The following is a 72,089-nucleotide window of genomic DNA, read 5'->3' as shown; positions in this document are numbered from 1 at the left end:
CACTGTAGGAAACTCCAGGAATCTGCTGCCTTTGTTTCTCAAACTATAACTTTTTAAATTTTTTGCTTTTCTGATTCGAAGAGAGTGCTTTTGTCAATGAGACCCATTGCTCTTCTCACTGAATACACTCATCTGCTCTCCCATCCACTCCCCCTGGGTAAGGTTGCCTATTCTTTGGGGGATCTTTGAGTGATACAAAGAAACTCAAAATATTTTATGAATGTAAGAAATAAAAAATAATAACTGATAAGTTACATAGTGGCTTAAAGTTTTCAAAGTTCAGAATAGATTTTTTCATCATCATAACTGCTCTTTTTTTATAGATGAGGAAAACAAGGATTCAGAGAGGGTAAATGACTTGCCCTGGTCACAGAGGCTGCACCAAGCCCTCTTAGTCCATTCTTCTGACTCCAAATACAATGCTTTTCTATCATTATACAATCAAAGGGTGTAAAATTTGAAATTAACAAAGATTTTATTCTGATGAAAGTCATAGGGATGCTTTGTAACATTTGCCTTGGATATAGTGGCATACACAAGTGTATCTCCTTTCCACAGTGTTTGAATCCCATGAAAAATTGAACTTCATTCTCTACCCTGAAGATCGAACTTTATGAATTCCATTTTCTTGACAAAAATACCCACTTGATCAGAGCACAAATGAACAGCTGCATTCCCAATAACGTTTGAGATTCTGATATCTAGCTAATTTTATTCCTGTGTCTTCAGTGAAGTTGCATTGTGAAAAAGACTGTAAAAATGGGATTTCTTCAATAATTATAACTCTGTATTTTAAATCCTACAATACATTAATATAAATAAATGTCATTACATATTATATTTTTTATTGAAGTATAGTTGATATGCAATAGTATATTATTTCAAAGTATATGACACAGTAGTTCAACATTTACCCATATTATTAAATCCTCATCCCTACTAGTGCAGTTACTATCTGTGAACATAGAAAGATGTTACAGAACCATTGACTATATTACCCATGCTGCACCTCCATCCCAGGGACCAACTTATATTATGATTGAGATTTGGTGCCTCTTTATCCCCCTTACCCTTCCTACCAACCCATCCTGACCCCTCCCCAGTGATAAACACCAGTCACTTCTCAGTGTCTATGTGTCTACTGCTGTTTTGTTTTGTTTTTAGATTCAACATGTAAGTGAAATCATCTCGTAGTTGTCTTTCTCCACCTGGCTTATTTCACTTAGCTTAATACCATCTAGGTCCCTCCATGCTGTCACAAACTGTGTGTATGTACCATATCTTCTTTATCTATTCATCTTTTGATGGACACTTGGCTTGCTCCCCTATCTTGGCAATTGTAAAGAATGGGGCAATAAACATAGGGGTGCATATATCTTTACAAATCAGAGATTTTGTTCTCTTCAGGTAAATTCCTAAAAGTGGAATTATATTATCTTTCTAGTGTGACACAATAACAGATAAATATCTGCCCTAGATAGCCCTATGTTTAAGAAGTAAAGGATTGCCAGGATTGTCTTAGATTTGTGTGTCTGTTAAATAAAAGAATCAAAACTTTGAAACTGTATTTATTTATTTTTTTGTAATTAGACACACGGATACACACACACACATAATTTAAATTTTATTTCTGGATGTGTTACGGGTAACTTGAAAGATGTGGTGAGCCATATTCTTATATCACTGAATAGCTAATAGTACATACAACTAGCTATTTTCCTTAAATACCCATTTATGCTTCTCAGGGATGGGAGCTGGCACTTTTCTGTTCACACTAAGGTCACATTATAAAACCTAGAAACAATAGCACCATAGTCACTAGCCATGGGTGAGAAAAATTGGGAGGGAAACAAAGTGGTGTCTTTTTTCCCTCCCCATAGAGAAGTATACAGTCTATGTAAATTATGATTGTCACTTTCATTTGATGTAAAAGTGGTTCATTTTCAATGAAATTTCACATGCATAATTACCTTACTATTCTTGCTTAACTCTAAAGTGCTCCATTTACTGAATTATAAATTTGGTAGGAAATTTAAATACTGCATTTCACACTCCCCTGCTTTCTGCGTTAAAAATATTGAAAATAAATAAATGTTCCTTTGGTGACTTAAGGCAATCATTAAACCCTTTTTATACATGTGAGCTACTGTGTGTATGTATCTATGTTTTTGTTCAGATTTTCTGGAGTCTTAGATAACTATGAAGTTTGAGGATTTTTTTCTTTACTTTTGTTTATATGGTTTTCTCGAGGCTTCTTGCTGTTAAACTGCTCTTCCGGCTATCCTTCACTTCTTTAATGGCTTTCTTATGTCTTTTTAAATTTGACCTCCTCAGATTCTGATCTCCTTCAGGTGCATTAAAAATTACTTCCTAAGAAAAAGAAGATCATGGCACTAAGAGAGGACCAATGTGGACTGATAAGTGAATAAAATTTAATCAATCGGTATCACGACATTTATACTGATGTCTTAAAGGTGTTTTAATTACTTTTCTTGGTAATATTGAAAATTTTATGTCAGTAGATAAGTATTTGCAGAATAAATGAAATATGTCTGTATATTGTTGCTCTCCTCAAATATTGGGCTCCATCAAAGAATAACCTAAAATGGGTTTTGTTTACTCTGACAGTTCAGCAATTTTAGTCTCAAAATCAGTGAGAATATCGAATATCTCTACAGTCATAGGGAAGTATATCTGTTCTGGTCCTGATCTCTGGGCAGCCTTCTTAACTGTAATGATCTCAAAATAATTTGTTATTATAAAAATAATTTTAGTCCATTTATGTGTGAGTCTATTAGAAGAGCTGTGATACCCACTAAATGGATCTCAACCCCAAATGCCCCACCTTTCTTCCTGCTGAATTTCATGGAAATTTGGCTTTTGTATGAATAACAAAACTGTCGCACATCAGTCTTATTCCAGTAGATCATTGGACAAATTGAGAAAATCTATCTGGAGGTGGCCCAGTCTCATGGTCATGGCTGATAGGATTGTCTAGAGATGAATCCTGGCATCTCTGACATGCTTTCTCATAGAATATTATCTAACTTCCCAAATTCAGAAACATGGCTCTCTTCTTATGTGTTCTTAGAGATAGTAATATCCTCTGTAGTTAAGCGTTTGAATCAGCACATACATTAAGCAGCGTTAATATGTTGTAGAAGGCATAGAGAGAAAATAGATTGCAGCAAAGTTTCATAAATTTTTCTTTGTGGTCATGACAAATGACCACATGTTGTATATTGTTCATGCAAAATAAAAAAAAACTGTATATCACTCTACGTATGAAATTTTTCCTCCTTTGATAATTTTCCTCATCTTGGAAAATGGAATTTAAAGTCAGGTAGAGGTCTAAACACTGTGTATGTTGTCTCTTGATTATCATGAGTTCAAGAAACATTTTGCCCATTCAACATTACTCATTGCAAGATTATCAAACTTGATTCCTTAGATAGCATATAATGTATCAGCTGAAATCAAGAAACCATTTCACCTGAATCCTCTGCTTGGACTTTAAGGGAAAATAAGTCAGTGACGGATGAAGCCTCCCCTGTTCTGTTTAAGAGCCTTGAGAGAGAAAGGACAATGAGAGTGTGGCCTCTAATCATGGAGAGCAGGGAAGAGTCAGGGAGGGAAGCACCATATCATGTTATGGTCCAGGTACTACCCCTGAAAGGCAAAGTGATTTTGCTGTTTCCTGAGCAGGAATGGTTTAAAACATACTCTGAGGACAGCCTTTAGCATCACATTTCTGTTAACCACATCTACCTTGAAAACAAGGATTTCCTGGCATTCTAATTGTTTTCCATCCAGTGGACAGAGGTGGGAGAATGAGGATCTGAACTGATTAAAGCCATTCCTATGATTTCTTTTTGTATTCAGTCTCTTAATAGAAGTCAGTATGTTTCTAAGCTCCTGCTTTTAGAGAATATTATGTTGACTCATAGATTGGTTGAGAAATTGAAATGGACTACTTTTATATTATCAGAGCCAGATCGGAAGCCGTATTGCAGACAAGTCTGGAGGTCCTACTATCATATGTCCAGAGAAAGAGGGTGAGAAATCTTCTTCCATCAATATTTTAAAAATTACTTTTGTTCCAAAAATGTCATTTATTGGAAAGTTGTGGAAACTTACATTGGTGTACATTTTTTTTTACCCTTCCCAGAGTATTTTGCACGCTGTACATTTTAAGCAACATCTCAGTTTTATCTTTTTGAGACAGAAAATTCTTGTATCTATGTACGCAGTTTGATTCACTGTTCTTATGGTTTCAAATTTTCACTACTACTTTCCAAAAACTCTTTTACCCATCATAATTCACTCTATGCTTTCTATGTCTTCTTCCCTCCTCTTTCCTACTTGTGGCATTTGTAATTCCACGTCAACGCCATATGAGAAGATATCAAATTATGTTCAATTTCCTCCTAGTAAATTACTCTGAAAAATTTGGCATAGCTACACAAAAATAACGAACTCATTTCAAAAAAAATCTCAGAGTTGATGTGCAGAAGTTACTCTAAATCATAGGGTTTTTTTTTTTTAAGGACTTCCTGAAAGAGGCCAATTCCTTCTCTTAATGACATTAATGAAAAACTAATGAGGTCTTGAAAACTTGTGCTTTCTTTCAAAGTGAGATAGAGGTTTAATATTTTGCTTAGGAACAAAATAAAACATCTCTGACTTACGGAGGAGCATTTGTCAGTTTATGTGTGAGCCTATACCACATAAACCATGTTGGGTGGACCCAGAGCTCCGAGTTACACTGGTGGTCTTTGCCCTTGGGTTTCCAAGAGGCCCACTGACAAGATCAAGTCATGGGACAGGTGAGGAAGCGAATCAAGAAGTAGCATACCATTCTGCTTTGGGAATCAGAAAATAACTTTAATACACCTATTTTCTCTTGTTTCTTTTTACAGAGAGTATCTTGTAAGATATGAGTGCTTCAAATCATTCCTCAGTAACTGACTTTATTCTTGAAGGGTTAACCAAACGCCAGGAGCTTCAATTGCCACTCTTCCTACTGTTCCTTGGAATATATGTGGTCACAGTGGTGGGGAACCTGGGCACGATCTTCTTAATTGCTCTCAGTTCTCAACTTCACTCTCCAATGTATTATTTTCTCAGTCATTTGTCATTTATTGATCTCTGCTACTCTTCTGTCATTACCCCAAAGATGCTGGTGAACTTTTTGTCAGAGAAGAATGTTATCTCCTTTCTGGAGTGCATGACTCAGCTTTATTTCTTCCTTATTTTTGTCATTGCAGAAGGTTACCTTCTGACGGCCATGGCATATGACCGTTATGTCGCTATTTGCAGCCCACTGCTTTACAATATTGTCATGTCCCATAGGGTCTGTTCCATAATGACGGTTGTGGTATATTCACTGGGTTTGTTTGGGGCCACAGTTCATACTACCCTCATGTCAGTGTTGTCCTTCTGCAGGTCTCATATCATCCGTCATTACTTTTGTGATATTCCCCCCTTGTTGACTCTCTCTTGTTCCAGCACTCACATCAATGAGATCCTGTTGTTTATTATTGGAGGAGTTAATACCTTAGCACCTATGTTGGCTGTAGTCATCTCTTATGCCTTCATCCTCTCTAGTATCCTCTGTATTCGCTCCACTGAGGGACGGTCCAAAGCCTTTGGCACTTGTAGCTCCCATCTCATGGCTGTGGGAATCTTTTTTGGGTCTATAACATTCATGTATTTCAAGCCCCCTTCTAGCAATACTATGGACCAGGAGAAGGTGTCCTCAGTGTTCTATACCACAGTGATCCCCATGCTGAACCCCCTGATCTACAGCCTAAGGAATAAGGATGTGAAGAATGCACTGAAGAAGGTGGTTGGGGGCACGTAGTTATCCTGACAAACGGGATTCTTATAGGGAGCAAGAAAAAATGAACCAGATGAAGATTCATCATGGCCTTTGTGTAATTTCTTTCTCTCTTCCTGAGATAAAATGCATCATTATTTACAAAACATGTATTTTATACTTGAGAATGACTGAGGCATTTTTGGAGACTAGCAAACAATAAGAGTTTCTATTAGCCCATGTCATCTTTGGAAATTTTACATGTATTAGAGGAACAGGAGTTGTCAGCAGGAGGAGGAACAATAAACATAAAAGGAACATATTGAAGATACTTATTATTAATATCAAATTAAATATTCATTTTGAAATCGCTTGATAATGAGAGAGTGAGTTAAGGGTTGTGTTTGAAAAGGGATTATGTTAATTGATCCAAAATTCCTGGAGGAGAGAAAAGAGGTGTCTTAAACTTACTAAAAAAGGGGTTCTTTTCAGTCCCTAAGTCTTTATATTGAGATACTGAGAATACCAACACAGAGCTGTGAGGAGTGTAGCTTACAATGAAGCACAACTTGTAGGTGGATGGTGAGGGTGTGTGTGAGTGTGTGTGTGTGTGATACAGAGAAAGAGAGAGAGACTGGGTTTAGGATGAGGGTTAGGTTAAGCAACGTCAAAGTCTCTAATCTCTTCTAATCAACAACATAAACACATCCAGTAAAGATTAATAATAGTTATTCTGAAGTACACATTGCCTCTCTTTGGAGGCCATCAGGTAGGCTATTGGCTACCCAGCAAAAAGTCTATTAGAGTGTGGCTCCTCATGTAGAATTAAATTAAGTTTTGTATTTTGCACTAAAATAATAATGATTTTAATGGCAACAGGATTTCTTTTTCTCCCTGAATTTTATAGCTCTTCTCTACCCTCTGTATGAGTCCCAGTTTTTTAGCACCCTTTGGTTTGCCCATACCCACCATTTCTCCTGGTGCAGAGGCTCACCTGTCTTTGAGACCAGAAACACAATTTTATTGGGGGTTCTTTGCCCTGGGACATCATTCCGGGCATCAGGGTGTAACTTCCAGATCACTGTACTCTTAAGCATAGAGCTCTGTCTTAGCGATATGTGCACGAATAGCTTGGAATCAATCTATATTTGATTTAGCAGTTCTGGTTCTTGTCAATGACTGGAATGAGAATTTCTAAGAAGTTTTCATCAGATTTGCAGCTGATGTGAAATTGTGAGACATTCATATAATGGAACAGAATCATGATCCACAAAGACCTCTAGAAGCTGGAGTTGTGAACATATTTAATGAGGTTGAAATGTACATGGGTAATATGAGATTCTATACTTTTACAAAATTGAACAGATTTGAAAAGACACTGGTTAATCACAGAGAATTAAGGATTTTTAATGACAATAGAGTTAATGTAAGTCAGTAGTGTCGCTGCCTAAAAACAATGTTACCTTGCTTGTCTGCATTAACCACATTTTAGTATTTAGAATGAGAAGAATTCTGGTCATGATTTGCCCTATAGTAATTAGACAACTTCCATTTGAATGTAATTTATTCAGTGGATATTTTTCAAGGGCCATTGACCTGCTGCATATTCCAGGATTTTATTATTGAAGGAACATGACAAAGGGGCTTGGAGGCATACATTCATTGATTTATTCTCAACAATATTTTTAAAAGCCTGGTACATGGCTGGCAACATTCATCATACTGGTGATAAAAAGAAGAACAAAACCACAAAGTCCATGCCTTCATGAGATTTATGTTTTAGTTTCAAATAAAGACAATAAAGAGGGAGATAAATATATACTATATCAGGTCACAAAATGCTTCATAAAGAAAGAGCAAGAAAAGAGAACAGAGACAGATACAAATATGGGGGTGCTTAGCTTACAAATAGAGGGGCTGAGGTTAGTTGTGGAATTTGTAGTAGATTTTTCCACAGGGAAGAGCTGGTGAAATGGGAGAAAGCTGCAGAGAAGCACACTTTTTCTCAAATTATGGAAGACTTTTTCTCACATCACACACTTGCATACCATCACCATTTGTACGTGGGATGAGATCCTACACTGCTTCCAGTCTCACTGCTAATTTCTTGGCCTACACAGTTTATACCTTGGGCTGCGACCTGTGTGGGGAAATCTTTCTTGCAAGGAGCTGATAACAAATCTTTGTCTTAGGCCCTAGATTAGTTACCTGTGACTACTGTAACCAACTACCACAAGAGAAATGGTCTGGAAGTGAGACATCCAAAAATAGTGTCAATGGGCCAAAATCAAGGTGTTGGCAGAGTTTTTAGTTCCTTCTGGAGGCTCTTAGGGCGAAAGTTATCCTCACTTCTCTCAGCTGCTGTTGGCTTTCCTGGGCTTGTGGCCACATTACTTCCATTTCCACCTCTGTGATCACATTGCTTCCTCCTATTTTGTGTGAAATTTCCCTCTGCTTTCCTTTTATAAGCGTATATCTGATTGCATTTAGGTTCCACCTGGATAATTTAGGATACTCTCTCCATCTCAAGATCCTTAACTTAGTCACCCCTGGAAAGTCCTCTTGCCATACAAAGTATTATTCACAGGTTCCAGGGGTTAGAAGATGCATTACCTTTGGGAGACATTTTACAGTCTCCTATAGCCCCAGGGAAACAGGGACCTATGAGATTAATTTAAAATTATATATATTCTCTATGGGATTTTCAGAGTATTGACTGAGGCTATAACATGGAATGAATGACTCTTGAAACTCTATTAGACAAAAAAACACAAAATGTTATTGTAATTCTTTCAGGGTACATGTCTAAATGCCTGGAAAAAAGTTATTCATAGGGGTCAAGTAATTATCAAGGTCTGTCAATATATAAAAAATGATGCCTTTATGTTTCATATTCTGAATTCTGGCGACTCATTAGAAGCATTTGTAGGTTCTTAATGTCAAGTACCAGTCTCGTAGTCAGCCACAATGATCTTATTTCTCTTTGCTTGTGGAACAGTTTGATTCATTAGATTGATTAAAAACACTCTTTTCACTATATCTGAGCTTCTCTATTATAGTCAGCTATGTTCCAAGTTGGCAGAAATAGGTGCTACATGTCACACCTGGCCAACAAATCTAACTCCAGAACTATTTACATACGGAATAATTATTTTGTCCAGGAAAATAATTGCGTGGGTGAGAAGAGAGAACACCCATGAACTGCAGAACATCAGGTGTTCAAATGACCTGGGCTGTGTTTGAGGTGGGTTGTGGAGTTTGTTAGTTCCTTACTTCTTATAGTGCTTCATAAATTGCAGAACATGTTTTGTATTATGTATTATCTCATTTTATGACTTTCTTGTGAAGCAGATGGGGCTATTTTACAGATAAGAAAATTAAAGTTCAGGAAATGTGAAGTGACTTGAACATAAAGAATGAACGAGGACTAGAGTTGAAGTCTCCTGGATACCAACCCAGAGCTCTTTCACCTCTTCATCATGAATAATTATTGGAATGAAATCAAAGGGATTTTTAACATGACTTCTAAATTAAAGACTAAGTGGACCTCAAAGAATGCCATTGTGCTTTTGGCATTGGTCTTCCTTATTATAAAAGTTATACCACTAAGAAATTTAGAAAATAATTTGGTTGAGTCTTGTTACCTTATGCATGAGAAACTGAGGCTCAGAGAGTCTCAATGATTTCCTCTGCATCACACAGTTATTTTAATTAAAGAAAACATTATATAAGGAGAGTTCCTACTCTATGTCTGCTACAAATTAGCATCTATAAATAGTATTGCTAATTCTAATACTTCAAAGAGTAGTTGTTATAGTCAGTGTTACATTTTAAAGTTGAAGCAGATTTGGCACACAACTACTGGGACAATCCACCTTTGAATCAACTGTGCTAATATATTATTTAAATGTGATCCTAGGATGCTTTACATTCACTTAATTAGAAAAGGCAGTTCACGTGGGACATGCTGGTATTTCTAGGAGACTCAGAAGAAAGCTGGAGGTGGCCCTTAAGTGTCACCATTCTCTTGGATGGTGGCTCTAAGTCAGAAGAAGACATTCTTCAGTTATCCTGGAATAAGAAGTACCTTGGGAGGGTCTATAATGATGAAAAATGGATTAAATCTACTCAAGCCACTGAGTGACATAAACCTCTGTCACAGGAAACAGTATAGGAGCAGAAGTACAATAATTGAATTCTGGTAATTCAAGGTTGGTGCAATAGGAAAGAGATTGTGGAGACTCTTTCTCAGGGTCTTGGGAGATTTCTACCTTAAAGGCTCTGAGTGCTTGGACAGGAAAGACAAACAGAACTTCCGTGTTTGTTACCAAACTCTACATCTCTTGGACTTGAATTTCCTGGGACACTAAAATTCCAATTATGGCCCTTCATAGAGTTGCCAAAATTTTAGTTTGCCAAGTAAAGGCATTCACTCAAAATGAACAAACAAGCAACTAGCCAAGAAATAGAACTATCATCTACTGTCAGCACCATATCATGAAATGGTAGGTTATTTTGAATCCCAACAACATCAAAAAATAAAGTGTTGGAAATGACAACCTCAAAAAAAATAGGCAGGGAATGTCTGTACACCCATGCTCATAACAGCATTATTCACATTAGCTTAAAGGCGGAAGCAACCTAAGTTCCATTGACAAATAAGTGGATGAACAAAATGTGGCAGAGACATACAATGGAAAATTATTCAGCCCTAGAACAGAAGGAAATTCTCACCCTTGCTACAACACAGATGAACCTTGAAGACATTATGTTATAGTGAAATAAACAGACACCAAAAGAGAAACATGGTATGATTTCACTCATGTGGCACCAAGAATAATCAAATCCATAGAGACAGAAAATGGAAAGATGATTATCAAGGCCTGGGGAGAAGGAGCATGGGGAATTATTGCTTAATGAGTACAGAGTTTCCATTGAGGGGGAAGAAAAAGTTCTGGAGATGGAGGGGGATGGTGATTCCATAACAGTGTGATTGTACTTAATGCCACAGAATTGTACCCTTAAAGTGGTTAAAGTGGTAAATTTTATGTTTTTTTATGATTTTATTACTATAAAAAAAGACAATTAAGGGGTGGTCTTTACTTTGAATAAATAAACTTAGTGTTAGGAAGTGAAATAACTCAGACAAAGAAAGAGCAATTACCACATGATTTCACATATTAAACAAAAATAGACTCAGAAGCATGGAGAATAAAATGGTGGTTGTCATGGGAGAGGAGAGAGGGGAATGCATGAAAAAGGTGAAGGAGATAAATTGGGATAAACATACAATCAATAAATAAATAAGCTGCAGGGATGAAAAGTACAGCATAGGGAATAGAGTAAAAAATATTGTAGTATCTTTGTATGGTGACAGTAGATAACTACACTTACTGTGGTGACTATAATTATTGAATCACAATGTTGCACACCTGAAATCAATATAATATTGTACATCAACTATACTTTGATAAAAATAAAATTTAGCATTAGGAAAAATTTACATTTCATTGTTTTTCTTCACTTCTTTTTTTGGCTGAGTGATGAAATAATAGAACAAGTAACTGGTTGCATGCAGACTCACTTTTGGGATCATTGATCTAATTTCTCTGTGTTTCAGAATCTTCATAGTATCAAGGAAATATAAAAGAAAAAACATCTTTTAGGACATTTGCTATTTTTTTTTGAGAGGGCATATCTCATATTTATTGATCAAATGGTTGTTAACAACAATAAAATTCTGTATAGGGGAGTCAATGCTCAATGCACAATCTTTAATCCACCCCAAGCCTAATTTTCATCAGTCTCCAATCTTCTGAAGCATAACGAACAAGTTCTTACATGGAGAACAAATTCTTACATAGTGAATAAGTTACATGGTGAACAGTACAAGGGCAGTCATCACAGAAACTTTTGGTTTTGCTCATGCATTATGAACTATAAACAATCAGTACAAATATGAATATTCGTTTGATTTTTATACTTGATTTATATGTGGTTACCACATTTCTCTCTTTATTATTATTATTTTTAATAAAATGCTGAAGTGGTAGGTAGATAAAAGATAAAGGTAGAAAACATAGTTTAGTGTTGTAAGAGAGCAAATGTAGATGATCAAGTGTGTGCCTGTAGACTATGTGTTAATCCAAGCCAGACAAGGGCAACAAAACATCCACGTATGCAGAAGATTTCTCTCAGAACAGTGGGGGTGAGGTTCTAAGCCTCACCTCTGTTGATCCCCACTTTCTCACCTGATGGCCCCCCTGTGACTGTGCCTGTCTTAGGTTGTTCCTCCCTTGAGGAATCTTACCCGTCTCTGGCTAACCAGTCATCTTCCGGGGCCATACAGGGAAATGTAAAGTTGGTAAGTGAGAGAGAAGCCTTATTGTTTGAAAAGGTTAGCTTTTTACTTCTTTGCATATTTATGCCCTGTGGCTTCTATGCCCAGCTTTTGTCTTGAGGTATCTTTACCACTTGGAAGAATTATGATACTCGGTAAATTCGATATGAGGCACGAATTCTATTTAAGGGTTGTAATTAGGAAGGAAGAAGAAAAGCTATAGAAGTAGCAAGCGAAAGAAAACTTGGGAAGATTGATAATTTCTTTGACATATCTTCTTGTAGAGTAACTTCAGCATGTATAGGTTTTAAACTACTAATTAAATTGCGTACACACATTAACATAATAGGAGTACAGTTACATAACCAAAGCAGACCTATAATTACCAGCCATCTCCAGTGAAACCAAGAAAACCAGTTAGGCACCTTAGGCATTTGTGAAAACTTATCTATGATATAGTGGATATTGTCCAACTGGACTTGAACAGTCTGAGAAAAGTCAGACAATTTAAAACAACCCATTCCTGGGGACTGTTCATATCCCATATATTCTTTTAACAGTAGATAGTCTGTAGTTGTAAGATTTTGGAGCGCTACAATTTGCACTTCTCCTAATTCTTGGTTGAGTTCCAACAGTATAGATCCAGTCAAATTTGTTGTTTTACTGTATGCACAGGCCAGCTTAGATATCTCCTTCTTCATTCCCATGGCAAGTCCAGGAACTGGTGGGATGAGTGCATCTACAGCTGAAGCAGTGCGTGGATCTTTGTTGGGGTTTTTTGATGATCATCTTCAGGTATGAGTCTTCCAGAGAGTGCTGATGTTGGAAGTTCTTTTTCATATCGTATCTTAGTTCATTTTCGGGGTAGCCAAATTAGGCTTTGATCCTCTGTGTAAACACAAACAGACCCTTTGCCTACAATTTTATATGCCCTTTATACCATTGTGTATAACTCATTGGAGGTCACCACACAGGAACTGCTTTTTTTTTTTGTTATCATTAATCTATACTTACATGACGAATATTATGTTTACTATTCTCTCCCCTATACCAGGTCTCCCCTATGAAACCCTTTACAGTCACTGTCCATCAGCATAGCAAAATGTTGTAGAATCACTACTTGTCTTCTCTGTGTTGTACAGCCCTCCCCTTTCTCCCAACCCCCCCATGCTTGCTAATCTTAATACCCCCCTTCTTCTTCACCCCCCCTTATCCCTCCCTACCCACCCATCCTCCCCAGACCCTTTCCCTTTGGTACCTGTTAGTCCATTCTTGAGTTCTGTGATTCTGCTGCTGTTTTGTTCCTTCAGTTTTTCCTTTGTTCTTATACTCCACAGATGAGTGAAATCATTTGGTATTTCTCTTTCTCCACTTGGCTTATTTCACTGAGCATAATACCCTCCAGCTCCATCCATGTTGCTGCAAATGGTATGATCTGCCCTTTTCTTATGACTGAGTAGTATTCCATTGTGTATATGTAGCACATCTTCTTTATCCATTCATCTATCGATGGACATTTAGGTTGCTTCCAATTCTTGGCTATTGTAAATAGTGCTGCGATAAACATAGGGGTGCATCTGTCTTTCTCAAACTTGATTGCTGCATTCTTAGGGTAAATTCCTAGGAGTGGAATTCCTGGGTCCAAATGGTAAGTCTGTTTTGAGCATTTTGATGTACCTCCATACTGCTTTCCACAATGGTTGAACTAATTTACATTCCCACCAGCAGTGTAGGAGGGTTCCCCCTTCTCCACAGCCTCGCCAACATTTGTTGTTGTTTGTCTTTTGGATGGCAGCCATCCTTACTGGTGTGAGGTGATACCTCATTGTAGTTTTAATTTGCATTTCTCTGATAATTAGTGATGTGGAGCATCTTTTCACGTGTCTGTTGGCCATCTGTATTTCTGTTTTGGAGAACCATCTGTACAGTTCCTCTGCCCATTTATTAATTGGGTTATTTGTTTTTTGTTTGTTGAGGCGTGTGAGCTCTTTATATATTCTGGACGTCAAGCCTTTACCAGATCTGTTATTTTCAAATATATTCTCCCGTACTGTAGGGTTCCTTTTTGTTCTATTGATGGTATCTTTTGCTGTACAGAAGCTTTTCAGCTTAATATAGTCCCACTTGTTCATTTTTGCTATTGTTTTCCTTGCCCGGGGAGATATGTTCAAGAAGAGATCACTCATGTTTATGTCTAAGAGGTTTTTGCCTATTTTTTGTCCAGGAGTTTAATGGTTTCATGACTTACATTCAGGTCTTTGATCTGTTTTGAGTTTACTTTTGTATATGGGGTTAGACAATGGTCCAGTTTCATTCTCCTACATGTAGCTGTCCAGTTTTGCCAGCACCATCTGTTGAAGAGACTGTCATTTTGCCATTGTATGTCCATGGCTCCTTTATCAAATATTAATTGACCGTATATGTCTGGGTTAATGTCTGGATTCTCTAGTCTGTTCCATTGGTGTGTGGCTCTGTTCTTGTTCCAGTACCAAATTGTCTTGATTACTATGGCTTTATAATAGCGCTTGAAGTTGGGGAGTGAGATCCCCCCTACTTTATTCTTCTTTCTCAGGATTGCTTTGGCTATTCGGGGTCTTTGGTGTTTCCATATGAACTTTTGAATTATTTGTTCCAGTTCATTGAAGAATGTTGCTGGTAGTTTCATAGGGATTGCATCAAATCTGTATATTGCTTTGGGCAGGATGGCCATTTTGACGATATTAATTCTTCCTAGCCACGAGCATGGGATGAGTTTCCATCTGTTAGTGTCCCCTTTAATTTCTCTTAAGAGTGACTTGTAGTTTTCAGAGTATAAGTGTTTCACTTCTTTGGTTAGGTTTATTCCTAGGTATTTTATTTTTTCTGATGCAATTGTGAATGGAGTTGTTTTCCTGATTTCTCTTTCTGTTGGTTCATTGTTAGTGTATAGGAAAGCCACAGATTTCTGTGTGTTAATTTTGTATCCTGCAACTTTGTTGTATTCCGATATCAGTTCTAGTAGTTTTGTGGTGGAGTCTTTAGGGTTTTATATGTACAATATCATGTCATCTGCAAATAGTGACAGTTTAACTTCTTCTTAACCAATCTGGATTCCTTGTATTTTTTTATTTTGTCTGCTTGCCGTGGCTAGGACCTCCAGTACTATGTTAAATAACAGTGGGGAGAGTGGGCATCCCTGTCTAGTTCCTGATCTCAGAGGAAAAGCTTTCAGCTTCTCGCTGTTCAATATAATGTTGGCTGTGGGTTTATCGTAAATGGCCTTTATTATGTTGATGTACTTGCCCTCTATTCCCATTTTGATGAGAGTTTTTATCATGAATGGATGTTGAATTTTGTCAAATGCTTTTTCAGCATCTATGGAGATGATCATGTGGTTTTTGTCTTTCTTTTTGTTGATGTGGTGGATGATGTTAATGGACTTTCGAATGTTGTACCATCCTTGCATCCCTGGGATGAATCCCACTTGGTCATGGTGTGTCACCCTTTGGATGTATTTTTGAATTCGGTTTGCTAATATTTTGTTGAGTATTTTTGCATCTACATTCGTCAGGGATATTGGTTTGTAGTTTTCTTTTTTGGTGGGGTCTTTGCCTGGTTTTGGTATTAGGGTGATGTTGGCTTCATAGAATGAGTTTGGGAGTGTCCCCTCCTCTTCTATTTTTTGGAAAACTTTAAGGAGAATGGGTATTATGTCTTCCCTGTATGTCTGATAAAATTCCGAGGTGAATCCATCTGGCCCAGGGGTTTTGTTCTTTGGTAGTTTTTTGATTACTGCTTCAATTTCTTTGCTGGTAATTGGTCTGTTTAGATTTTCTGTTTCTTTTTGGGTCAGTCTTGGAAGGTTGTATTTTTCTAGGAAGTTGTCCATTTCTCCTAGGTTTCCCAGCTTGTTAGCATATAGGTTTTCATAGTAGTCTCTAGTAAATCTTTGTATTTCTGTGATGTCCGTCATGATTTTTCCTTTCTCGTTTCTGATTCTGTTGATTTGTGTTGACTCTCTTTTCCTCTTAATAAGTCTGGCTAGAGGCTTATCTATTTTGTTTATTTTCTCGAAGAACCAGCTCTTGGTTTCATTGTTTCTTGCTATTGTTTTATTCTTCTCAATTTTATTTATTTCTTCTCTAATCTTTATTATGTCCCTCCTTCTGCTGACCTTAGGCCTCATTTGCTCTTCTTTTTCCAATTTCGATAACTGTGACATTAGACCATTCATTTGGGATTGTTCTTCCTTCTTTAAATATGCCTGGATTGCTATATACTTTCCTCTTAAGACTGCTTTTGCTGTGTCCCACAGTAGTTGGGGCTTTGTGTTGTTGTCATTTGTTTCCATATATTGCTGGATCTCCATTTTGATTTGGTCATTGATCCATTGATTATTTAGGAGCGTGTTTTTAAGCCTCCATGTTTTTGTGAGCCTTTTTGCTTTCTTTGTACAGTTTATTTCTAGTTTTATGCCTTTGTGGTCTGAAAAGTTGGTTGGTAGGATTTCAATATTTTGGAATTTTCTGAGGCTCTTTTTGTGGCCTAGTATGTGGTCTATTCTGGAGAATGTTCCATGTGCACTTGAGAAGAATGTGTATCCTGTTGCTTTTGGATGTAGAGTTCTGTAGATGTCTATTAGGTCCATCTGTTCTAGTGTGTTGTTCAGTTCCTCTGTGTCCTTGCTTATTTTCTGTCTGGTGGATCTGTCCTTTGGAGTGAGTGGTGTGTTGACGTCTCCTAGAATGAACGCATTGCATTCTATTTCCTCCTTTAGTTCTGTTAGTATTTGTTTCAGGTATGTTGGTGCTCCTGTATTGGGTGCATATATATTTCTAATGGTTATATCCTCTTCTTGGACTGAGCCCTTTATCATTATGTAATGTCCTTCTTTGTCTTTTGTTACTTTCTTTATTTTGAAATCTGTTTTGTCTGATACCAGAATTGCAACACCTGCTTTCTTTTCTCTATTGTTTGCATGAAATATATTTTTCCATCCTTTGACTTTAAGTCTGTGCATGTCTTTGGGTTTGAGGTGAGTTTCCTGTAATCAGCATATGGATGGATCTTGCTTTTTTATCCATTCAGTGACTCTGTGTCTTTTGATTGGTGAATTCAGTCCATTTAAATTTAGGGTGATTATTGAAAGGTATGTACTTATTGCCATTGCAGGCTTTAAGTTTGTGGTTACCAAAGGTTCAGGGTTAGCTTCTTTACTATCTTACTGTCTAACTTAACTCGCTTGTTGAGCTATTATAAACGCGGTCTGATGATTCTTTATTTCTCTCTTTTCTTATTCCTCCTCCTCCCTTCTTCATATGTTGGGTGTTTTGTTCTGTGCTCTTTTTAGGAGTGCTCCCATCTAGAGCAGTCCCTGTAGGATGCCCTGTAGAGGTGGTTTGTGGGAGGCAAATTCCCTCAACTTTTGCTTGTCTGGGAATTGTTTAATCCCTCCTTCATATTTAAATGATATTCGTGCTGGATACAGTAGTCTTGGTTCGAGGCCCTTCTGTTTCATTGCATTAAGTATATCATGCCATTCTCTTCTGGCCTGTAGGGTTTCTGTTGAGAAGTCTGATGATAGCCTGATGGGTTTTCCTTTTATAGGTAACCTTTTTTTCTCTCTGGCTGCCTTTAGTACTTTGTCCTTGTCTTTGATCTTTGCCATTTTAATTATTATGTGTCTTGGTGTTTCCCTCATTGGATCCCTTGTCATGGGAGTTCCATGTACCTCTGTTGTCTGAGAGGCCATTTCTTCCCCTAGTTTGGGGAAGTTTTCGGCAATTATTTCTTCAAAAACACTTTCTATCCCTTTTTCTCTCTTCTGCTTCTTCTGGTACCCCTATAAGGCGGATATTTTTCTGTTTCGATTGGTCACTCAGCTCTCTTACAATTCTTTCATTCCTGGAGATCCTTTTATCTCTCTCTGCATCAGCTTCTCTGCGTTCCTGTTCTCTGTTTTCTAGTCCATTAATGGTCTCTTGCATCTCGTCCATTCTGTTTTGAAGTCCTTCCAGAGCTTGTTTTATTTCTGTGTTCTCCTTCCTTTGTTCTTGCATATTTCTCTGCAAGTCCATCAGCATGGTTATGACTTTTGTTTTGAATTCTTTTTCAGGAAGACTGGTTAAATCTATCTCCCCAGGTTCCTTCTCAAGGGAAGATGTAGCAGATGCCGAAGCTGTCCGTGTTAGTCTTGTCTGGATCATATTTTTTTTCCTTTTCATGTTGACAGGTGCTATTGACTGTCAGCTGGAAGGGCCAAACTTTTCACTTGCTACTGGCCTTTCTTTACTTGGACAACTGCGACCCCTAGTGGCTTGTGTTGGGTAATTGCATATAGACTGGGTCTTTGTGTCTTGCCTGGCCGGAAGGGAGGAATTTCCCTTTCTTTGGGCATGGTCTGCCTTAGGCTGCTTCTCTGCTTTCGCAGCGCCGGGAGGGGTAATGGACAGGGGGGCTGTTTGGGTGTTTACCTCCGTGAGGGGTCTCAGAGCTGTTGTCCAGGGGTTTAGTGCGCCTGGTTTTCCCTGTAATTTCCAGCCACTGAGCTGTGACCTGTTTTGTTTCCATCCAGCTGTTATGTCCCTGTCCCTTTAAGACTTTCAAAAAGCACTCGCTTTTCTTTGTCACAGGGGCATCAGCTTCCGAACCTGCTCAGAGGTCTTGCTGCCCTATTTCCCTAGTTTCCAGCCCTCCACCCATGCACTGTGTCTGCGCTCTGGTGTGGGTGGCTGGGGCTGGGTGTTTAGCAGTTCTGGGCTCCCTCTCCCTCCTGCTGGGAGCTGGGGGGAGGTGTGCTCGGGTCCCGCCGGGCCGGGGCTTGTATCTTACCCCTTCCACCAGGCGCTGGATTCTCACTGGTGTAGTTGTAGTCTGGCTGTTTCCTATATCTTCTGGTCTCTCTTTTAGGATTAGTTGTATTTGTTGTATTTCCAAAAATATATATGTTTTTGGGAGGAGATTCCCACTGTCCTACTCACGCCACCATGTTGCCTCCGCCCCTTGGACATTTGCTATTTTTGAGAAATAAAGTAATAGGTGGGCCCAGAGGATGATGTGATTATTTTTGCAAAGGGTTCTGAAATACTGAGTGCTCCAGCACTCCCTAGCCTCCAGTGGTCTTGGGGGACCTGTGCATACAGAGCAATTACATCTTTCTGATGATGTCCCTAAGCTCAATAAGCCACAAATAAAGTTGCATATTACATCACCCTCTTGCTTTTAAGACTGATGACATTAAACCTGATTTGCTTCCAGAGCCAGAGAGTTTGTACTCTCAGATGAATTTCATTTTTGACTTTCAGTCAACAAAACAGTTCAATCACAGATATATAAACACAAAAATCGGGCAGTAGAAGTGGCTTATTGGCTATAGCAGGACTCTGTGACATGAGAAAAGAAAACAAGTCCTAAGAACTTCAGTCTCTGTGTGGTGTCGGGGTAAGTGTCCAGTTTCATTTATGGTCATGGTGCTTTGCCTACCAGAAGGGCAGTTGGTGATTAGCAAGAGGACTCACTATGTACAATGGCTTGGCTTTACCAGGGAGCACTTCCTGCACTATTCTTCCCTCTCAGTTATGTCTTCCCTTCTCCTCTCCTGTTAACTTGCCTTGTTGCTTCTTCCTAACTTGGGTCACAGCCCCCTGCAGGGGTGGTTCGCAGGCTAAGCTCACCCAGCTCTGGTGCCGAGAGCATCCCTGGGGCTTCCGCGGGACTCTTTCCATATAACATATAAAGCTTCAGCTTTGCTTCCTCTAAGTGGTTCTGGCTTATGTATTTATTAATTTCCCTTGCCTTGTTATACACCCACCTATACCAACAAATCTCTAAGAGATGAAGATACAAGAGCAGATACAATCACAGGCAGAGTATTAATTATTGGACAGAATGTTAAACATAAATTCTACCTCTCATCTACCTGGAAGGAATGTTCTCAGGCCAAAAGGAGATGGATTACAAGTCCAAGCAGACTGCCTAGACCTATGATTTTCCTCCTGGTCTCACAAGCACTTGTCAGAGGTAAACCGTTTAGGATGAGGAGCCTTGTATACATCAACTTCCCCAAGAAAGGCTTGGCACTTCCAGGCCCTCTCCAAATTTCCAGTTCTGGAGACAGAAATGTTTAAAAACCTAGCCACCCCAAATGCCTACAATATTTTCACCATTCATACCCAGGTGAAATTTCTAGGATGAAGAAGAAACACATCTGTCTTTTCTTCATAGCAAGGTAATGTATTTCTTTGTCCCCATATTGTGTTCCTTTCTACATTGAGTTACATTTCTTTTAAAAAACATTACATTGTGATTAGTGTTTTTAAATAATGGCTTTATGTTCATTAGTTTAGTTATTACAATAATCCTTTGAAACAAATATTATCATTCTCGCTTCATAGATGAGAACACTGAGATTTTCACTGAATGACTGCCCAGTGTTGAAAACTGGTCTACAGTGAATCCAGCCCTTGATATAAGCCTCCTTTGACATCAAAGCTTCTCCATTGGGTTGCCGAAGAGGCTATCCATTCTCTTTCCCTTGTTAAACTCATTTAACATTTTTGTTATCAATAAAAACAAGAAGCTGAACAGATTTCTTTCTAGCTGGACTATTTAAAGCTTTTAGTGCACAAATGTTCACCAAAGACTCTGAGACAGGTGTATGGAATTCCTTCCTTGGAAATGGAAGCACATTCACCTGCTTTGTTGTGTTTTATTCTTTTTATTCGCAGAACATCATGAGCACTGCCTGGAAGATGCTGCCCTAGGCAGTGGGCACACAACGCCTCAGTACACCCCTCTTAGGGTGCCGTGGAAAACGTTCTTTAAGCAATTGTAACTTTTTCATGGAATATTTGATTAAATAACAGACTCTTCAAATGCCAAAAAAATTTTTTTTATCTTTTCCCTTATTTCCTCCAAGTTTGGTAAAATTTCAAGATCAAGAACCTTGTGGTGTATCTTTTTTAGCCAAGTATGGAAATCTAGAAGGTATAAATTAAAAAGCCAAATATTTCCATCTATTGAAATAATTAAACTTTTAATATTTAAAAATCTTTATAGCACATTGAATATTTAAAAAATTTTACAGCAAGATACCATAAGTAAAATCAATAAAGTTGACCAAAAAAATAGTTCAGAAGACAGGTTAATTTCTATAATAGAAAAATTAAAAAGAAATTGATAAACAACAGAATAGGCAACTTATAGAACAAATTCAAATGCCCCAAAATGCATGAAAATATCCTTATATTTATTGGAGAACAAAGATAAATTAATGTAGTAATGACCTATCATATAATATCCAACTGGCAAAAATAGGTAATACGTACTGCTAGTGAGGACGCAAGAAAAAGGGTACTCATGTAGTGTTACCAAAAATGTGCATTATTATAGTTATTTAGAAATAAAATGTGACACCATTTATATGAAGTAAATATTTACAAATTCTTTGAGCAGTAAGTATTTCTCCTGGGAAATAATTTCATAGCAAAAAACATTAGTATGTATATGTGTGTGTATATGTTTAAATAACATATTTAATATAGCAAACATTTTGAAAAATCTAGAAAAGAAGCTAATGCTTATTGATAGGATGCATATATATATATAGTGGTATAGCATATCCATCTCACTGAGTATTATGCTGCTATTTAAGATAATGAATTAAAGCTACCCATTTCCCTCGGAGGAATATTCTAAGGGTATTTTTGAATGAGAAGGGAAGATGCAAAAATATTATAGGTAATAGTATTATACATTCTAAGCAAATTACAAAACTGTGTGTGTGTGTGCTAGTGTGTAAAATTGTATGAAAACTTAGAAAGTTAACTGGGGAAAAGTTAAAGGTCCTATGAAATGGGAGGGTGGAAACAAAGGAAAAGAAAAAATAAACTCATAAAAATAGTACACACATTCATATTTAGTCATCTATGTGTAGTTACATACTTGTGTTTGAAAAGTAGTAATTTAAAAATTCAGGATCTAAAAAAAGAGAAAAAAACATTATTTTAATTAGGTCTTAACTGGACTGAAAGATGGTAGAGAGTGAAGTGTAAAAAAAATGTTATTGGTAATTTTCCCCACTCCTTCAAAAAGCCCCATTATCTTTGAGGAATGACTATGAACATCATACATTTCTCCAACAAATATATACTTGTTTCTATTTTGTATATTTTATTAGTTGTATAGTTTAAAAAATTATATGTGCTTATTGTGATTTAGGCAGTAGGGACACAAAGATGCGTAGGTACAGTCCCTGTCCTTGGAGAACTGAAAGCTTAGTGCAGAGAGTTTGAGAAGAAGATAGACAGCTGTCATTGATATACTACACGGTGAAAAAAAAACGTGTACATATAATATTAATGCAGACAAAGAGGGTGCCAGGAATTTCAAGAGAAGGTGGTGCCTAAGTTGAGCTAATAAAGATGAATGATACAGTGCAGATGATATACAGAGAGAGGCAAAGGAAATAGCATTGAAATGGTGGACAGGCCCAAAAACTTTCCGGTGCATTTGTGATATGCAAACTATCTTACATGGATGAGCATGACATGCTTGAGTGGACGTATGGTGTTGGGAAATAGAAGCATAAAAGTTAAGCTGGGGCTTCATTATTATAGGTCTTAAATATTGGGTAAATAATCTGGATTTTTCATGAAGGCAATGAGGAACACAATGTTTCTAAATGGGGGAACACAGTAAGTAGAATACTACCACAATACCCATCCATCTAGAGGTCCATATTGCAACAGGATGGACTAACCAGAGTCCACCACTCCTTCAGGGAAAAGACCTAGCATTACTTCTCTTTCTTCAGATCCAGCGGTCACACCACCAAGGACACTGAGTTCTGGAAAGGTCAAGGTTTACACCAATCGCAACATTCATCTCAGACATGCTGAGAAGCACTCTTTTCTTCCACAGTAAGGGCTTGCAGTTGGGTTTTGGTTCTTAGAAGTAAAGAGCTAGTAGTTCGCTGCTAGGGTTCAGGCCAGCTGGCATTTCTGAGTATAGCTGAGGCCATGAGGAGACTCCCATTGTGAACTTCACAGGGTCACAGGAAATTGTCCTTCATCAGTGGTCCCAGCAGTGAACTCTGCCTTCTCCCCCATCCTTGCCCTTCTTAGTGGCGGGCCAGGGGTGCGGTATGAGTAGTTCTTCTGCTTCAGTGCAGACATTTTTGTTCATAGAATGATGATTGGACACCTTACACCCAACTCCTCACCTACTGCCACTCCAACTGGATAGGAGGTCATCACGCTGGGGTCATTGTCTTCTTGACTGCAGATGCTATGAGATATGCCTGCAGGCTTTACAGTTTGAGGAGACTGGGGAAATTGAGTGATTAGAACCTTCACGAATCTTTTCTTCTATTAAACTGTCAGCAAATGGTGTTAGCAATTCTCACGACAAAAGGGGCTTTGGTTTAGTTGCCAAATTCAAGGGAGAAGATTCTAAGTCGGGTAAGGGGCACTTTAATGTGACCGAAATGCTGGGACCAACTTGGAGGGGACCCAGGGTGCATTAGGGAGACAGGACGAGGGATAACGAGAGTGGTCGTTCAGTTTCTCTGCTCCAGCTGATCCCCCGTATGCAGGTCCGGTTTTGTTTGGACAGAAAGTAAAGAACCCTCTTAAAATAATTCTTATTTTCCATTTTCACAGAAATCTTCAGAGAAGAATGGCAGCAGGAAATCATTCTACAACAACCAAGTTTGTGATAGTGGGTTTAACACAGCAGCCAGAGTTCCAGCTGCCCCTCTTCCTCCTCTTCCTAGGAATCTACGCGGTCACGGTGGTGGGCAACCTGGGCATGATCACGCTGATTGGGCTCAGTTCTCACCTGCACACCCCCATGTACTACCTCCTCAGCAGCTTGTCCTTCATTGATTTCTGCTCTTCCTCTGTCATTACCCCCAAAATGCTGGTGACCTTCTTGAGAGAGAGGAATGTGATCCTTTATTCTGAGTGCATGGCACAGCTCTTTCTCTTCGCGGTCTTCGTGGTGGCTGAGGGTTACCTCCTGACTGTGATGGCATACGACCGCTACGTTGCTATCTGCAACCCGCTGCTTTATAATGTGATCATGTCCTCTCGTGTCTGCTCACTTCTCGTGCTGGTTTCCCTCATCCTGGGCTTCCTCTCTGCCTCGGCCCACACAAGTGCCATGATGAAACTGTCCTTCTGCAAATCCCGTGTCATCAACCATTACTTCTGTGATGTCCTTCCTCTCCTCAATCTCTCCTGCTCCAGTACACACCTCAATGAGCTTCTGCTTTACATCATTGCGGGATGTAACACCTTGGTACCCACCCTAGCTCTCTTCATTTCCTATGCCTTCATCTTCTACAGCATCCTTGGCATCCGATCATCAGAGGGCCGGTCCAAAGCCTTTGGAACGTGCAGCTCCCACCTCGTGGCTGTGGGGATCTTCTTTGGGTCTATCACATTCATGTATTTCAAGCCCCCTTCCAGCGACTCTCTGGACCAGGAGAAGGTGTCCTCGGTGTTCTACACCACGGTCATCCCCATGCTGAACCCCTTAATCTACAGTCTGAGGAACAAGGATGTGAAAAGAGCACTGAGAAAGGTTTTGGTGAAGAAATGAGCCTTGCTTTTGGATATGTGAAGATGGGTGAAATGAATGGTTCCACTGAAAATACATTCCTTCTGTTCATTTTTCCTTGTCTATCTGTTGTAATATATACAATATCTGGATTTTAAAAGTACTTCCCCATCCATAATTGATTTAATTTCCTCAATGAAATGAAAAGACATTTAGTAAAGCAGGAATAATGTTCATGTTTTTTGACAGAAAACTGAAGTTGAGATAGGTTTTTTTTCCTAACATACTGGGTAGAAGAGAATAAGAATTCCTATTTTCTCCAACATTATTCTTTTTTCCTAGCATCCTCAGTTTGCTAATCGAGTACCAGCTATGTAAGAAGCACTGAGTTGTCCACCTATATGAATGCTAAGAGACATGTAACTTGATGCCGGGTTCCCAGTAATTCTTGAGGAATGAGACAAATACACCAGAAAATAAAAAAAGAGAGAAATAAGAAAGGAAAAACAGTTGTAAGAATGGCAATTCTAGTCAGTAGGTCTTCCTCAAAATGCTTGTACTTTTTTTTCTATTGTATTCAGCACATTCAGAATCTCTTCATTTCCATTTCTTTGTTGACCTTCAGTTTTTTTGTTTTTTGTTTTTTAACACCATGGTTCTGTGCTAAGAACCTCTAAGCAGGCATTTTCAGGATGGTGTCGCAGCTAGGGTTTCCCCTGCCAGTTGCAATGAAGTTTGCAAAACCTGCTCTCATCTTCACATGGAGATGGCGCCCAGCAGATTCCTGCCTGAGGCTGTGGGTGACTGACATTTCTGGGCACGCCATCTTACGGCGTAAGTACATGCCACAAACCCGAGACATCTCTCCTGGGTTTTCACACATCCCAAGTCTCATGTAACATTTTTTCTGTCTTTTTGTTTGTTGTTTAAGGGAAGGTTGTAATGAAATATGCCTCTAGTATTTTGCATCCCTCAGCTGTTTCCCTCTTCCTCCAAGGAATGTTCTGTTGAATTTCTGAAAGTGTAACTTCTCTCTCCAGTGGTGGCTTTTCACTCATTGTTACATGTTATATAGCAGCGGTGGTTGTTGGAATTAGGTGCCTTTCTCCCTTTACTTCTTTTTTTTTCTTTTTTTGCCTTTGCCAGTATAGTTTTTACATTGTTCTCTAAATTTTATTTTGGAAAATTATTCCAATTGAGATATATAAAATCAGTACGTTGGGTCTTTCAAAACCCCACCGTTCTAACAAAGTTTATCTATCTTTAGCTCATTTTTTGTTAATTCTAACAAGAATGTATCTTTTTCTACCAGTTTGTTTAACCAGATCTTGGGTTTCTACCATGCCCTTGTCCACCTGTCTCTTAATGTATCTCCCTTCTTCTATGCCTTCCTCCATTTATTTCTTTAATATGTTTTCTCAGCGTCTGTCTTCTCAAGTTTTCCCATTCCTTATGATCTTTCAGTCTTTAAGGAGAATATAGCACATATTTATTCTTCTCAGTGGCTTTAATATCGCAAAGAATAGTTACCTGGCTCCTGACCTCCACATTATCATTTTCTACCCCACTGATTTGTAATCTCTCCTCTTCTCTCTCTGTCTTATTGCAGTTTAGTTAACTTGTTTTACTTTATTTTGTTTTCTTTTTACTACTGCTCCTGTTACAATTATAAAACTGAAGCAAACTTTATACATCACTCAATTTCCTAAGAGGAATTGATTCCTGGAAACAATGTAGTTTCAGTCCAGATCTTTAAGCTAATTTCTTCATCTTTAGCTCTGTAGTAATTTAATTGCTCTATTTCTTTTTCTCAGTATAGTAAGATACAATATTCTTTTTGTGGTAACTGCACCCCCATTTTTATTGCTTCAGTAAAGGGAAGCTCCAGATTAGAAGATGGAAATAATATTATGAAATAGAATATTAGCATCACACCCAAAGGCTTTCTCTTTCTCAGTTAATATCCAACCCCAACAGGTAACATTTTACAATTGGATAGTTTTGTCTTATTTTGAACTTCATGTAAATAGAATCAGACAGTATATACTCTTCTACATCTAGCTTATATTACTCAAAATTTTTTCTATAAGACTCGTCCATGTTGCAACATGTTTTATGGTCTCCATTGTATAAATATGGCACATTTTATTCATCAGTTATCCTGTTTGATGGACATTTGGCCATGTATTCATGTAGGGGCTATTGTGGCTAATGTTTCTATGAATATACTTTTGCCTGTCATTGGGTTGGTCTGTAGCCTCATTTCTCTTGGATATATACCCAGTCCTGAGTATATGCCTACTATGTTACAAAATAGGTTAGTATTTAGCTTTATAAAATAATATCAAACTGCTTTCCAAGGGGTTGGTAATGCTAGACTGCCACCAGCCATGTGAGAATTCCAGCTCTTCTAGATCCTTGTCAGCACATAGGATTGTGAGTCTCTTTAATTTTAGCCCTTTGAGTTAACATGTGATGATATCTCATTATATGCAATATCCTCATGTTTGCTCATGTTGAAAATCTCACTATGTATTATTTGACTATTTGGCTACCCTCTTTTTATTGCAATGTTTTCTCTAGAACTTTAGAGTAGCTGAGATGACACCTCATATAAATATAAGACACCTGCTCATATTTACAACTCTCCATACAGCCTCCTTAGAGCTACACAGATCAACTACAAGAGCATGTACAACCGCATAATCACTGCACCTGCAGCATAGCTAGAGAGCAGCACCCACTTCATATCACCTGTAAGTAGAAAAGTAATACTAGATTCCAGTGAAGGGATTTAGTCCCAGGAATGAAAAGGTCCATCTTCAATGCAAAAATATTGAAACAGTAGGCTTGTATAGCAGAACAGTGACTACACAAAAGAAATTTTAAAAGTGCACATAAGACTCAAGGAGGTTATCTTAGAGAGGCAACACTTCTAGGGAGAAAGAGATTAAATCAAGGGAGACAAAGGGTTTGGAGTCAGGATGGAAGGCAGGGGAAAGAAAAGCAAGCAGGGAAATGTAAAATCATGGAATAAATCGAAAAGAAAAAAAAGACAAAGATGGACACCCAGTCTCTTCCCCTTGCTGCTTCTGTAGAAAAATAGACATCCATTAAGGAAACTACATGGTCCTATACCTATGGAAGAGGGCATAGATGAATTAAGATTATAGGAAATTATCTCAAAGAGTAAAATTTGTCTATAAAATGCATATGAAGACCTACCACAGGCAAAACTAAATATGTTAACAGAAATGAAAGCAGCACTGATTTAGAGATGGGTGGTGGTGATGAGCAGTGGGCAAGAGGAGCATTCTCAGTAACAGAAATGTACATTTTGCTCACATGTGGGTTACAGTGCTTTCATTTATCAGTTCATACCACTCACTGCATGACGTGCCAGAAAGTTGAGAGACAAGGTTTTGAGGCAAAGAAGCCAGCAGACCAAGATGATGGCAGACTCATGTCCTAAAGCGCCGTCTTAACTCAGTGATTTTTACAAGCTTCTTTTATGCTAGGGAAAGGGGAGCTGGTTAGGGAGGGACAGAAGGTGCAGACCTCTGGGCACCAGTGAGGGTCTGAGGAGAGCTGTGAAACTCCACGTGCTTGGTTAGTTGATGCTCATCGACCTAGGACCACGTCATGATGCTCCTGTAAATCTTTGACAGAACTATCATTATACTCAGATATATTTCCCTTTCTCCTCCTGGAAGGCAAGCTTTGTGTAAGGGGGTATTTTCAGAAATCTCAACTGTAAGCAGAATTCCTCGTGATGATGAACAAGCCTATGATTCATGGCAAGGCTGAGCAGAAGCCTCATTATTTTCTTTTGGAAAAAAGGTTAAAACAGCAAAGGAGACAAATACAATATGGAGGCACAGATGCCAAGCATTTTCTGTATGTTCACAATGTGAACAAAATAGACAAAAAAAAATAAACAAAGGCAATCAAAAGAAGAAAGTAATAGAGTAGAAAAGACATAACTTAAAAATCAAAATCCTATTTTTTAGAAAAACATACAGCTGTATGACTGTATTAATCAAGATAAAGGAGAATACATAAAATGCAAAGTGAGAAAGACACACAAATAAACCATTTAAATAAAATAAAGTAAAACATGAGAAAATGTTTTGAGATCTTTCTGCAAGTAAACTTTAAAACCTAGTTAAAAGGGATAGTTTACTAGATAAGTACTTTCACCATAATTGTATTACCAGGGGTAAAAGATTAAATACATCATTTTCCATTAAGGATGAACACTATCAAGAAACTATCCCACAGGGAAACACGGGGCCCAGATTGTTTCAGTTCTAGAAAACCTTCAAAGGAAAAATAGTCCCAATACTTCAAAAATTCCATAGAATAAATATAAGGAAAATTTTCCAAATCCTTTTTATGGAAAAGCATAACCTGATACTTAAAACTGATAAAAACATAAAAGACTGTTATAGATCAATAACATTTAAGAATGTCAAAGCCAAAATACTAACTACTGTATTAATAAATTTATTCTAGCATCAGAATGAGAAGATAATGTGCCCTGAGTAAACAAGGTCTATAAGAAATGAAATGATTTTTAATAATGGAGTCCTATGACATGATACCTAATAACAAAGAAGTGTAAGAAAAGATAAAAACTATGAAAACCTCTGTAATCTGAAAAAGCCATTGACAAAATTCGAATTTTATTAGGTCTGATAAAAACACTCATTAAAATAGAAATGGAGACTTCCTTTTCATAATAAAACAAATATACTTTGATTTCATAATTTTCATTTGTTTAATGGGAAACACTAGAGGTCTTTCTACTAAGATCCAGAACAAGGGAAGTGAGTTTGTTACCCCATCATAATTTATTATTACCCTAAAATTATTAGTCAATGCAATTAGATATGAACAGTTAACTAGCAGCATAAGAAAATGTAAAAAAAAGCATAAAATTATCTGTATTTGCAGATTATATGATAATATACCTGGAAAACCCTAGAGATAAATAATAAAATTAACAAAAGGAATTCAGTAAGGTAATGGGAGGTAAATTTTTATTCAAATATCAATACAAAAATGATTACCAGTTACAGAGCGTAATAATGCAGAAAAGCCTCATTTACCCTAGGAAACAGATAAAATATGAATGAATTTAACAAAAACATGTGCAAAACGAAATATAAGAGAAGTATTCAAATGCTATTAAAGATACTAAAGTAGATATGAGCAAATGAAAAGACGTATATTGTTCTTGGATAGGCTGACTCCACATTTAAAGATGTTAATCCTCTCTAATTAACTTAAAAAATTTAATGCAATTCCAATAAAATACCACAAAGATATTTTATGATTCTTGACAATTTTTTAAACTTTATTGAAATATAGGCATACATCAATTGATTAAATATAATTGAAATACATTGTACTGCACATATGTAAAATATACAACTTGACAAGTTTTGACACATGTACACATCTGCTAAACCATCACCACACTCAAGAGAACAAATATTTTATTCACTCTGCATGACAACATGGAAATTATGTGAAGTAACAAATGTGTTACCAACTTTATGTGGCACACATTTTGCAAAATGTACGTGTATGGAATCATCACATTGTATACCTTAAGCTTAGATAACATTATGTGTCTATTATATTTCAGTAAAGCCATTGGAACAATGAGAATACATTGATAAATTGGACTTTTCACTAAAGATATTTCATTAAAGAAGATATACAGATAGCAGATGTGAGAAAAGGTGCTCAACAATATTAATCATTACAAAAATGCAAGTTAAATCACTATTACACACTTTAAAATAGTTAATATTTAAAAGGAATGATCATGCTAATTGTTAGTAAAGCAAGGCAGAAACTGACATTTTCATAAACTGTTGGAAGGAAGGTACTTTTTATTACTAATAATAAATATTTTATTAGTTTATTATTTAAATATTAATAAAATAACTTAATGATTTGTTTTATTAAATTATCTTTAAGTAATTTCTTCATTCCTTTTTGTAAAGGTCTATTAATTTGGTAATTATACTTTTCTGGAGAAAGATAAATAGCAGAACAGAAAAGGAGGACTTAAGAAAAGACCATCACATCAGCCAAGTATACAATTTAGTTGTGTATTCATCCCATGATAGTTAAGATTATTATTTTTTATCACAGCCTAGTTTGATACTATTTACCATGAGACAGATAAATAGATAGGTAGGTAATAGATATGGGAAGCAGAGGTAGATGAATACCAATGCACCCTACCTAATGGGAAAAAATATTCCACACCAGATTTTCTCAATACAGAAGGAAAAAGGACTATGAAAATTTATCTAAGAAAATTTCAAGACAAAGCTCATCAACAAACCACTGAATCATAAAATCAAGTGATGGTTTGCTTAAGGGATAGAGGCATGTGTATGTGTGTGTGGCATAACATCTGGCAGCTATGGTAGAGGGAATGAGAAGGGGATGTTACGTTTAAGGAACAAAGAGGGAAGTTAGTTTATGAAAAGGAAATAAGCACACCATTACCACGACTTTTCGTGGTTCTACGTCTACCCTGGAGTGGTCCACACCAGCTCTCCAGGACCTTTCTTAGCACTTTCTTTACATCCTTATTTCTCAAGCTATAGATCAAGGGATTCAGCATGGGGATCACCGTGGTGTAAAATACAGAGGCCACCTTCTCCTGGGCCATATTGCTACTATTGGAGGTTGGCTTAAAGTACATAAATATCATGGATCCATAAAAGACCCCAACAGCTGTAAAATGAGAGCCACAAGTAGTAAAAGCTTTGGACCTGCCCTCAGCTGAAGGTATTTGAAGAATGGTGGCGAGTATGAAGATGTAAGAGATGATGATGGTTGTAGTTGTTGCCAACAGATTGAATCCACCTACAAGTACCACCAGGAGCTCGTTTAGGTAGGTGCTGGAGCAGGAGAGCTTTAGGAGGGGAAATATGTCACAGAAATAATGGCGGATGAGGTTGTCCCCACAAAAAGGAAGCCTGATCATGGAGGTTGTATGGGCTATAGCTCCAAATGTTGCCACGGAATAGACGCCGGTCACCAACACATTACATACCTTTGGGGACATGGTGACATTGTAGAGCAGTGGACTACAGATAGCTACATATCTGTCATATGCCATGGCAGACAGCATAAAGCACTCAGCAATAGCAAACACGCAAAAGAAAAAAAGCTGTGTCATACATTCAGGATAGGAGATAACATTTTGTTGTAATACAAAATTTCCTAGAAGTTTTGGGGTAACGACTGAGGAATAAAAGAGATCTAGGAATGACAAGTTACAGAGAAAAAAGTACATGGGAGATTGGAGCTTGGAACTAAAAGTTATTAGGAGGATCATACCCAGGTTTCCCACTACAGTGATCCCATAGACCCCTAGAAACAGTAGAAAGAGGGGCAGCTTGAGTTCTAGTTGGTCTGTTAATCCTTCAAGGACAAACTCAGTCAGGGTGGAATAATTGCATCTGGTCATTTCCTTCAGGAAACAGGAAATGGGAAACTAGAAAAAGAAAAATCACAGGAAGTAAGAAAGCTGTGTTCCCATGCTTGGTGATTGTTTTATTACTGTTGCATCAGATAACAAAACTGATTATCAAATAAAAACAGGTTGTGAATAACAAATTGGTGAATTATAATTGTTTCATTATATTATAATTATATTTAGAGTTATGATTATATTTTTCATGTCAGGATTGTGTTACATTTAGCCAAAGAAGATCATAAGAAACAAAACTAATAGGATATGATCTTGAAAATTGTCGGAAGTATCTGAGTGGGTCAAGCCACCAAGAATTTGATTACCTTCAAAGATTATAAGGTGCCTGGTACAAAAGGAGCTCAGCAATTATGGACTGAAGTGGCCAGTGCTGGAGCCCTCAGTTCTGGTGACATCAAGGTTTTATTCAATATTAAGAAGGTAATTTCAAGGTTAGGATCAGTCTTTCTCTGAATTGTTATTTACCATGCAACTCAGCATACTCTTTCAAAAGTACTGGAAAGAGAATACATAGCTTGGGGTCACAGTCCCAGAGTGAAGCTCAGAGGCTTCTTCCAAATTAAGGTGGTCTTCACCTTAGTTCTGGAGTTCTGTGATTCAATGATTGCACACCTAGTTATATAGTTTTCTTTCTCAGAAGAGGTTTGGAATGTATTATGGGTGAATCTAAGCAAATCTATGATTTAGGAAGAGGAGAAGAACTTTTCTTATTGTTCCACCACTGAACACATATAGGCAATAGAAAACCCTGTTCTTCCAATTCAGTTGTACTGGGTTAAGCAATAGCTGTATATATTTGGACTAACTATAGTTTTATTGGAATGTAAATTTATAATTCTCCCTAAGTAATTCCATTTCACAGTGAATACTCAGAATTTGTAGACTTACTTGAATGCTGTCAAGAGTTTACATTTTCTGTTTTGTAAAGTGACATAAATTCCCACAGTTAGCTGCATGACAGACATCTGTCCAGTGCTTTGCTGATTTGTTTAGAGTATGATGTTACTAGCCCCCACCATTAAAAAAATATCAAGTAGCAACTATTAGAAATAAAGAAGAAAGAAAGTCTCACTCTTACCAGATTTTTAAGGCCAGGTTTCTGCTCCAAGTGTGTCACTAATGAACTGTGTGACTTTGGGAAAGGCAATCCATGTTTCCTTTTCTATAAAAGGATAGTGTTGGGTGGATGATCACTAAGTTCTAATACTTGGTGACGCTAAATGAGTAATAAGATCTCCTTCAAGCCCTATATCTTGAGCTATCCTTTGTCAGCAAGGGAATATTTTGATTTATTTTTTTCAGTACTTTGACTTCCAAGGAAATAAATGAGTATGATATTCTCCTAGGAACACATCAGCCAATGGAGATTCCCAGAGGTTAGCTTCTCCTGAGATGAAGAAAAGCAATAAGTTATATTTGCACCCAGAATAATGACACACACAGAGTATTGGAATTTCCAATGTACAGAATTACATTTTTTATTTTACTTCTTAGAAGGAGAAATATTTTTGCAGAATATGGGTATGACTCCCATCTGGAATGATTGTGAGATTATCCCAAATGTACATGCAGCAGTTTGTTGTATGGATTCACTCACTTCAGTGAGTAGAGGTCCTAACTCTCATCTCAGTGCTACAAAAATGGAGCTTAGTAAGTCTTGCTTTTAGATTTGTAACTCTTTGTGCTATAATTCAGGTCAAATAAGATCTAGTCTCATGGACTATAGTGAATACGTATCCTAGTAGCAGCAAGGATGATCCAGATAGGAATCCTTCCTAAATATATTATATCCAGAAAGAATCTTTTCTAAATATATTCCTTAGTGGTTTTGATGTAGTTGTATGGGGATGTTTTCACCAGAGCTTATCAGAGCCTCCTGGTGGCTCTGATGCACAAAATGCTGAGAAACTAGATGCTCTTCTGCCAAGATTATGAACAAGGCCTGGATGTCTGCTCTCTCCATTCCAGTTAAACACCATATGGAAAATACCAATGCAGTAAGACAAGAAAATGAAATAAAAGATAAAATAATTGGAGGGAAGAAATAAAACTGTTTCTGTTCATAGATGACATGATTGCCTATGAATAAAATTACAAAAATCAACCAAAAATCTCTCCCATACCTAATAAGTAATTAAAAGGTTAATATACAAAAATCATTTTCCCTATATTCTAAAAATAAACCATTAGAATTTGAAATTTAACACACATTACCATTACATTTGCACCAACAAAAAATGAAATACTTTGGTATAAATCTATCACAATAGGTACAAGATTGATATGAGGAAACTATAAAACTCTGATGAAATCAAGCAAGATCTAAATATATGGAGAGATAGTCCATGAACATCTTTAGGAGTCAATATTGTTAAGATGTCATTTCTTGCCAACTTGATCTATATCTCCAATGCAATCTCAATCAAATTCCCAGTGAGTTACATTTTAGATATCTACAAACTGATTGGAAATTTTATATGAAAAGACGTAAGATCAGGAACATCAACCCAATACTGAAAGAGAATAAAGTCAAAGCACTGACATTAACTAACTTCAAGATTGCCTTGAATCTACAGTGAACATGAAAGGGTGTTATTAGCAAAAGAACAATCAAAGAAATGGAGCAGTATAGTAAATTGATTTTGACAAAGGAACAAAAGCAATGCATTTGAAGAAGGAAAGTCTTTTCAACAAATGGTGCTGAAACAACTGGACATTCACATGCAAAAGAAAAAAAAACAGAACCTAAACACAGATTTTACATCTTTCAAAAAAGTTGACTCAAAGTGGATTATAGGAGCCAAGATGGCGGCGTGAGTAAAGCAGCAGAAATCTCCTCCCAAAACCACATATATCTATGAAAATATAACAAAGACAACTCTTCCTAGAATAGAGACCAGAGGACACAGGACAACATCCAGAACACATGCACACCTGCGAGAACCCAGTGCCTCATGAAGGGGGTAAGATCCAAGCCCCAGCCCGGCGGGACCCGAGTGCCCCTCCCCCCAGCTCCTGGCGGGAGGAGAGGAGTCAAAGCAGGAGGGAGACGGAGCCCAGGACTGCTGAACACCCAGCCCCAGCCATCCGGGCCAGAGCACAGACAGAGTGCATGCACGGGGCCCTGGATACTAGGGAAACAGGGCAGCAACAATGGTGAGCGCGTGCCTGAGGCTGGCGCCGGAGAACAAAGAAACGTGAGTGGCCTTTATTTATTTATTTATTTATTTTTTGTTTTGTTTTGGCGAGTGCTTTTTGGAAGTCTTAAAGGGGCAGGGCGGAACACTTAGTCCAGAGGTAGGGAATCTGGGGATCATTGGGCACTCTAACCCCCTGGGCAGCAGGGAGCACGGAGGCCCCTTATGGAGATAAATAGCCACCCGGTCGTGCCCCCTCCAAAGGGGCTCCACCATTTTGGAGCAGCTACCTGAGCCAGGCCACGCCCACAGCAACAGCGGAGATAAACACCATAGCAGCCGGTCAGGAAGCAGAAGCCCTGTCTGTGCACAGCTGCCCACCACAAGCCACTAGAGGTCGCTGTTCTCCCAGGAGAGGAGGGCCACAAACCAACAAGAAGGGAAGTCCTTCCAGCCGTCACTCATTTCAGCTCTGCAAACTATTTCTATGACAATGAAAAGGCAAAATTACAGGCAAACCAAGATCACAGAGGCAACACCAGAGAAGGAGACATACCTAACCAGTCTTCCTGAAAAAGAATTCAAAATAAAAATCATAAACATGCTGAAGAAGATGCAGAGAAAAATGCAAGAGCAATGTGATGAAGTCCGGAGGGAGATCACAGATGCCAGAAAGGAGATTACAGAAAGGAGAGTTTGGAAGGATTTATAAGCAGAATGGATAAGATGCAAGAGGCCATTGAAGGCATAGAAATCAGAGAACAAGAACGCATAGAAGCTGACATAGAGAGAGATAAAAGGATCTCCAGGAATGAAACAATATTAAGAGAACTGTGTGACCAATCCAAAAGGAACAATATCCATATTATAGGGGTAGCAGAAGAAGAGAGAGGAAAAGGAATAGAAAGTGTCTTTGAAGAAATAATTGCTGAAAACTTCCCCAAACTGGGGGAGGAAATAATCGAACAGACCATGGAAATACACAGAACCCACAACAGAAAGGATCCAAGGAGGACAACACCAAGACACATAATAATTAAAATGGCAAAGTTCAAGAACAAGGAAAGAGTTTTAAAGGCAGCTAGAGAGAAAAAGGTCACCTATAAAGGAAAACCCATCAGGCTATTGTCAGACTTCTCGACAGAAACCCTACAGGCCAGAAGAGAATGGCATGATATATTTAATGCAATGAAACAGAAGGGCCTTGAACCAAGGATACTGTATCCAGCATGACTATCATTTAAATATGATGGCGGGATTAAACAATCCCCAGACAAGCAAAAGCTGAGGGAATTTGCTTCCCACAAACCACCTCTACAGGACATCTTACAGGGACTGCTCTAGATGGGAGCACTCCTAGAAAGAGCACAGAACAAAACACACAACATATGAAGAATGGAGGAGGAGGAATAAGAAGGGAGAAAGGAAAGAATCTCCAGACAGTGTATATAACAGCTCCATAAGCGAGCTAAGTTACGCAGTAAGATACTAAAGAGGCTAACCTTGAACCTTTGGTAACCACGAATTTAAAGCCTGCAATGGTAATAAGTACATATCTCTCAATAGTCACCGTAAATGTAAATGGACTTAATGCACCAATCAAAAGACACAGAGTAATAGAATGGATAAAAAAAGCAAGACCCATCTATATGCTGCTTACAAGAAACTCACCTCAAACCCAAAGATATGCACAGACTAAAAGTCAAGGGATGGAAAAACATATTTCAGGCAAACAACAGCGAGAAGAAAGCAGGGGTTGCAGTACTAATATCAGACAAAATAGACTTCAAAACAAAGAAAGCAACGAGAGATAAAGAAGGACATTACATAATGATAAAGGGCTCAGTCCAACAAGAGGATATAACCATTCTGAATATATACACACCCAACACAGGAGCACCAGCATATGTGAAACAAATACTAACAGAACTAAAGGGGGAAATAGACTGCAATGCATTCATTTTAGGAGACTTCAACACACCACTCACCCCAAAGGATAGATCCACCCGACAGAAATAAGTAAGGACACGGAGGCACTGAACAACACAGTAGAACAGATGGACCTAATAGACATCTATAGAACTCTACATCCAAAAGCAGCAGGATATACATTCTTCTCAAGTGCACATGGAACATTCTCCAGAATAGACCACATACTAGCCCACAAAAAGAGCCTCAGTAAATTCCAAAATACTGAAATTCTACCAACCAATTTTTCAGACCACAGAGGTATAAAACTAGAAATAAATTCTACAAAGAAAACAAAAAGGCTCACAAACACATGGAGGCTTAACAACATGCTCCTAAATAATCAATGGATCAATGAAAAAATTAAAATAGAGATCAAGGAATATATAGAAACAAATGACAACAACAACACAAAGCCCCGACTTCTGTGGAACACAGCGAAAGCAGTCTTAAGAGGAAAGTATATAGCAATCCAGGCACACTTGAAGAAGGAAGAACAATCACAAATGAATAGTCTAACATCACAATTAACGAAACTGGAAAAAGAAGAGCAAATGAGGCCTAAAGTCAGCAGAATGAGGGACATAATAAAAATCAGAGAAGAAATAAACAAAATTGAGAAGTATAAAACAATAGAAAAAATCAATGAAACCAAGAGCTGGTTCTTTGAGAAAATAAACAAAATAGATAAGTCTCTAGTGAAACATATTAAGAGAAAAAGAGAATCAACACAAATCAACAGAATTAGAAATGAGAATGGAAAAATCATGACAGACTCCACAGAAATACAAAGAATTATTAAAGACTACTATGAAAACCTATATGCCAACAAGCTGGAAAACCTAGGAGAAATGGACAACTTCCTAGAAAAATACAAACTTCCAAGACTGACCAAGGAAGAAACACAAAAGTTAAATAAACCAATTACAAGCAAAGAAATTGAAGCGGTAATAAAAAACTACCCAAGAACAAAACCCCGGGGCTGGACGGATTTACCTCGTAATTTTATAAGACACACAGAGAAGACATAATATCCATTCTCCTTAAAGTTTTCCAAAAAATAGAAGAGGACGGAATACTCCCAAACTCATTCTATGGAGCCAACATCACCCTAATACCAAAACCAGGCAAAGACCCCACCAAAAAAGAAAATTACAGACCAATATCCCTGATGAATGTAGATGCAAAAATACTCAATAAAATATTAGCAAACCGAATTCAAAAGTATATCAAAAGGATCATACACCATGACCAAGTGGGATTCATCCCAGGGATGCAAGGATGGTACAACATTCAAATATCCATCAACATCATCCACCACATCAACAAAAAGACAGACAAAAACCACATGATCATCTCCATAGATGCTGAAAAAGCATTTGACAAAATTCAACATCCATTCATGATAAAAACTCTCAGCAAAATCGGAATAGAGGGCAAGTACCTCAATATAATAAAGACCATATATTATAAACCCACAGCCAATATTATACTGAACAGTGAGAAGCTGAAAGCTTTTCCTCTGAGATCGGGAATTAGACAGGGATGCTCACTCTCCCCACTGTTATTTAACATTGTACTGGAGGTCCTAGCCACGGCAATCAGACAAAACAAAGAAATACAAGGAATCCAGATTGGTAAAGAAGAAGTTAAACTGTCACTATTTGCAGATGACATGATATTGTACATAAAAAACCCTAAAGACTCCACCCCAAAACTACTAGAACTGTTATCGGAATACAGCAAAGTTGCAGGATACAAAATTAACACACAGAAATCTGTAGCTTTCCTATACACTAACAATGAACCAATAGAAAGAGAAATCAGGAAAACAATTCCATTCACAATTGCATCTAAAATAATAAAATACCTAGGAATAAACCTAACCAAAGAAGTGAAAGACCTATACCCTGAAAACTACAAGTCACTCTTAAGAGAAATTAAATGGGACACTAACAAATGAAACTCATCCCATGCTCATGGCTAGGAAGAATTAATATCGTCAAAATGGCCATCCTGCCCAAAGCAATATACAGATTTGATGCAATCCCTATCAAATTACCAGCAACATTCTTCAGTGAACTGGAACAAATAATTCAAAAATTCATATGGAAATACCAAAAACCACAAATAGCCAAAGCAGTCCTGTGAAAGAAGAATAAAGTAGGGGGGATCTCACTCCCCAACTTCAACTTCTACTATAAAACCATAGTAATCAAGACAATTTGGTACTGGCACAAGAACAGAGCCACAGACCAGTGGAACAGATTAGAGACCCCAGACAATAACCCAAACATATATGGTCAATTAATATTTGATAAAGGAGCCATGGACATACAATGGCGAAATGACAGTCTCTTCAACAGATGGTGCTGGCAAAACTGGACAACTACATGTAGAAGAATGAAACTGGACCATTGTCTAACTCCACATACAAAAGTAAACTCAGAATGGATCTAAGACCTGAATGTAAGTCATGAAACCATAAAACTCTTAGAAAAAAACATAGGCAAAAACCTCTTAGACATAAACATGAGTGACCTCTTCTTGAACATATCTCCCCAGGCAAGGAAACAACAGCAAAAATGAACAAGTGGGACTATATTAAGCTGTAAACCTTCTGTACAGTGAAAGACACCATCAATAGAACAAAAAGGAACCCTACAGTATGGGAGAATATATTTGTAAATGACAGATCCGATAAAGGCTTGACATCCAAAATATATAAAGAACTCACCCACCTCAACAAACAAAAAACAAACAATCCACTTAAAAAATGGGCAGAGGAACTGAACAGACAGTTCTCCAAAAAAAAAAATACAGATGGCCAACAGACAAATGAAAAGATGCTCCACATCACTAATTATCAGAGAAATGCAAATTAAAACTACAATGAGGTATCACCTCACACCAGTAAAGATAGCTGCCATCCAAAAGACAAACAACAACAAATGTTGGTGAGGCTGTGGAGAAAGGGGAACCCTCCTACACTGCTGGTGGGAATGTAAATTAGTTCAACCATTGTGGAAAGCAGTATGGAGGTACATCAAAATGCTCAAAACAGACTTACCATTTGGACCCAGGAATTCCACTCCTAGGAATTTACCCTAAGAATGCAGCACTCAAGTTTGAAGAAGACAGATGCACCCCTATGTTTAGCGCAGCACTATTTACAATAGCCAAGAATTGGAAGCAACCTAAGTGTCCATCAGTAGATGATTGGATAAAGAAGATGTGGTACATATACACAATGGAATATTACTCACCCATAAGAAAAAAACAAATCCTACCATTTGCAGCAACATGGATGGAGCTGGATTGTATTATGCTCAGTGAAAATAGCCAAGTGGAGAAAGAGAAATACCAAATGATTTCACTCATCTGTGGAGCTTAAGAACAAAGGAATAACTGAAGGAACAAAACAGCAGCAGAATCACAGAACCCAAGACTGGACTAACAGGTACCAAAGGGAAAGGGACTAAGGAGGATGGGTGGTTATGGAGGCATAAGGGGGGGAGAGGAAGGGTGGTATTAAGATTAGCATACATTAAGGTGGGGGTGGGAGAAAGAGGTGGGCTGTACAGCACAGAGAAGACAAGTAGTGATTCTATAGTATTCTGCTATGCTGGTGGACAGTGACTGTAAAGAGGTTTATAGGGGGGACCTGGTATTTGCAAGAGCCTAGTAAACATAATATTCTTCATGTCATTGTAGATTAATGATAAAAAAAAAAAGCAGTTCCTGTGTGGTGACCTCCAATAAGTTCTTCACAATGGTATAAAGGGCATATCAAAGTGTGGGCAAAGGATCTGTTTGTGTTTATACAGAGGATCAAAGCTTAATTTGGCTACCCAGAAAATGAACTAATATACGATATGAAGAAGTTCCAACATCAACATATTCTGGAAGAGTCTTTCCAGAAGATGATCATCAAAAAACGTCAACAAAGATCCTTGCGCTGTTGCAATTGTAGCTGCATTCATTCCACTGGATCCTCGAATTGCCTTTGGAATGAAGAAGGAGCTATCTAAGCCGGCCTGTGCATACAGTAAAATAACAAATTTGACTGGATCTATACTGTTGGAACTCAACCAAGAATTAGGAGAAGTGCAAGTTGCAGTGCTCCAAAATCTTGAGACTACAGACTATCTACTGTTAAAAGAACATATGGGATCTGAACAGTTCCCAGGAATGTGTTGTTTTAAATTGTCTGATTTTTCTCAAACTATTCAAATTCAGTTAGAAAATATCCATCATATCATAGATAAATTTTCACAAATGCTTAGGGTGCCTAACTGGTTTTCTTGGTTTCAGTGGAGATGGCTGGTAATTGTAGGTCTGCTTTGGTTATGTAACTGTATTCCTATTATGTTAATGTGGGTGCAAAATTTAATTAGTAGTTTAAAACCTATACATGCTTAAGTTACTCTACAAGAAGATATGTCAAAGAAATAACCAATCTTCCCATGTTTTCTTCCATCTGCTACTTCTATAGCTTTTCTTCTTCCTTCCTAATTACAACCCTTAAATAGAATTCATGCCTCATATCGAATTTACCGAGTATCTTAATTCTTCCAAGTGGTAAAGATACCTCAAGACAAATGTTGGGCATAAAACCCACAGGGCTTAAATCTGCAAAGAAGTAAAAAGCCAACCTTTTCAAACAATATTGCTTCTCTCTCACTTACCAACTTTACATTTCCCTGTATGGCCCCGGAAGATGACTGGCTAGCCAGAGACAGGTAAGATTCCTCAAAGGAGGAACAACCTAAGACAGGCACAGTTGCAGGGGGGCCATCAGGTGAAAAATTGGGGATCAACAGAGGTGAGGCTTAGAACCTCACCCCCCCTGTTTTGAGAGAAATCTTCTGCATCCGTGGATGTTTTGTTGCCATTGTCTAGCTTGGATTAACACTTCGTCTACAGGCACACACCTGATCATCTACATTTGCTTTCTTTCAGCACTAAACTATGTTTTCTACCTTATCTTGCATCTACCTACCACTTCAGCATTTTATTAAAAATAATAATAATAATAAGGGAGAAATGTGGGATTCACATATAAATCAAGTATAAAAATCAATCGAATATTCATATTTGACCTGATTGTTTATAGTTCATAATGCGTGATCAAAACCGAAAGTTTCTGTGATGACTGCCCTTGCACTATTCACCATGTAAGAACTTATTCACTAGGTGAGAATTTGTTCACCATGTAAGAACTTGATCGTTATGCTTCAGAAGATTGGAGACCGATGAGAATTAGGCTTGGGGTGGATTAATGATTGTGCATCGAGTCCCCTGTAGAGAATTTTATTGTTGTTAACTGTTAACAACCATTTGATCAATAAATATGAGAGATGCCCTCTCAAAAAAAAAGTGGATTATAGACTTAAAGGTAAAATACAGGCAGAAAACTCCTAGTAGAGTGCATAGGATAAAAATGAGGTGAAGAACTTGAAGTGGGCAATGACTTTTTAGCTACAATACAAATAGCACATTCCATGAGAAAAAAATTAAGTTGGACTTTGTTAAAATTAAAATTTCTTCCCTGATACACTATTAAGTGAATGAAAAGACAAGCTACAGACTGGAAGGAAATCTTTGCAAGACATATACCTGATAAAGAACTGGTACTGAAACATACAAAGAACTCTTAAAACTCAACAATAAGAAGAAAAACCAAGCCAATCTTTAAAAGAGTAAAAGATCTGGACAGACACCTCACAAAATAAGATATATAGATGGAAAATAACCATATGAAAACCTACTCAATGTCATATGCTATCATGAAATTACAAATTAAAACAATGAGATACACAACATACCTAATAAAAGGATAAAATCCAAAATACTGACAACACAAAATGTTGCTGTGGATATGGAGCTACAGGAACTCTTACTCATTTCTGGTAGAAATGCAACATGGTATATAGCTATGTAGAAGATAGTTTGACAATTTTTAATAAAACTATATTTGTACCATATGATCCAGCAAGAGGGAATTTACCATAATGACTTGAAAACTATGTCCATATAAAAAGCCTCACATAAATGTTTATAGTAGTTTTATTCATATTTGCCAAAACTTGGAGGCAATCAAGGTGGCCTTATAAAAATAGATTAATTCTCCATACATTCATATAATGGAATATTATGCAGTGTAAAAGAAATGAGCTATCACACCATAAAAGGACAAAGAGGAAACTTAAAAGCATATTGTTAGGTAAAATAAGTCAATTTGAAAGGCTTTCTTCTATTTGATTCCAACTGTATAACATTTTGAAAAAGGCAAAAGTGTGGAGAAGGTAAAAAGAGCAGTGGTTTGGGGGTTTGGGGAAAGGGAGGAAGAAATGAATAGGTGGAGCACAGGCAATTTTAAGGACAGGGATCCATTTTGTGTGCTACTGTAATGGTGATACACGTCATACCACTCGTTAAAACCCATAGAAAGTACAGCACAAAGAGTGAAAACCAGTGCACACAGTGAAATTTAGTTAATAATATAGTATCAATTGCCACAAATGAACCACACCAATAAAAGACACTGCTAATCATAGAAATTTGCTGGGGAAGAGGGGTGGTGAGAGAGGGTTATGGGAGCTCTGTACCTTCTGCTCAATTTTTCTGTAAGTGTAAAGCTACTCTGAAAAATGAAATCTACTGAAAATTGTATCTCGTGTGTGTGTGTCTGTGTGTCTGTGTGGGGTTTGATGTTTCATTTTCTCTTCCAGGTCCTTAATGATCTCAATAATAACTGTTCTCCCCTTCAGTTCATCTACTGGTTGTTCTAATTCCATTAGTTCTTTTTAATGTGCACCCTTCCATGTAGCAAAAGTTAAGGAGACAATATATAGTGGTATCTTGTATTTTTCAGCACAACCCATTTCTTGGCTCAACAATCCAAAAATCAAAACAAACATCAGCAAAAAAATTACTGAAAGAAACAAACAAATAAGACCCAACCCTTAGATTCCAGGCACATTACACATGGAACAGATGACAGCATTTTATTTTCTCTGGTTAAATCTATCAGTGTTTACTTTTTTTAGAATGACTTCATTTTTTATGAAAATCAATTATGCTAACTTCAAAGACATTCAAAGAGAAAGAATTAAAATAGAAGAGCCATAGAAGCCATCCCACATTTAATTACACATACAAAGTAAATTACCAGTAAGTGATCACAGAGACAAGTATACACACAGACTATTAAGGAAAAACAAATATAAATCATTTTATTCAAACGTATTTGTGCTGTGTAAGCTTTCATAAATAAAAATAGCCTATGAATTTTCATCATCATATCAGAAGCAAAATGACCCAACTTTAAATGAGCGAAATAGCTTAGCTTCAAATTATTATACCCGATGTCACACATATCTGTGGTGTTGTGGGGGTATCCCAGACATATCCTGCTGAACAAGGTACCTGCTGTCTCTCTAGAAAGATAAGATGGTCTTGGGAGTGTTCAGTAGTCCTTCCTGACAAAAACTGCTTGTTTTCTCTGTTTTGTTCAGTTTTCTTTCTCTCCTTCACTTTTTTTTACCATGTTTGGGGGGCCATGTGGTATTTTTTTACTTGCTCATTCCTAATGCAGTCAATTTTGTCTGTGATGTACATGGTGCGTGAATTCACATGCAATCCCTTCTCTATTGTCTGAGAGTTTTGAATTCTCCCCTTTGAGGTGTAATTTAAGTAAGTGGTATGTTTTTATCCACTTTTCTTTACCCTGGGTGTGTAGGGGCAGAGTAAAGGAGAGAACTTTGTGTGTGCCTTCCATCGGATGAATAAGGTTGTGTGCACTTTTTCTGAGAGTTGGTTTTATGTGTTGAATCTGAGTTGTCTCAGTAATATATCTCATTCCAAATTGTGTAAGTAGGTGTGCAAATGGGTGTCCTCGGTCATTATACATTCAGTTCCCTTAGTTCTCCTGGTACTGTTTGTTTCCTTATTGAGATCCAGAACCTTTGCTTTATTTTTTTGACAAATATATTTAATAGTTTTGTTGGCCTACAAATAAAATACACAAAACTATTTGTACCTCAATGGTGCTTTTTTCTGGTAAGGGAGACATGAGGAGTAAGTGTACTCTTGTCTAAGCCACTCTCACAATTTTCCATCCTTGGAAATTGCAACTGTATCTTGTCGGTTGCTGAGGCCAAAAACATTGGAGCCATCTTTCATTATGCTCTTTCTCTAAAGACCTGCATCCAGTCTGTCAATAAACATTGTCTTGATCTTCAAGATACAGCCAGAGCCATATTTCTTCTCACTGCCTCCACTGTACCCATCAGACCCCAGGTCCTCTGATCTCCCACCTGGGTTAATGTTATTACCTCATAAATGATATCCTTGCTTCCAGCCACATCCTACTATGTTTCATTTGCCAGAAAACAGACAGAATGATCACTTCATCCTCCACTTTTTGTTCCAAACATGTATAACCTACAGAAAAGTCCCAAGAACAATGATCCATGTTTTCTCCACCTGGATTTGCCATTATTAACTTTTTGAAATCATTGTTTTACTGTTCTCTTTCCCCGCACCACACTGCATGACACTAACATGCATGCACACACACAGCACCATACCATTTCAAAGATGATTATTCACATCGTGGCACTCGAGCCCTAAATAGTTGAACATCTTCTACACAACCCCATACAACTATTACAGCCAGGTAACTAAACATTGATTACATTCCATTGATAAATAAATAATCTACATTTAAAAAGCCTCAATTGCCCTAATGATGTATAATATAGGTTTTCTTTGTTTTGCTTCTTATCCAAGATCTAGGTAAGAATAACACTTAATTGACATCTCCCTTTAGTATACATATTGTGGAATTGTTCCTCACCCTTTTTCTATTATGGCATTGACAGTTAAAAAGAAATATGGTTAGGTATTTAAGAAATTATTTCTCAGTGCTGATTGTTTCCTCATGATTCAATTCAGGTTAAACATTTTTGACTCACATGACTACACTGATGATACTGTGTGTGTGTGTTTTGTTTTGTTTTCAGAAAAATCACAGCAGAAGACACATGATGTCATTTTTGTCCCATTATTGGTGATGTTACATATAATCATTTGTTAAGATGGTTTGCACAAAATTTTACTATTGTAAGCATACTTACTCCCTTCCCTTTGTGACTAATGAGTACTCTGAGACAGGATACTTTGATATTGTAGGTCTATTTTGTCCTTATTCCCCTATAAATCTTTACCGAAAGATTTTAGTTTCCATTGATGATTTATCTAATTCAATTATTAGCATGGTCATTAAAGTATGAGTTTCTATTCATATCATTCCTTTTGCACTTATCAATTGATGTTTTGTATAAGGAAGAGCTTTCCCTTTTCAGTTGCTTCTTAGTTGTTGTCATTACTATTTTTGTATCAGTAAGGACTCATATATTCACATAAGCCATCCATTTGTATGTTCAAATTGTTTTCAATTTGTGCAGTAGGAGCGCCTTCCTTTTGAAGTCCATACATTTTCAGCCCTTATTCACCCAGTGGAATATTACCATGTTCCAGGCTGGTCTTGAAGTTTAGATACCCCATCTTGAAATCTGCCATTTTCTCTATGAAGTCCTGTTTCTTTTAGTAGGGTGTGATATTTAGAAACCAACTGTCAATGGATGATAGGTATGATCTTTGTTATTAGGATTTCATTGCTTTGGGCCCATTCAATGGAAAGAGCAAGAGTAATTAATCAGATAAGGTTACTGTTCTACTCAAACCCTTCAGTGGCTTCGCGTTCACTTAGAGGAACTGTCAGACCTTTCAAACCTGCCCTTAAGTTCCTACAGATTTTGCCTCTCTGCTTCCACCGTGCCCCTGACAACACCATTCATTACTCTGTTCCTGCTTCACTGTCTACAGTTCACTCTTCCAAAAAGGAAGTGAAGGGTCACCAAAGATAAATCATTCAGACAATTTAAGATGACCCTTGATTTGAAACTAATGACTATTCTTAAAATCAAGCAGAAACAAAGCATAAGATCTAAGTTTAAAAGTTTATTTCTTCCTTTAAGAATGCTGTTTTCTACATAGACCTAGGAAGTTTTCTTTCTTTCATAACGTTTTTTAGGGATTCTTTGACATCCTTGTTCCTAAGGCTCTAGATAAGGGGGGTTAAGCATGGGAATCACCCGTGGTATAAAACACAGAAGCCACCTCCTCCTGCTTGGTGTCACTCTTAGAGGTTTGTTTTAAAATACATGCAGATGATGGAACCATAGAAGACGCCAACAGCTGCAAGGTGTGAGCTGCAGGTACTGAAAGCTTTGGACCTGCCTTCCCCTGAAAGGATGAACAAGATGTTGATAAGGATGAAGGCGTAAGAGATGAAGATGGTGAAGGCACATGCAGCCACATTGAATCCAACAAAAACCATCAGCAAGTGCCCTTTTCTATAGCCTCTTGAGCAAGATACATTCAGAAGAGGAAGGATGTCACAGAAGTAATGGTGGATGACATTAGTTCCACAGAAGAGACACCTAGATATGTAGCCAGTGTGAATCAAGGCTCCAAATATCCCCACTATATACACACTGGCGACAAGTTGGAAACAGACTCTGTGGGACATGGTGACATTGTTGAGCAAGGGGTGGTAGATGGCGATATAACGATCATATGCCATGGCGGTCAGCATGTAAGACTCATCAATAATAAGGAAGCAGAAGAAAAACAGCTGGGCCATGCTCTCAGGAAAGGAGGTGAAATTTTTCTCTGACACAAGTCCACCAGCACCTTGGGGATTATAACCGAGGAGTAACAGAGATCTATGAAGGACAAATGACTGAGAAAATAATACATGGGCATTTGAAGCTGACGACTGATCCTGATTAAAAAGATCAAGCCCAGATTTCCCACCACAGAGGCCATGTAGATCAATAGAAAGAGGAAGATGAGGGGAACCTGGAGTCCTGGCTGGTCTGTTAACCCCTCAAGAATAAAGTCAGTGACCAAGGAATGATTTCCTGTTTCCATTCTTCTCCCAGTTGTGATACACTGAGTAGCGTGGGGAAGATGTTCTTATTAGGTGAACATTGTCATTTCAGGATTCAGTGGTCCAACACTGGATGATTAACATAATTTTTAACTGACTCAGAATTTCAGGATACCAAGAGACTAAAATCTACTTATAATAGAAGCCTTTATCAAGATATCAATGCTTCATTTGGCTTCATGTGATATTTAGAAATGGAAATCATTTTGTCCTCACAAAGTGAGTTTTGGAAATTCTATAAATAAAAGATAAGCCTTCAGTTATTCAGTCACCTTTAGGGAGACTGAACAGTGTTTTTCTGTTGGTTTGCATCTACAGCCATCCACACCCACTTCTGATGCCTTGGAGTTTAACCTCTCCCTAATGCTGTCCCTTGAACGTCCCCTCTGGCTTTGACATCTTCCATTTGCTCATTCAGACTCTAACTCCTATCACAAAGAACTTGGGTTTCCTCCAAGGTTTCCTTTCCCCTCTCAATTACTGGTTTTGACTCTGCCTTTTCTTTCCTCTACCCAGGTTTAGACACAGATAGGAGAGGAATGAAGGTGTGCTGGGGACAGTGGGAGGAGGGCAGTGGTAGAGGGCGAGCTGGTGCCATGTGCTGTAGGAAGAGGAGAAGAGTAATGTCAGCAAGAGCTGGTTTTTGGCATTTATTGGGCATCTACCATGTGCCATGCATTAAGAATATTTTATTAAGGACCTGATTTAATCTTATCAACCCTATGAAACAGATATTGTTCTTATCTATATTTTGTAGATTGACTGAGGGACAGAGAAAGAGGTTAAGTAAATGCCTGCCCTAAGTCACAAAACTTGAAAGCAGTATTATTTTCACTATTTTACAAATGAGTTTCTGTAAATATTCCAAGCGCACACAGTTAGTAAGTATTAGAGCCAGAACTCATATTCTTTTCTGTTTTATTAGAAATAAAATAATGTGTCCTGTTAACTGACCTTTTTTCTGAGCCTGACCACATTATCATAAATTTTGTGCAGCTTTACTTACTATGCTACTATTATTATTACTGTTAAATCACATTCTCTAATGTTTAATCCTGTGCTTAGTAAGGGAATACTAGAATGGTCTATTGATGATTTTGATAAATATTTAAAGCATTTTATCCTGTACATTTTTCTGTACCTCCATGAGCGTATTTATGATTTTTATTTTGAATTCTCTTTCAGGAAGATGGCCACGGTCTGTTTCATTTGACCCTTTCTCAGGTGTTTGTGAGATTTTGGTTTGAACCAGTTTCTGTTGGTGTTTCATATTTGCATGTGGCGCCCTCTAGTGCCCAGAAACTCTACTCTGTGGAGCTACTTGGCCCCTGGAGTGATGTTGGCGGTCACAGGGGAGTAGCGTTCATGCCTTGTTCCATGAGGTCTGTTCTTTTCTCCAGGTGTATGCAGTCTGGCACAGCTGTCTTTCCTGTTGCTCTTTCAGGATTAGTTGTATTAACTGTATTTTCATATTATATGTGGTCATCTTTAAGTAAGATTTAGTTGTTCCTTCAATATCTTTTGGGTGGAGAAATAGAAAGATTTACATGTGCACCTTTATACAAAGTCACTTATACACATTGTTCTGGGAAGAAAAGACTCCTAAATACCCAATTCCTTATAGTATAAATTTGTTAGATAAAAATAGCATCAAAAACAGTTAATTATGCAAACTCTTCCACCTAGCTTTTCAATTTGTGGATATGATGTGAAATAAAAATATTTCCTCTTTGATAAGAATAATGTTCTTTCATTCCTAGAGATCCTTTTCTCTCTCTTCTTTTCTCCCTCAGCTTCTTTGTATTCCTCTTCTCTAATTTCTATTTCATTTATCATCTCCTCCACTGTATCTAATCCACTTTTAAAACCTTCCATTGTATTCGGTTATGATTGGATTTTTGACCAGAATTCATTCTTGAGTTCTTAAGTATTTTTCTGTACCTCCATGAGCATGTTTATGATTTTTATTTTGGACTCACTTTCAGGAGGATGGCCAAGGTCTGTTTCACTTGGCCCTTTCTCAGGTGTTTGTGAGATTTTGGTTTGAACCAGGTTCAGTTGGCATTTCATATTTGCATGTGGCGCCCTCTAGTGTCCAGAAGCTGTACTCTCTGGAGCTGCTTGGCCCCTGGAGTGATGTTGGGGGTCACAGGGGAGTGGTGCTGGTGCCCTGTTCTGTGAGGTCTGTTCTTTTCTCCAGGTGTATGCAGTCTGGCGCAGCCATCTTTCCTGTTGCTCTTTCAGACTTAGTTGTATTAATTGTATTTTCATATTATATGTGGTTTTAGGAGGAGGCCTCTGTCTCACCTCTCATGCCACCATCTTTAATCCAATCTCTAAGATTTTATTTTAAAAATGTATAGTTTGTGGATACATTATCAAAAACATTGCTCTCTGATCTAGTAATTCTGCTACGGTGTAGGGGTGTGTATGTGTATGTGTGTTTGAGTTTGTGTTTGTGTGTGTGTGTTTTTGTTGTAGTTCAAAGAAATAAAGAAATAGTTGTTTAGGTAGAGAACTCTTAAGATGATATTCCTTAGTGCCCTTTAATCACTAAGCACATAATATGTTTTTAATTATTTTGTGTAATTAACTTTTAAGCACATGTTTAAAATAAGCACATTAGTGTACTTCAGTCACTAAGTATGAAATATATGTGTTTCAGGAGACAGATGAACTGAGTTACATCTATACCACATACTCTGATGGAGAGAATCAACAAGTATCTGGTAAACATAAGATGAATCCATTGCTCAGTTTCATACATTGAATTCTCTGTATCCTCTCTCAAAATTCATTCTGAGGCTCAGTTTACCCCAGCTCTGCTGCTCAGGTTACCTTCCTAGTTACTCATTTTACCCTTCATTATGTACTGGGCAAATGCTGCTCTGAGCACAGACAGTGCCTAATAGAAATGTGATTGGCAGATTTCATCTTTGCTCCTTTGCCAGTGAGTTGATACACCAAACATGCAGCCATTTGGAGCCCCAGAATTAAGAAATCTATTTTCACTGTTGCATTTTGTCAATCAACAAATGCTATTTAAAACTTGTGTAAAGCATTTTTATTACTAACATCTATGAGGGAGGTAAATGCTTTAAGGTTTTATTTTTCCTTTTTAATTCAGTGGTTAAGAGGTTACTTCATCTTGAGGGTGCTAGAGAAATATGATTGGCAAATGTGTTGTATGTGTGTGAGTAAAATGTGTGTGTGTGTTACACTTATGCTCAGTTTTGCATTAGAATACTATCAGGAAGAATTCAACACCACATATTTTAGCAAAGATCCCCAAACTGCCATACCCAATTCCCAAGTGATCAATCTGTTTTGTCCCATTATGAAACTCTGAAGGCAGAGACAAACATTAAAAGGTAAAAAGTAAGATATCATAATGAGGCCAGGGAGAATCTAATCTCTGCATGATATGTGAATGAGGACCTTTGAGATTAACTAACTGCAAAGTTATTTTCTCAGAGATTACCTAATTTAGAGTTCTTACAGGATGATAAAAGTGGTAACAAAAGTTACTTTCAATTTCATTTCTCATGTGAAAATTATCATGGCACTAAATTTAAGAAACAAAGACCCTTTTCGGAAGAGTCTTACTGAAAGGGTGTTAATCCGCACAAGTATTGCTTGTTATATATCAGGTTGGAATGAACCTAGAAAGCATACTTTGTGATCAACAGTATATATCACGTGGTTGCCATCACAGAAACTGTAGAGATCCTGTTTTCTGAAATTAGACAAATGTGGAGGTGAGTCCCAGCTAGCTAGGAGTATAACTTTAAAAACATTACTGAACTGATCAGCCTCAGCTTTCATATGTGTAAAATGAGGGACATGCTTACTTCATAAAAATATTGTAAGGATTAAATAGATGATGAATACAAAGGCTTCACTGCAGAGCTGTGCACAAGCAGAATGATGTGTATGTATTAGCTCCTACCTTATATTAGTCAGAACTTTAAAAAACTGGAAACAACTGAAATATTCATCAACACAGGTAAATTGTCATATCTATGAAATCACATATTTCTTAACAATAAAAAGGGACTTAAAATACACATCAACCATGAATGAATGTCAAAAGCATTATGCTTAGTGAAAGAATACAGACACCAAAGTACTTACATTATGGATCCCATTCATACACAATTCTAGAAAAGGCAAAACAAACATACGGTGACAGAAGGCAGATGAATTATCTGGGCTGGGGGTGTTCAAGGATTGACTGCAAAGAAGCCTGAGCAAATTTTTGTCCTTAATATTGGTAGGTATATCCTTAAACTTTCACAGCCCTCTTATAGTTAATAATGTACTTCATAACCTACTTCACATAAAATAGAGAAATATTAACATTTTATAGGCCAATACCTCCCCCAACACACATATCTGCACTTTGGTATAGTTGTTATATAAATGGAACAACTGAAACCTTGTTAAATTCTCTTTTTATTTTTAGTAGCTTCTTGGTAGATTCTATAGGATTTTCCACAGACCCTCCCCATCTACCCTCTCCACACTCTTTCATCCACTGTCCAGCTCCCATCCGAAACCTGTTTCCAGCTCTAAGGAAAACAGGTTTTGCAGGTGATAGAGCACACTTGTGCTTCCCAGGTCTGCCTCAGGTCTCACCTGAAAGTTCTTTTCCTTTGCACAATTCTTTTGTGTTTCAGAGGGTCACATAATGCTACCTGAAGATGTGTTGAAACTCTCCCAGTTTTCAACAACTCCTGAACCATCAAATGAGGGCTTATCTGATGCAGGCATTTGAGGGAACAGTTAGATCCTCCAGTCAAGGTGAAGAGATGCTAATGTTTAGGGAAAAGAGAAGAGAATAGAAAAATGTAGGAAAAGTGAGAGACAGAGGACCTAGGCTCTTTTGCCAACTGGGAAGAGAAAACCATTCCTGGGAAGGATCATTAATTCGTTGTGTAACCTCGAGCAAATCAGTTATGTCTTCAAATCTTAGCTTCTTCATCTGTAAAGCAGGCAGCACTGATTTCTGTACTCTCTGTCACACAAAAGCAAATACTTTTAGTAAGCAATGTGGTTTTGTTAAAGTGTGGCTGTTGATCTCTATCACTTCTCAGGAAGGAAGGCCACCTGCTGCGGTACCTTAATCAGAGAGCATTTCACTTCTTTATTTCTCAGGCTATAGATCAAGGGGTTTAACATGGGGGTGACCAGGTTATTCAAGACCTGCACAGTTGCATTAAGCCAGGGGTTGGGAGTGGGCTGCAGATAGATGAGGACCACTGGCATAAAGGAGAGGAGGATGGCGGTGAGGTGCGCACTGCAGGTAGAAAAGGCACGGCGTCGGCCCTCTGCAGAGCGGATCTGCAGGATGGAGTAGACGATGCGGCTGTAAGAGGTGAGGATGAGAAGGAAGCAGCTGAGGGGCATGAGGCCCACACTGATGAGCCCCACCATCTCCAGGGCTGAGGTATCTGCACACGCCAGCTTCAGCATCACCGGGATGTCACAGAAGAAATAGTCCACCTCACTGGGGCCACAGTAAGGCAACTGGCAGGTGAGGGTGGTTAGAAAGGTGGCCTGAATACAACCAAAAAAGGAGGTTCCCACGGCCAGGATGGCACACACCCTGCGGCTCATGATCATCGTGTAGCGTAGAGGGTGACAGATGGCAACAAAGCGGTCAGAGGCCATCACCGTGTGCAGGAAACACTCGGTGCAGCCCAGGAAGTGGTAGAAGAAGAGCTGGGACGCGCAGCCTGCATAGGAGATGGCTCGGCTGTTCCCTGCGAGGCACAAGAGCATCTCGGGGGAACTCACGGAAGGGAAAAACATGTCACACACAGACAGTTTGCACAGGAAGAAGTACATGGGAGTGTGAAGCCGGGTGGAGGAGACGATTGCCAGTAGGATGAGCAGGTTCCCCGCGAGAGTGAAGATGTACAAGGACAGAAACAGGACGAAGAGCGTGGTCTGCAGACCCTCTGTGTGCGGGATGCCCAGCAGGATCAATTCGGCCACGACTGAGGCATTACTCATCTTTATTAGAAGTTGGTCTTTAAAAAGGAATACAGGTCTCCAAAGTGTGAACACTGATGTCAAACTCAGAAGCTCCCTGATGAATGTGTTGGTTTCACACTTTAATAGCCAACAATCAACTTTGTTATGGAGGGACCTACCTACATAAAATCATAGAGAAAAACATTTTTTTGCTATATTCTGGAACTTTGGGTTTTGGCCATGTTAGAATAAGCTCACTACAATCTATTTTTCCCCATGAATTACAATTAAAAACTCTAGATAGAATTCAAAAAGAGTATTTACCTAAGAACTCTGAAATTAAACAGAGAACAGGAAAATTGTAGAGAGAAAGCAAAACCTAAAGGAGAAACCCATACAGACACGATCTACTACTTTTTCCTCCTCTTTTGTACTTCTGAGCTGAGTGTGAGTAACAATTATAAAGCTGTGCAGTGACTGCTCCAATAATTAACTTTTTTTTTTTTACTGGAAAAATTGATACAAGATATTTCCATGATCGAAGAGTGTCGGGGAATCAATTTTTCCCCTTTCTCTCTTGTTTTTCTTCCAGCTCTATCTCAAGGATATTTTCAGTTCTGGAATTATGTGGAAGCAGTATTAGCAACAGAAACTTGGAGACAAATTCCAAGTTCTGGACAGAGGATCCTTGCACAAAGGCCAGGGGGAGAGATGGTGTGTGTGTTGTGTGTGTGTGTGTGCGTCTGTTTCTGGAAACAACAGAGCTGGGAAAGGGGACAGAGCCAAGACTCACTGCTAATGCGGGATGGACCCAAGGAAGTATCACTGACATACAATTCAGAATACCATCCCAGCTTCAGACTAACCCTAGAGGTAAATTTAAAGTACAAACACAATGGATATTAAAGGCTTCAAAAATTGAGCTGATGTTGTAAACACTGCCCAAGAAGGTAAAAAGACCTGATGCTAACTGGATTGAGAATTTGTTAAAAAAAAAAAAATCAATATTCTCCAGAAAATGTTAACAGAATCCAGACTATGAACAGCATAACATCAAAGTGTCCAGGATGCAATCTAAAATTATTTAAAATACAACCAAGATAATGTAACCAATTCTTAAGAGAAAAGATGATCAATTTCTCAAGAGAAAAGATGCCAAATATACTTTGGAATTCAGACAAAGATGTTAAAGCACATGTTATAACTATGCTCCAGGAGGTATAGATAAACATATTTGAAATGAATAGAAAGTTCTCAGTACAGAAATATAAAGTATAAAAATGTAGCAAGTAGGTATTTTAGAAAAGGAAAAATATTGATGCTTAAGGAATTAGAAACATTTAACATCATACTGAGAGTCCTAGCCAGTGCAAAACTGAAGAAAAAAAATCAAGAAGATAAAAATTAAGAAACAAAACTCTTTCTAGTCACAAAAATATACAAATCGATCTACATAATAAATCCCAAGGAATCTACAAACAAAGCTTCTAGAAGTTTGATGCAGTCACTGTGCAAAGTCACGGTATTTTCATGTGATAGCAACCAAAAAATGGAAATCGAAATAAAACAGGTATTACCATTTACAACAGAAACAAAAATGCATCGTTTTATGTTTAAGAAAATATGTACAATTTATTAAAAATAAGCATTAATAAAAGCAGTCAAAGACACACATATATATATAGGGAGAAATAAAATGCATTCATGGATTTGAAGATTAAATGCTGCTAAGAAATCAATTATCCCAAATTAATCTATGTAATTAATATAATCTCATAAATCCTAGTGAAATATTTATAAATATTAAAAAGCTAATTCTCAAGTTTATATGAAAAAGCAAAAGAATTAATGGAAAAGTGGAAAGTTGGAGGCTGTCACACTACTTGATTTCAAATCTTGCTTTATTTGCACATTAATTAAGATCATGTGGTATTGGTGAAAGAAGAGATTCCTAGCTTAATAGAACAGAATAGAAAACACCCATTTTTAAAATGTGAATTAGAGTTAGTATATTCTAAAGGGTTAATGGGTTCTAAATTGTTAAGTGGTAAATAGAAAGGATTCATCATGGATCTCCTAGGTACCCACTAAAAATAGCAAGAAAGCATTAAAATAACCATTTATGAGGAGAAAAAGATGTAGATTACATAAAATAGAAGAGCAAAATATATTGGATTAATAAAAAGATCAAGATATGTCAAGAATAAAAGAAGGAATAAGCAGATTTTGGTATATTCATTCAGTGAATTCACCAATGAGTTCCCATGTGTGGAACTCTGCATGGAGCAGCGTAAGTGAGTAGAAGTGGGAACAGTAGAATCCAGACACAAAAGGCCACATGTTATGTGCTTTCATTGATATACCATTCACAAGCAGGCAAAATCAAGCAATGGAGATAGAATTCAAAATATTCACGTTACCTTTACAAAAGTAGTGTCTGAGGGAGAATATTGGGGTTTTTTTTTTTGGGTGCTTATAATGTTCAATTTCTTAATTTGTAAATAATTACATTGCTCAGTATGTGTGTCCATTTTGTGAAAGCACACTGGGCTGTACATTTATGATGCTACTAATTTAAGGAGAGAAAGAAAAAGGGATAATTACCCAAAATCAGAGCAAGCAGTTACAATGCTAGATGTGGGGGAAAAACGATGACTCCAAAGAAAGAATCAGAGACACCTGAAAGAAACAATCTATATTTAACGGCTGCTTGTTTCTTGTTATTTATTCTATTCATGCTAGAAGATTCTCTGTGTAAACTTCAGATTTATCTGCCTTCTGTCCATAAGGAAGGTTCACTGTAGCCTCTGCCTAGAAAGCCATCTCTGCAAATTCTCCTTTGGTCAATGGAAACTGTCCGGGTCCTCTGATCCTTGCCTGTCACCAGGCACAATAATTAATTTGTCCTTCCAGGTACCATCTCTAAGACAATGAGTCCATCTCTCTGGTGGAAGTGGGGAAAAGATGCTAACCAAATTTGCTTTGAAAACTGAAGGCAAAAAAACAAAAACAAAAAACTGTACATGAGCATTGTCCTCTAGTTGATAAAGTTGATTCTCATATGGGTATGGGGTAACAATTCTGATATGACAATACACATATACTGAAATTGAACACTTAAATTAAGCAGTTCTCTTGATTCGAAGTCCTTTCCAGCAAAGAGTCATCTCCAAGAACTAGAAATATGGAGCTCCCAACATTTGGATCCCAGTACTTCGGTGAATAAGAGACAAAAGGTGTCAGGGAGAAGTAAGAAAAAATATCTGAACGCTCACATTGTTCACAGGGAACATGGTGGAATTTTCTGCAGTATAACAAGGTAACCCAAGTCACATTCTCTGGTTCCCAGAAGAGCACAGAGTGTCCCAGGCTCCGGAACGAAGCTGAGGTGTTATCATATAAGAAGGTGCAAAGAGCATATACAGTGACTTGAACACACTCATTTCCCCTTGGATCACTTCCTTGAGATCCTCTTGGGCATTTCTCAGGACTCAATCAGTGGTAGCTCTGAGGGAGCAATTAGATGAACGGTAACTACGTTTAACCCCACAATAAAATAACAGTTGCTTTGAAATGGAAAATAACTAAATCCCTTCCAAGTCCACTTGCCTGGAAAATGGTCCAACCCAGACCTCAAGGTCTTAGGCTAAATACTTCTTATTTTTTACTCTCTTTACATGCCTGTCTGCACGTGGTGGATACATGATACATGACACTACACATTAACTGAAACCACTCAATTTTGCAACACAGTGTAAACTTCAATGTAAGCAAATTCTAAAACATCAATTAGGAAGTTGAGAATCTTGGTATGATTCTCATACAATCTCCTACAATCGAAATATATTACAAATGTATGAAATAAGCTCTCTGGTGGAAGCGGGGAAAAGATGCTAACCAAATTTGCTTTGAAAACTGAAGGCAAAAAAACCCCAAAAAAACTGTACATGAGCATTGTTCTCTAGTTGATAAAGTTGATTCTCATACGGGTATGGGGTAGCAATTCTGATATGACAATACACATATACTGGAATTGAACACTTAAATTAATGGATGGAAGATGACAGGTATCAGAGTCCTCACTATTTAAGTTGGAGTTTACAAATTAAGCAAGGAGAAGAGGCTAGAATAATCATGTGGTAATGGAATAGAGTTGTAGACAGAATTAACTCATTGAGCTTGACATAGATAAAGATCATCACATGTAGAAATATTTATGGATATGAGTAGCGTCATAGGTCATTGTGCATATACATATTTCCTGGCTCTGTTAGCTGGGAGGACCTAGAAGCAATGACACCATCGTAGCAAGAAGCACACCACCTAGCTCCCAGATCCTGGTTTCTAATACCATTCTCCAACAAAAGGAAGCAGGGAGAAAGAGCCGACTCTAGGAAGGAAGTAATATGAGCCTAGGGCATCTTGTAGTGCCAGAAATTCAGAAAGTTATCATTAAACACAATCACATTGATGATTGATGGAGGTTTGTTAAATGGACGCAGAAGCCAACTGAAAGAGCTCCTAGTGGCCAAAACTAAAATAATCTGAGCAGCAAAATAAAGTTGTATAGAATTAAAACTCTAAGTATAAAGTCAATGTTCATGAGTCTATACTCATACTTTAAACACATGGTTATAAATAAATAAATAGAGAAAGAGAAAAACCCCACAAAGAACACTTCTGAATGATTTAAGTAAGCTCTTCCTCCCTGAATAAGTTGGAATGTAATTTCCCACCCTGTGTTTTGGGCTCTTTATAGTGACTTCTTTCCAAACAGTATATTAAAGAGTGGGAAAAAAGAGTAACTTTTCAGGGCAGAAACCAAGCACTACCTCAACCATCAATTGTTGACAGTATCTTTGATATGATACAGTAAAATTGCATTTTAAGTTTGTAGGCTTCCCTTCAGAAACCCATAGATGCTGCATAATAATAAGAAAAAAGTCAGAAAATTCCCAATTAAGAGACATTCTACAAAATGTCTAACTGGTACTCTTCGAAAGTGCCAGCATCCTCAAAACGAAGGAGAATCTGAGAAACCATCACAGCTAAGAGGAACCTAAGGAGACATGATGATTCTGGATGGATCATGGAGCAGAAAGGGACATAAAGAACAAATATGGACTCAGTTAATAATAATGTATATATAATATTTTGCTAATTGAAAAGAATGTAACATACTAACGTAAGCTGTTGATAATAGGGGAAACTAGGTATAAGTAAATAGGAATTCTGTATTTGTCATTTTCAACAAATTTAAAACTTATCTAAAATAAAGTTAATATAAAAATATGAAATGAAAATCGTGGTTGAGACTTAGGATGGAATTCTGTCAATTCAAGCTGAGTTTGGCCTTGAACAAAAACCGTGTATATGAACCTGAAATGAGAGGCAGAGGATGTGAAGGGGAATCCCAGAGAGGTGTCTGTTACAATCGTCAATCAATATTATTTGAGTGCTTACTGAATTACTTAAGTCAATTCAGCAAAGGGAGATAAAAAGAATAAACATTCAACTTACACAATTACCATACACAGTAAATGCTAAGAAGAAAAGGAGACAATGTTGGCAAGCTGGAAGAGTAGAATGGTGTAGAAAGTCATGTCGTTTGAGTTGCAAAGATGAGTTCTCTGAGGATATGACATTTAAGTTCTTACAGACTTTAATGGTGTATTTTTAAAGTCAGATTCTGGCACATTTTACATTGGCTACTGTGAAGTACACTGGTAAAAAGAAGTAAGTCAATAGTTTGGTTTATCTTAGAGAAATCATTTAACTCAACTTCAAGCAGAAGAAATAGATTCACACTAGGATTTTTGTTGGCTCAGGAATGCGGAATCCGTGATTGATGGAGATCCTAACCTCTCTACTTGGTCTGCTTAGTGTAATGTGTTAAGCATTTTTAGAACTCCCACGGGACAGCCCATGGGAGCCAAGACTTATTCTCCTACATTTCCTCCAACTAAAGATTTGGATTAGGTATAAATTGGAGAACCAGAAGACTACAAATAGACATATAGATAAAGCAGGCTGCATAAACTGGAAGTCGAGCAAAGAAACTTAATCACTTTCACTAAAAAATTAAAAACAAAGAAGGATATGTAAATGTATACGCTGGAACCCATAACTTCTTGTTTGTATAATAATTATTAAAAATAACTAGGGTTCCTTTTATCCTCAAGATGTTATTCCTAGTATTTGTCCACATAGTCACTGTTATACAGGTTCAAAAGTGGTGGCATGTTGGGGCACTTTGAAGATGTGTTACATGGGTCAGTGTCACAAAATTTCCAAAACTTAGAACAATAAGCCTAATATATAAAACAAATGTTTGTTTCCCATATGACATAATGACATTGATTCTATTCATGAACATTTTCTACTGTCCAGTACTTTCTTCAGGGCAGATTTGACATCTTTATTCCGCAGACTGTAGATCAGGGGGTTCAGCATGGGCACAATGATGGTATAAAACACAGAGGACACTTTCCCTTGGTCCGTGGAGCTGGCTGATGATGGCTGCAGGTACATGAAGGCTGCAGATCCATAGAAAATAGCAACAGCCAAGATATGGGAGCTGCAGGTGCTGAGGGCTTTGGACCTGCCTTCCGTGGAGTGGATGTGGAGGATGCTGGAGAGGATGAAGATGTATGAGGCAAGGATAGTTAATGCAGGAGTCAGGATGTTAAATGCACTCAGGACTAGAACCAGTAATTCATTGATGTAGATGCTGGAACAGGAGAGCTCCAAGAGTGGAAAGAGATCACAGAAATAATGGTTAATCACACTGGTTTTGCAGAAAAAGAGTCTAATCATAAAGCCTGTATGGAAAGTAGACCCAATGATGCCCAAAATATAAACTCCCACTGTGAGCCAGAAGCAGATGTGGTAAGACATGATGGCATTGTAAAGCAAGGGGCGACAGATGGCAACATAGCGGTCATATGCCATTGCGGCCAGCATGTGACACTCTGAGATAGCAAAAATACTGAAGAAATAGAGCTGAGCCATGCATTCAGGGTAGGAGATGGTGTTCTTCTCTGCCACAAAGTTCACCAGCATTTTGGGGGTAACGACAGTGGAATGGCAGAGGTCAATGAAGGACAAGCTGCTGAGGAGGTAGTACATGGGGGTGTGCAGGTGAGAACTGAGCCCAATCAGCGTGATCATGCCCAGGTTGCCCACCACCGTGACCACGTAGATTCCTAGGAACAGGAGGAAGAGGGGCAGCTGGAGTTCTGGCCTTTCTGTTAGCCCAGCGAGGATGAACTCGGTCACCGCGGAGTGATTTCCAGGATCCATTATCCTCCAGCAGGTTCTAATTTTAAAGAAGAGTCAAGGAGTGTATGTGTGTGGGGGGGTGGGGGTCTGAGGTTGCGCATATGTATGCGGGACTGTTGTGAGGGGGAATAATTCTGTGAAGACCCTGATGTTATTGCTCTTCAGAGGAGATTCATAACGCAGGGATCTCTCGCGTCTCTCCTGATACTCTGGGACAATCAATGATTCTGGTGAACGAGAGAAGGAATTACAAACTTCAAGAACCTTATAATGAAGATATTTTGTTACCATTTAAAAGAAAACTCCAATTTCTAGATTTTTAAAGTCAGTGTGAAGGACCATTACTGTTATTTCTGAGGACTCTTTTCTTTCCTTCTATGTTCATAATATTGTTCACATCAAATGGCATAATATTTTCTTTTCACTCAGAAGTGATAGTAAGATATGCTTTCTTTAATTTATAAACAAAGCATGTGTACATCTGTGGAAAGTAGTTATACTGATCTGAGCTGCTCTCCATACTAATATCCCAAATAAAAATACCTGTCAGGCTGGACAACTACCAGTATCTTTCCCCCAAGCATCTGCTCTTCTGCATATGTCAGCCTCCTTCTCCAGGCCTCCTACCTCCAAGGCAGGAACATAACTGCTGGGCAGACACCATGCTATTTCTCAGCAGCTTTTCCCAGAACAAGGAACCAGCCCCCTCACTCTAATTTGGATAATCCCAAGGCCTGTAATACAAGGGACTAAATTTAGATCACGTGTTCAACTGCTGTGACCAATAATATTTATGCTGGTCTTTTTGTTTAATAATCATGATTTGCATGTGCTCTTTGTAGAATCAAAGATGGTGGATATCAGGTTTAATAGAACACATACAAAATGCAAGCAGAAATTTCAGTTTAATTTTAATACTAGTTGACAGTATGATTGTTTCTTTTTAAAGGCCCAATTTCCTTTAGAGTTGCAAGATATATGAGTATATTCCAGAAAATGGAAATACATATTCGTACTTTACACTCAAGCATCAGTTAGATAAGTGTTTTGAATTTGGGGTAGAATAGGGATGACCCTTTAACGGTGTGGGAATTAAGGTCACAGAGCCCGGTGCACTCAGAAACTTCATGTATACATTTTGACTCCACAGAAACCTGACTGCAGAAACCTTACTGATATATAAAGAGTTGATTAACTCACATTTTGTATGTTATATTTATTATATGCTGCATTCTTACAAAAAAGTAAACTAGAGAAAATAACATGTTTTTCAAATTGCCACAAATCTCCAAAAATTTTTCCAATATGTTTATTGAAAGAAATCCACTGTTCAGTTCAAACCTGTGTCCTTCAAGCATCAACTGCCATAATGAAAATCTGTACAATTTCAGACAAAATATCTACAAACTTGTCATTACAGGATGGCCAAACACCTGAGAATATTTTCCTAGCAAAGCAAAAATTGATGTGGCACATGACAGGTGTCTCAATGTTCAACATGTTGCTCTGTATAAGATGCATTGGACTCATTGTATAGGTCTCCAAGACAGGAGAGTAAAACTAATGGCTCGAAATTCTGGGGAGAAATATTTGGTTTCACAGCAAAGATGAACTTTACAGCCATCAGACATACCCCGATCTTACAGTCAGAAATGTTTGAGCACAGGCTGAATAACCACTTTCTCAGAAAATATTGTTTAAAGACACAAGTACCGGATGGGTGGGTTGGATTAACTCATCTTTAACATCTCTTCCGGTTCCAATATTTCATAATTTTTATAATTCTAACCAGTCCTGATATGAAGTTAGATAGGAGTTGAGTCAAATCTCAATTCAAACCCATGCTTGCTGTGTGACCTTGGGATAAGGACATCCATTCTCCAACCCTCTGGAATACAAAATGGAATACAAAAGGGCTAATATCTCTCTCAGTGAAAATTAAGTTAAATGATGCTACTAGGTGCTTAGCACATTTCCTGGCTCTTGGTAAGAACTTAATAATGCCAATGCTATATTATTTTAGTCTGTTGAGTTTCACTCTGTTATATCATTTGTTACTGACATTTTTATTTCTTAGTGAAGGCCAGCGTTTTAAATATTCATTTCCCTAGCCCGTCCTCTCGTTCCTCCTTTCTACGTTAATGCTACAATAATACGGAGATTTAGAATCTGTACTGAATAATAACGTCCTGAAATCATCACTTTGCATGGCTTCCAAATAAAGTTCAAACCTCTTTGTCATTCAATGATTTATACCATTAGATAACAAAAAGTTTTATTTTTATATCCCAGAAGTATCACATGGTTTAGCTTTTTCACAAAGAGCATTCAGTAGACTCATTGTTGATTCATATATCCCTTCAGCTTTCTCCCGTTCAAACCCCTCTCTCCTATGCATCACATTGGGTTGTCAGGGCCCTTTAGTTAAGTGCTTAAATAGTGACACCCCCAGTTAAGGCCACTTCTACATACCCATGAATATGTTTCTTTTGTTAACATTTAGCACATACTTAATTCTGTATTAATTATTATGAGTATTTATTGTTTTTTCTTCGGTACCAGACTGTAAATTGAGTATACTATGTCGTACAGTGGCTTACATACAGCAGGTATCAGTAAATACATGTTTTTAATAAAATTATTAAAAGCAGATTAGTGACAAGCTAACATAGCTGCAGTATAAGTAAGCAACAGCCTCACACTGCCTGAGTTGAAGTGAATAAACAAAGAATTGTTTGCTGTTATTTTATTCAGCAGAGGACATGGGGATGATAAGGGACCATTTGCTCATTAAGGAATGTGAGTATTAGAGTGTGAGCAATAAGTGGTAAAAAAATATGTGCATCTCTAAGTTCACTGGGAGGGATTTAGTGTAGAGGGCTCTACAATTTTAGAAGTCAAGGCCTGAGATTCAGACATACCCCCCGTTTCTCCCCCTAAGTTCAGCCGTGTGCATTTTTCTCCTCCATGTCTCTGGAGGGAATAATGTTTCTGATGAGGTGGGCAGACAGTTCCCAGGACTTACCTGGGTAGGACTCTGTGGTGCTGAGGGGCTGTAGCCTGCAAGTTCTGCGGCAAAAATTTGAGTTACTTTCTGAACTCGAATGAAAGCAATAGCCCTCTGCAAAGTTGGTTATATGATATAATAATTGCATACACTGTGTATTGACACTAAGACAAATAATGATAATGATGTCCCACTAGAATCTTATTCCACAAGTACCAACTCTTGGGAAAAGAAACAATTAGGATTTCCTTTTACCCCATTAGCTCATGAGTGTTTGATGGTATCACATAGGTGTGATCCATTACTCTGTTAGATTATGGATTGGAAACCAAAGTGTTAAAGATTTTGTTAGAGTTCCAGGGAATTTCAGGCCAAGCTATTTCAAACTTCAAAATTTCAGAAAAATTTAAGATATACACTAAAGGAATTTTCTAAGGTGATTTCTTTAAAGAGATAAATAGAAAATCAGTAAAACAACCCCCTTGTAAGATTTGAAAGCTTCTATTTTCATTGATCTCTATATTGATAATACATTGATTATGTTAGATATCATCAGGTACTTATAAAATACTCTAAATAATACTTGGAATATTTTAACTTCTGGCTATATGAAAACATCTGCCAGATATCGTCATAAACTCCAAAGATGTTCCTAGCAAAGCTAACAAGTAAGTTAATGACTTTACTTTCCTCTAAAGTTATAAGAAAAATGTGAAATAACAGCATAGAGTACTATGTCCATATATATAGTCATATGCAGATATTATTTTCATTCCATATAAATATTACATTTTATGTGTTAGGAAATAAAAATATATTTAATGTTTTTATTCAATATTCATTGAATGGGATACCATTTTTGAGATCATAATTATGACAGTAAAATTGACATATAAACTTATGGAAGCTAAAGGTGTACAAAATGTTGATTTAAAACAACTACATATTGCAAAATGCTTACTACCACAGATTACTGTACTTGGCCATTTCATAATTACCATTTCCTTTTTGTGATGAGAACATTTAAGAACTTTCTTTTAAAACTTCCAAGTTTGTTAACACAGTACTATTAACTATAATCATTGTGCTGTACTAGATCTCCAGAATTCATCTTATAACTGAATATGTGTGCCCTTCGACACACATCTCCCATTTCCCCATCACTATTTTACTCTGTTTCTATGAGTTCAGCTTTTTTAGATACCAAATATAAGTGATATCATACATTATTTCTCTTTCTCTTTCTGAGTTATTTCACTTAACCCAATGCGTCCAGGCCATTCCATCATTCCATGCAGTCCCAAGGGACAGGATTTCTTGCTTCCTCATAGCTGAATAATATTCCATCGATATATATATCCCTTCATTTATGTTGTTTCCTTATTTTTCAAATCAAATTTACATTGAAATGCTTTAAATTATTACTACATGTAAGACTTTAATCTTTTTTTTTAAAGGTACTTTTAAAAATTGCTACAGAAAGGGGGAAAAATCCAGAAAAGGATCATCCATAAACACTATGGAAGTTGTTCATCAAAAATTGTCAAATTTTAGAACACGATGTATGGTGTTATGTAAAAAAGAGTAGTTGTTCTCAAGATTTTGGCAATTTTGGTGGAGATAATATCCACAAGCAATGCCACCAGAAATGATAAAATTGTTATAGGACATGTGATGAACCAGAAGTGTGCCTGACAGACAATAGCTTGGAGTGGTCAGAAGTGCATGGAGAATTGAACACTTCTGCTTGTCATGGAAAAATGTGTAAAACTGAAAGGTGAGTAAAGTTTGGAAAAGGAGAACGGAGTCACGAGACTATTTCAGGCTGGGGGAGGAGCATGAATGTAGACAAGGCCATAGGAATGAAGACAGCCTTGCTGAGATATCACAGGAACTACCCCACCCAGAACGACATCCAGCTTTCCAGCAGGTCTTAATAGATCTTAAAATATCAATATATTTTATTTATGCATGATGTTTTATTTTAGTCACATTCATATTCTTCTTCTTAGATACAAAGTTAAATTTAAACATTAAACTCTAGAGAGAACAACACTGAATGATCTATTACTAAATATAAATATTTGAAAGAGTGGTAGAAAGTGATCATTTTCATTCTCCCTTTCTTCCTTAATAATAATTCCTTGGTTGTCACATGGCTACATAGGCAAAGACATACAGACAATCAACAGGTAAATGGAAAGGTGCTCAACATCGCTAATCATCAGGGAAATGCAAATCAAAACAACAATGAGATATTACTTCACAACTCTTAGCATGGCTATTACCAAAAAGATAAGAAGTAAGTGTTAGCTAAGATGTGGAGAAAAAGAACCTTGTACACTCTTGGAAAAAGAAACAAAGGAATTTCCCTTTATCTCCATTGGTTCTCAAGAAGTGTTTAATACTGTCACCTAACTGTGACCTACTTCTAATACTAGATTATGGGTTGGAAATGAGGATGTTTCATGCTCAGCCCTTTAAAAATTCAGAATTTTAGGAAATTTTGAAAGCAGAGACTAAGGGGATTTTCTAAAGTGTTTCCCACAGGGAATGAATATAAAATTGGGAAAAATAATTTTGCATTGTGTTATAGCTTGAATTGTGTACCCTCAAAATTATGTTGAATTATTCACATTCATTATGTGTGAATGGGATCTCATTTGGATGTAGAGGCTTCACTGGTGTAATCAAGTTTAGATGAGGTTGGTAGAATGCACACTAATCCAGTATGACTGATATCTTTATAAAAAGAGGAAAATTTAGACACAGACCCACAGGGAGAATAACACGTAAAAAACAGAGGTAGAGATTGGAATAATGCAATTCCTATGAAATCAGTGTAAGTGGTTGCTGGGCATGCCCCATAGGGGCAAGGAGAAAGTTCCAGAGTGAAATTGAAAGATATGTTGCAGATTTGAAGTGAACTGCCCCTAATACAAATTGAGTCTCAGCTTGCACAGCTAACGTGTGTCTGCTGCTGAAATGAGAGGCAGTCTGAGAGAATGTGACATGGGTACAGTACAGGTGTGACAGCTTGTGAATGTCTGTGTACTATGGATGCTGTACAATCAATGAATATTTGAGTGTGTATGCTTTGCCCTTCTGGAAGGAAATTGAAGTGAGAGAGATAAAAAGAATATGCTTTCAAAGTATCATATAATTGTATAAGCACTGTAGGCTAAGAAGAGAAAGACCCAGTTAGTTTCTCTGAGAGAAAATAGAGGATGACATGAAAAGCAATTTACATGAAGTTTCAAAGATGAGTTTTCTGAGGAAACAACTTTAAGACCTTATAGGCTTTAGAGGTATATTTTTTTCTAAATCAGATTCTGGCAAATTTTTCACTGATTATCCAGAGGTACAGTGGTAATAGTAAATAAACCACTAGGCTGATTTAGCTTAGAGAAATCATTTAACTTAGTTTAAAGTGAAAGAAATTGATAGACAGTAAAGTCTTCATAAGCTCAGATTAATAAAGGTTGATTGAGATCTTACACAGGCAAGGAGGCCAACTACTTGGTGTCTTCAATTGGATATATGACACATGTTTAGAGTTCTAGAGGACAGCACAATAGAGCTAAGACCCATTAGCCACCCTCCCTCCAGCTAAAGATCTGAATAGACTGTGGTTTGGATAGTCAGGAGTCTATAAATAACATTTATACATAGACTAGACTGCATAAACTTGAATTAGACCAAAGTAACTTAACCAGCCCCACCAAAAACAGGCAAATATAAAGATTCCTCTGGCTGTAGCAATACAGGTCCTTGTATGCAATTCTTTTGTGCTCTCTCTTTCTCTCTCAATTTTATTGAATTGTATTTTACATATAATAAATATCTACTTACCAAGTAATTTTATCAATGCCTGCATAGATGAAGTTGCACTCTGCTCAGGGTACAGACAGCATTGTTTGGGTTCCATGTATCACTTTACCCAGATTTGCTATGTTGACCCATCAACTAACAAACATATTCATTACTTCATAGTACCTCTCCATGTTGCTCACTTCAATTTCAAGGAAAAATAAGTCTTGCTTCAGAGACTCTTGGATTTAATGGCTTAAGAAATCAGGGACTCACAACTTATCACACCTGTACTGGGGTTTGACACACAAGGAGCTCAGGTTGAATACTTCTAAATTTTTGTGCAGAAATAAGGCACTAATCATCAATTATCTTGCAGATCTTGGAAGAACCCTCCAAACATAAACGTAATTGATATAAACCCAAAATACAAAGAAAAAACAAGTAACAGAAAAACATGTACCTAATTGGAGAGATCAATGGAAGAAGACAGAATGAAATACATGTGGTTTTTCCATTAATATTTTGCAAGAGGAACTGAATAACAAGAAAGTTATCAAGGACCTAGTAGGTGGCAGGAACTATACTACATTCTGGAGATAATGGCAGTGAAATATACGTATAGGGAGCTAGCTTCCAGGAGATTACGGTCCATTATACATCTGGACAACAAGCAGGTGTGCACAAACTAGAAGCATAAATGGCAAATCTGGGGGTAGATAGGACTGAGCACCATCGCAGCACATGAATGAGTCCTTAACTTAGATTTTAAGTTCTGTAAGCATTCTGTAGTAAAAGATGGAAGAAACAAGCCAGACAAGTAAGGTATATGGAGGAATAGGACAGAAAAAAATATGTTCCAAGCTACAGTTTGCAAAAAGCTAGAGACCACAGCCATCATATTCCTATGATTTATGTTGTTTCTTGAGTGATTGAAGAAAGGAGGCAGGTAATCGCTGCAGGAAGGTAGTATTTCCATTATGGCTGATGATTGGGTTTTTAATTGTATGGAAGAAAAGGGGAAGAGGTGATGGTGATGGAATTAGTGGGTCAGTATATCGAGGTTATCCTTAGGATTTCTTCTAATCTGCATCTCAAAAACACTTAGGAGAGAAAAATCCAGAAAAAGTATAACCAAATATACCATGGAAATAAAAAATAGGGTCAATAGAATACCATCAAATAAGGAAAAATTTTGACAGATGGACTAAATGAAACATATCAATTCATGCAGCTTAACAGATGATCACTTAATATATCATCCTCACATTATATTTTGGATCACAATAATATTCTTCTCTCTAGCATTTTCTTCAGGGCAACACTGACATCTTTATTCCGCAGGCTATAGATCAGGGGGTTCAGCATGGGCACAATGATGGTATAAAACACAGAGGACACTTTCCCTTGGTCCGTGGAGCTGGCTGATGATGGCTGTAGGTACATGAAGGCTGCAGAGCCGTAAAAAATAGCAACAGCTAAGATGTGGGAGCTGCAGGTGCTGAAGGCTTTGGACCTGCCCTCCTTGGACCGAATGCGGAGGATACTGGCAATGATGAAGCTATAGGAGCTAAGGATGGTCAGGCTGGGGGCAAGGATATTAATTGCACTAAAGACAAGAATCAGTAACTCATTGACATAGGTACTAGAGCAGGAAAGTTCTAAAAGAGAAAGAAGATCACAGAAATAATTGTTGATCACTTCAAATTTGCAGAAATGAACCCTAAACAGGCAGCCTGTGTGAGCAAATGCACAAACAATGCCTATAGCATACACTCCCCAAATCAATGAGAAACAGGCCTGATGGGACATGATGACGTTATAAAGCAATGGGCGACAAATGGCAACATAGCGGTCATACGCCATTGCGGCCAACATGTGACACTCTGAGATAGCAAATACAAGGAAGAAATAGAGCTGAGCCATGCATTCAGGGTAGGAGATGGTGTTCTTCTCTGCTACAAAGTCCACCAGCATTTTGGGGGTAATGACAGTGGAATGGCAGAGGTCAATGAAGGACAAGCTGCTGAGGAGGTAGTACATGGGGGTGTGCAGGTGAGAACTGAGCCCAATCAGTGTGATCATGCCCAGGTTGCCCACCACCGTGACCACGTAGATTCCTAGGAAGAGGAGGAAGAGGGGCAGCTGGAACTCTGGCTGCTGCGTTAGCCCAGCGAGGATGAACTCGGTCACCGCGGAGTGATTTCCCGCTGCCATCTTCCTCTGGGTGGCTCCTGAAGGGGAGAGAGTGAGGCACAGTTTGGGAGACATTTCCTTCTAATTCCATATTGTAAAAAATACCCCTTACAGGAAATGAACGGCTTAGATATTTCCTTGGTTTTGTATAATAATTTTATTCTGGATAAATTCAGCTATGTAGTTCTGATCCTTATTTACTATATTATGCCATAATATCAAATACATAAAATTACTGCACTTAAAATATTTCAGACATAATGGTGATCATGAGTCTTATCAACACTTCAATTATCTCTATGCCAATTTTTTCTAAAGTGAGGTTTGCAGACCTACAATTCAGAGGAAACATTTACAATGTATGAAGCTGGCTGAAAGGCCACCTGGAGGAACAAATCCTACTGAAGCGCCATCTTTGTCACCCAGCAGCTAATCTCTGCTAGGAGTGAAAAGAGGCACATGATTGCTAGGTCACTGGAATTTTTTTAACGAAATCAGAAAATTTGGGTTACTTGGTGAAATGATCAGATTTTTAATATGATTGTGAAAATTAAATCACAAAAACAACATTCACTGGGCAGCTGTTCTGGGGATCGGCCCACTGTCAGTTTGTGGCCCTTTGGCCAAATACTTCTGCGTTCACTTCAGGGAAGGGCGGTGAGTACGGGTCACGGCAGTCGGCCTTAAAGTCCAAATGCTTGTGTTCACATGCTGACAAACCTGGACAAGTGAAATCACCTCATTAAGTAATCAGCAGATGATTAGCACTCTGAAAATGACCACTGCTGTCTTTGTTTTACAACATGCTATCACTTGGAAAACAAGGGATAATTATACACTTCATAATACAGAAGCAGCAGTTAAAATGTTTAACCCTTTCTTTCATCTCTTTTTTCTTTCGTTAAGTATGAGGCTATGGAAAACAGTCATAAAATTATGGGATATAGAATCATAAACACAGTTCCTTGCCCTCCTTAACAGTAAACAGATTATTTTATCATTGGAAACCACAAAATAAAATTCTGAATGAAATCCTCCTGAATAAAAATAAAAGAGAAGGAACAGAAATCTAATATGTTCTACCTCACAGCAAATGAAAATCAACATGAAATAAAACTTAAATCCAAGTGTAAATGCTAAATCTGTAAACTTCTAAAGAAAACACTCAAGAAAATCCTCAACATATTGGGGTAATCTAAGATTTCTCAGGCAGGACACACATACAGACTAACCACACCAAAATAATAAACTGTGCTTCATCCAAAATAAAACTTAAAAATATACACCAGTAGAAAATTACAAGCACCACTTACTACAGATTTTTTTCAAAATATGTAACTAACAATGGCAAGACATAATAAGAATACAATCTATCAAATTTTTAAAAAGGGAAACTATTGAATAGATATATTTGAATAGATATGTCACAGAAGATGAGAAAGGAATAGTTAACAGGTAACTGAAA

General features: G+C 37.6%; 6 protein-coding genes and 1 pseudogene across 6 annotated transcripts; 2 read left to right on the top strand and 5 right to left on the bottom strand.

Annotated features, from left to right (window-relative positions):
- Positions 1-4,930: 4,930 nt before the first annotated feature.
- On the top strand, positions 4,931-7,667 carry LOC118934565 (olfactory receptor 8D2-like). Its single transcript, XM_036930172.2, has 2 exons — positions 4,931-5,845; positions 7,614-7,667. Exons 1-2 carry the CDS (start codon positions 4,937-4,939, stop codon positions 7,665-7,667), a joined length of 963 nt encoding a protein of 320 aa, XP_036786067.1. The 5' UTR covers positions 4,931-4,936.
- Positions 7,668-23,810: 16,143 nt separating this feature from the next.
- On the top strand, positions 23,811-24,862 carry LOC118934664 (olfactory receptor 8D1-like). Its single transcript, XM_036930322.2, has one exon. The coding sequence runs from the start codon at positions 23,814-23,816 to the stop codon at positions 24,738-24,740; it is 927 nt and encodes a 308-aa protein (XP_036786217.2). The 5' UTR covers positions 23,811-23,813; the 3' UTR covers positions 24,741-24,862.
- A 5,898-nt stretch (positions 24,863-30,760) lies between these two features.
- LOC118934663 (olfactory receptor 151-like) lies at positions 30,761-32,221 on the bottom strand. Its single transcript, XM_036930321.2, has one exon. The coding sequence runs from the start codon at positions 32,197-32,199 to the stop codon at positions 31,201-31,203; it is 999 nt and encodes a 332-aa protein (XP_036786216.2). The 5' UTR covers positions 32,200-32,221; the 3' UTR covers positions 30,761-31,200.
- A 15,164-nt stretch (positions 32,222-47,385) lies between these two features.
- Positions 47,386-48,332, bottom strand: LOC118934566 (olfactory receptor 8D2-like; annotated as a pseudogene).
- A 5,104-nt stretch (positions 48,333-53,436) lies between these two features.
- Positions 53,437-54,369, bottom strand: LOC118934642 (olfactory receptor 149-like). Its single transcript, XM_036930289.2, has one exon. It carries the CDS (start codon positions 54,367-54,369, stop codon positions 53,437-53,439), a length of 933 nt encoding a protein of 310 aa, XP_036786184.2.
- A 6,327-nt stretch (positions 54,370-60,696) lies between these two features.
- Positions 60,697-61,632, bottom strand: LOC118934599 (putative olfactory receptor 8G3). The gene has a single exon (XM_036930221.2). The coding sequence runs from the start codon at positions 61,630-61,632 to the stop codon at positions 60,697-60,699; it is 936 nt and encodes a 311-aa protein (XP_036786116.2).
- An 8,077-nt stretch (positions 61,633-69,709) lies between these two features.
- On the bottom strand, positions 69,710-70,651 carry LOC118934604 (olfactory receptor 8G1-like). The gene has a single exon (XM_036930225.2). It carries the CDS (start codon positions 70,643-70,645, stop codon positions 69,710-69,712), a length of 936 nt encoding a protein of 311 aa, XP_036786120.2. The 5' UTR covers positions 70,646-70,651.
- Positions 70,652-72,089: the final 1,438 nt, after the last annotated feature.

The sequence above is a fragment of the Manis pentadactyla genome, chromosome 13 (assembly GCF_030020395.1).
Source record: "Manis pentadactyla isolate mManPen7 chromosome 13, mManPen7.hap1, whole genome shotgun sequence".
Taxonomy (NCBI): Eukaryota; Metazoa; Chordata; class Mammalia; order Pholidota; family Manidae; genus Manis; species Manis pentadactyla.
The sequence above is the reverse complement of the archived record's forward strand: the minus strand, read 5'-3'. Positions and strand labels throughout refer to the sequence as shown.

Excerpts from the sequence above, each read along its gene's own strand:
- LOC118934604 (XM_036930225.2), bottom strand. The coding sequence starts at position 70,645 with ATGGCAGCGGGAAATCACTCCGCGGTGACCGAGTTCATCCTCGCTGGG.
- LOC118934599 (XM_036930221.2), bottom strand. The coding sequence starts at position 61,632 with ATGGATCCTGGAAATCACTCCGCGGTGACCGAGTTCATCCTCGCTGGG.
- LOC118934664 (XM_036930322.2), top strand. The coding sequence starts at position 23,814 with ATGGCAGCAGGAAATCATTCTACAACAACCAAGTTTGTGATAGTGGGT.
- LOC118934663 (XM_036930321.2), bottom strand. The coding sequence starts at position 32,199 with ATGACCAGATGCAATTATTCCACCCTGACTGAGTTTGTCCTTGAAGGA.
- LOC118934565 (XM_036930172.2), top strand. The coding sequence starts at position 4,937 with ATGAGTGCTTCAAATCATTCCTCAGTAACTGACTTTATTCTTGAAGGG. Across the intron at positions 5,846-7,613 it reads TGAAGAATGCACTGAAGAAG|ACAATAAAGAGGGAGATAAA; the intron begins GTGGTTGGGGGC and ends TTTCAAATAAAG.
- LOC118934642 (XM_036930289.2), bottom strand. The coding sequence starts at position 54,369 with ATGAGTAATGCCTCAGTCGTGGCCGAATTGATCCTGCTGGGCATCCCG.